We start from the raw sequence: 72089 nt of genomic DNA, 5'->3' as shown, positions 1-72089 counted from the left end.
CTCTTGTATGTTTGCTTTCATGGTAGGCCAATAGAAATATGTTTCGATCCCCTTTAGGGTAGACTGAATCCCTCTATGCCCTGCATAAGGAGGAGCATGAGATTCATACATTACTTTCTCACGTAGTGAGCTAGTAACGCATACTCTATTGCCGTAGAGAAGATAACCATCTTGGTAAATGGTTCCTCTTTCTTCCCTAGTGCAAGGGCTGAAATCACATCTCTAAAATCGGGATCAATAGCATACTCTCTATCATAGAAGATATATCATTGTGAGTTGCTATGGAAACCGCATTCACTCTCGGCCTTCTTGAGAGTGCATCGGCTACTTGATTATGCTTGCCAGCAATGTGAGCAATATGAAAGTGAAATTGCGAAAGAAAGTTTGCCCACCTCATTCGTTTGTCGGAGAGCTTGGTATGCATCATGAAGTACTTAAGACTTTGGTGATCCGTTCGCAGAATGAAAGGAGTCCCCAATAAATAGTGCTTCCATGAGTCTAAGGCATGTAGAACTGCAAGGAGTTCCTTTTCATATATGCCTAGAGCTTGCTCAACAGGGTCGAGCCTTCGACTTTCATAGCCTATGGCGTGCCCTTATTGAAGCAAAATAGCTCCAAGGCAATCACCACAAGCATCACATTGGACCTCAAATGGCTTTGAGAGATCCATTAGTGTAAGCACAGGTTGAGAGATAAGCTTTTCTTTAAGCTTTTTGAAAGCATTGTTCTCCTTGGCAAACCATGTGTACCTAACATTTTTCTTTGTAGGTCATGTAATGGTCGTGCTATTAGTGAGGACTTTTCTATGAAGAGTCTATAGTATGTGCACATACATATAAAGCTTCTTAACTCGTGAAGATTCCTTGGTTTAGGCCATCCTTTTATTACCTCTAACTTTGATGGATCCATTTGGATGCCATCTTGAGAGATAATGTGACCTAAATATTGAATCTCTTGTAAGAAAAATTCACTTTTCTTTCGATTAACATAAAGTTTATTCTCTCTTAGAACTTGAAATATTACCTGGAGGTGTCGCTTGTGTTCGTCTAATGAATTAGAGTAGATGATGATATCATCAAAGAACACTCCAGTAAAGGTTCGGTGAGGCCTGAATAGCTTCTCCATCAAGCGGTTGAATGTGGTTGGTGCATTGGTCAAGCCGAAAGGCATGACAATGTATTCGTAAAGACCAAACTTAGTGTGAAATGCGGTGTTTACAATGTCTTGATCAACTATCCTTATTTGATGATAGCCACTTTTTAGGTCAATCCTACTAAAGTAGGTGGACCCTTGTAGCTTATCAAATAGGTCTTCTACCCGTGGAACGGGAAACCTATTTTTGATAGTGATCCTATTTAGTACTCTATAGTCGACACACATACGATATGTGCCGTCTTTCTTTTGCACTAGTAGCACAGGAGAACAAAATGGAGATGAGCTAGGCCTAACCATGCCCTTCTCAACTAACTCATGCACTTGCTGCATAATCTCCTCTTGTTGAGCTTGAGAAACTGTATAAGGAGGTTTGTTAGGCGGTGAACTTCCTGGAAGAAGTTCAATTGCATGGTCATCATTACCTCGTTTAAGAGGTAGCTCACAAGGGATGTCGTCAATAAAGACATCCTGAAACCCCTCGAGAAAATTGGATAACTCTGATTCCTTTTGATTGTGTATATTTTCTTTTGCTAAAACATTAGGTTCATTTTGAGAATATTTTACAAAAATCATGTACACGGAAATAGAGCTCTTTATTGACTTGTTGAAAGCTTGTGTATGTACAATGGGTATAGTGTTACCCATTTCCTTAGCATCTATATACATATCCTTTTCCTTGAACTTAAAGGAGATTCTCCTTTCAGGGAATTTAACATTGGCAGCCATGCGATCAAACCATGGTGCCCCTAGGATTACATCCTCATGTTTGAGAGGAGAGATAAAGAAGTCCTCTTTGTCCACATAGCTTTGGACATGGAGCCTCAATTTCCCGATTAAGGGAGTGACTGAAGCTTCTTGCCCCTTGAAAGCACCATCTGCGCGGGTAGGACATCTCCCATCTCGTAGGCTTGTATGCCTAGCTTAGTGGCCAACTCTATAGATATAAAATTATGAGTAGAACCGGGGTCAAAGAGAATAAAAGCATCATGTTCTCTTACCTTTCCCCAAGCATGGCATAGAGGAGATCCTTTGTGGTGATTTTCCTCCTCTTGGATTTCGACCAAGGTAGCTCTAGAAGGTTCATGGCGAGTGTTCTTTTGGAAACAAGCACGGTACGCATGCACTTGCTCACCGCACTTGAAACAGTGGTTATCCTTGCGATAACGCTCAAGCTCTTCAAGAGAGAGTTTATTCTTGCCTTTATAAACTCCCTTCTCTTTAGCTTTGTTGGGGTTGCCCTTAGGAGACTTTTCGACATTGTCCTTCCCCTTAGGCTCATTGGAACCCTTGTTTTCCGTGGGCTTAGAATTTCTTTTGGTCCTCCATTTGGAAATTGATTCGAGAGGCTACCATAGTATGGTGTATAACCGCCAATATGGTGCGTGGCCTTTGGGAGTTAACATACTCTGCCATTTCTTCAATTAAGCCTGCACAAAATTGTTGCTTTTGCTCTCCAAAATCCAACTTTTTGAAGACAGTGGCTTTGAGTTGTAGGCCCCAAAACTTGTCTACATATTTGTGAATGGATTCATAGGGAGAGAGCTTCAAGCTTCACCATTCGGTGAGTACTTTGTCTCTGGCATCGGTGGCCAAAAACTGCTTCATAATAGAAGCTCTTAAAGCTTTCCATGTTCGTGGAGCTTCACTGTTGACCCATAGGCTAGACCACCATTGCCTGGCAGACTTTTAAAAGTGCATAGCTACATGGCGTAGCTTAGAGGACTCCATGAAGCCCTCGTCTCCAAACGCCGCATGGAATTGTTGGGTAAAGGCCAAAACTTTGTCAGTAGCACCAAAGGTGCCATCGTAGGTAAGGAAAGAGATGCTCTTCCCTCCCTCTTTGAACTTCTTGAGCTTGGACGACCTCTTCCACGCGGCATAGGATTTCCTATGGCCTCTTCTTATTGATGGTTCAAAGGTTGCACCATCACTTTCTTTAAAAGATGAAGAATTTGAGGAAGATTGAGAAGAGGGTGACCTCTTTCTCGCCTTTTTCTTGCCTTGATCTTCGTTGTCTTGACCATCACTTTCATAAGAGGAAGAGGATGAAGAAGATGGAGAAGAGGGTGTCCTCTTTCTTGCCTTTTTCTTCTCTTGATTTTTATCATCCCTCTTTGAAATATGGTGTGGAGAAGTATGTGATGGTCTTCTCCATTTTGGAGGTGATGGAGAGCGTTTAGCCCGCCGTCTTCGTGGAGCCATCTCCGCCGAGGTGGCGGGAGACTCGCTTCTTTCTCGTTCCTTCAGTGGAGGCTCTTGAATTCTCCTTTGAGAAGGAGATGCGTCATCAAGAAGCAAATTTATGAGCCCTTTATAGGGATCCTCTTCTTCTTCCCAAATCGGAGAGAGACCTCTTTTGGAAGTCTCGCAAGGAGGCTTCCTAGGTGTTTTCTCGTCATGGTGGGGAGCTTGGAGAATCCCATGAGCACAAAGCTACCGTTGCACTTCACTTTGGAGGGATGGATTGCCCCTAGCTTGTTGAAGCCTAGAAACAAGATAGTTAACAAGCATCGGGGCATCATTAGTAGCTTGCTCATTAGAATAATCAAAGTTATCAACATTAATTTCACTCTCTTTACTATTGTCAACCATTCTAACAACTTTTAGGTGTAAAATTTTTAGGTGTACTTTGGCACTTCAAGCTCTAGTTGCTACTCCTCTTTACCCCTTTAGAAAAAGCACTCAAGCTATTGTACCCGTGGCTCGAATACCATTAATTGCAAGGAATAGAAGAGAGGGTCGTTTAACCCCAAAACAACACCGACTCCTATCAAGCTTCTAATAGCTCAATAGTGGTTAAGTCGTAGGCAAGCCACGTAGGACTCCACTATTAAGACCATAGCTCTTGACGGTGATGCCCCGTAAACTGCACAAAGGTAGGCGCACTACAAGGCTGAAAAATCCCTATTCTACCTACTCACATGCAATTAATAGTACCAACCATTTATAGCTAGCTTGAGGACCTCCCTTCTTGAGCATGAAAAGAGAAACCTTGTGCTCTGATACCAATGTAACATTTAATGGCCTAGTAACTCATGTGTAGCGGAAAATAGCATGAACAAAGTGAGCATTTCATTAGAATAGCTTCCTAATGAGAATAACAAGAGTACTTGGGTGGAGAGAGCAACAAAAAGCATAACACCTAGTTAGATAGCATGAACAATACTTCAAAAGAGAGAGAAATTAAGCAATTGACAATAGTTGAGGACCGGATTTGCATGGAGCCGGTCCCCCCTCCAAAAGGCTTTGTATTATGGTTTCTCCCATCAAGAGAGACATTTTACAATACAATTCTTTGTGTTCCTTCAATACTAGCTAGTGCAATGAAGATGGAAACGCCATGCACTAAGCAAAACACTTATCAAACACAACATCAATTCCCTCACCGTCTCAGACCCAAGACCTCACACACCTTCGAAGACGGTGAGAGCTAGAGGGGTATGAGAGTAGATTGAGAGGAAGAAGGAGTATTCTTACAAGAAAAATGTACATTTCCTCACATAATCACTCATATTAGCATAGCTTAGCTTAGTAATTAGCATGGTAGAGAAGATGAGCATGCATTGAAGCTTGGATCTTGGTTGGATTTGCATCACAAAGCCAAGAGTTGTTGGTGTAGGCCTCCCTTCTCACAAGCTTGGAGTAGGTGGTAAGCTTTCCATTAAAGCTTGAGAAGGAGAGAGAGTCTTCTTTACTTCACACATGAGATTGTGTGAGTGTGTGTGTGATAATGCCTTGCAAAAATCAGCCCCCTCTCTCTCTTGGTCGACCCCCCTTCCAAATTGCTCTTGCTACAATCCTATTGGACCTCCCCAGGCTTAGCCAATGGGAATTAAGCAGTTTATAACATGTGTCCCCCTTTCCCCTTTTGTGAGGGATTTAGGTAATTATTTAATTCAACTAAACTCTCATTGGACCCCTTTGCCTCTTGGCCAATAGGAATCAGGCGAGCCATTGGGCTGCTGAATGCTCATTGGTCCCCTTGGGAGACTATCCAATAGTCTTCTAGAGAGCTTAATTCTTATTGGTTCTTTTATTAAATGTTTTTAAATTAACTAAACTGGATTTACTCTAGCCTAATTCTCATTGGTCCACCTCCAAGGCCATCCAATAGGAATTGGGTACACCTTGTGGGCATCTGGGCTAGGGAGCTGACATGTGTCCCTCATTCCCTTTGTGTAAAGGGAGCTTGTGTGTGTGTGTGTGTGGGTTTCTCTCTCATCCCCTACTTGCAAGGCTCGCCCCCTCCTATGTAGGGATTGCTAAAGACTTTTTGTGACACACACTAAGCATCCAATTTCCCTAGTGTTTGGCCTTTGGAGACACCCTTTGAATTTTGGAACCTTAGCATTTTGGAAGTCTTAATGGGCTGAACCTTAGGGTCTTTTAAGCCCATTGTTGCACATTTCTCTTTTGCATATGGCCCCCTCTTTGGATCCCTATTTTCCCTCCTTTGGATCCCTACTGTGGCCGGTCTGCTAGCTTAACCAATATTCTAGCTTTCTCTCCCTTGGCACTTCCCCATATTAAATAATCAGTTTAACATGAGAAAATCATTTATGAGAATTAGATATTGATTATTATGACATATCACATAGAAAAATCTCTCTCTGGTGTTGACCACCCCCCATGCTAGGCTCATTGAGCTAAAGAACTCACTTTGACATGAAGTTCTCTTAGAAGCCAATGGTGCCCTTGCTTTCACTAAAGATTTTTTGGTTGGTAAAATTGACACACTCTTAAAAATATATGTTTCAACTGCTTAAAAAGAAAAAGGCTAAGGACTTTATTTCCCCCTTAAAGATAAATTCGATATTGTTTCTAAATCCCAAAAGGATAATCTTGACATAGCTAGAAAGTTCTTTATCAAAATATTCTCTGGTTCTCCAAAAAGAGATAGAAAGATTTAAGAAGCAAGGGCTCTTATTTCCCAGATTAGAGGGAAAACTCTGTCTCCAAAAATAGCACATTCCCTGGATCAACCTATCTCTAAAGAGGAGCTCAAAGAATCTATTGGTAACTAAGGCTGGCGAATCTCCTGGGATTGATGGCAGTCCCAATGAATTTTTTTATAAAATACAAAGACACCATACCTCGTGCTAGTGTGGTAAAAAGCGGTGGTTAAACTCCTCCATTAAAAAGGTTGCAAGGAGGATCTTAGCAATCTGAGACCCATCACATGTCTGACTTCCATATATAAATTTTTGCTCTATCTTTAGCTAGGAGACTTAGTCCTACAATAGGAGAAAGCTGGACTCACTTTTGGGCCTTTCAGTTCTAGAGAGAGAGTGGCGCTCGACCAATGAGGAAGAGGCTAACGTTACGCTGAAAATCGACATTTTGGAGTCAAGATCTTTAAAAAAAAGGGAGGAAATATTATTTTGGTTCATCAAATTGCACAATTTCACGCTTTCAAGGCATAAATGCCGTAAGTCGTACTAACTCTGTATCGAGGAATTTCAGAACTTTCATTGAAGACTTTATATAGTACCTTTGTTCCCGCCCAAATTTGACTTTGAGTAGCTCTACTTCCCTCTCAAAACTTCTTCCCTTTTTCATATTTGCGCTAACCTTTCTGTGTATTCATTGTACTGCACACCATGTCTACTTCTCGAAGGCCTAGCACTACCATTGACTCTGTTAGCATTTTTAACAGTTATACTACAGACGATCAAGCATGGATACCATCTCGAATAACTATCGAAAGTTGCGTTCTACTGCAAACTAGGAGGAGGAAGAGGAGGCAACTCAATGATTTCGTGGAGGCTTTCAAGGGTCAATTTAAAGAGTTTAAAGTGTGTGCACAAAGCAAGCGGGTGAAAGAGGTCCTCATACAACATGCTTTCTAGCATGCAGACTTAAGGTTGCAAACATCTCCTCCAAGTTTTCCAAGGCATCGACCCAACTGTAAGTTATTTTCAGCATCTCGCTTAGTGCATGATTATATTCAAATGTTAAGTGGTGGATATCATCTTTGGTATGTTTCATATATTTATCCATCGAATAGGACAGATTGGAAACCAGTTGAGAGCATAGTTGCAATTTTTGATGCTTTCCATGCGTTTATTGGTGAGCAAATGTACCGAGGAAGACAACACAGGGAACTTGCAGATAATGGAATTTTCTTTTATGATATGTCATATGTGGAACCAAGAACTTCCATTGGTTGGGGTTGTGTAGCTCCTTTGTCACTTCCATCCTTTGACAGCAAGGATTGGTCCTTGCCTGCATCGCAAACTAGTGAAAGCTTTAGGAATAAGTTGTTTCAGGATATACAAAAGTCCCTCAAGTATTCAATTGCCACAAAAATAGTTCGGCTCGCACTATTTATGCCTCTTGAAGTGTTGGTAGATTTTTTCTTCGATGAGCAAATAAGAACTACCGCAACAATGTTCATTTGCAAGTCTGAGAGCTGTTTGGACTTTTTAGATGATAATTGGGATAGGAAACAATCATAGAACAAAATCTGTATTTTGCAAAAGAAGTCCATAATTTGCAAGTTCATTATAAGCTCTCAAAATTTCTTAGTATCATTTTACTATATTAGATATCATCTTCTTAGTGGGCAGCTTATTCCACTCGACCAAGATACAGAGAACAACCTCGAGAACAAACCTTTATCAATGGAGCTCTACTTTCGAGACAGCCTACTTATTGTGATGGAGACAATGTCAAGCACAACTCTTGCACAGCTCAGGGTAGATCTTACGTGTGAAGAACTTCCACTTTTGCCAGAATTGTATGCATTCAATCTCAACAATAGAAAGGTGCTTACTAAATCGATAAATTTTGATTGTCTTTAATACATTAAGACATAATCTAACTTTTTCTTCTTTTCAGATTCCAAGGCACAAGGAGAAAACAACATTGTGCAAGGAGTCACTAACAAATACACTTCACTTAATTGCTTCCACCGGAAGCTAGGTCACATACCTTGTGTACGCAAAGAGCTTTGATGCCATGCAAACCATGATGTACTCTTCAAAATGACTAATGCAAAGACATTTTTTGGTGATCAAACAATGTTTCAAAAATGTACACTTTCAATGCTTCAAAACTTTACATATTGTGTTGTTTCTGTCAAGATTTATACAAGTAAATTGCTCCCTTTCCCTGCTATTGTCCTCTCCCCCGGTTTGTGCCACTCATCCCCTGTCCTCTCCCCCAGTTTGTGCCACTCGTCCCTTGACCTCTGCTCCGGTTGTTGCTACTTCTGCCTCTGGGGACGCTGGTCTCGGGCATCCTTTCGTGTCGCTCGAAATCATGGGCCTCTTCCATGGCTTCCCATGCTTCTTGCACCTGTGAAGCTTCCCTCTGTTCTTGCTCTTGTCGTCGATGTGTAGCCCATTCCTCTACTTCTGTAGCGTCTGCATAATATTGATTTATTGCTTCTTGCATATTTCGAACTTCTTCTCGAGTCTCATTGTAGCGTTGCGTCATTTTCGTTAAATGCGAGCCTCTTCGAACTCCTCAGCTCTCGTCGCTTCCTCTCTTGTGCGTCTGTTTACCGAGATTATAATATGTTGGATGGCCATTACAGAAAAATGTCATACATTGTTGGGGGTGTAGTTATGTAATTAAAGTTCCTGTAGAAGCGTGATACAGACATTTGTTGCTTCATACATACGTTGCAGCAAACAATAAAACAGCAGGATTACTTACGTTCGGTACATCCATAATTTGACTGAGGAGCAACAAGGCATTCAAACAGGTTCGCCAGCCATAGCTATAGTCATCAGTCTGCGTGGGCACGGTTACCCGTTCGTGCCGGATGGTATTTCCTAGATTATGTTCTAACAAAACATGCTCTACACAACATACAAGTTTTTTCGCGGCACTACATAAATAACCACTTGAGTCAGCAACACATTACAAAGAGACACTGCTTTCCAAATGTACCCAAATGGGCCTTACGTTTTTACACGACAGTGAAACGCCCTGCTTTGCCCAGAGTTTGCGTAGTAAACAATCTTAGCTTCCATGTCAAATAACATCATACTCCAATGATCACTACAAAGACACCATCAAAGATGAGGAGAGATTTTAAATGCAGCATGTTTTTTACAAGGCAAGAAAATACTCACGATTGATTGTATGCAGTGACCAGAAAGCGCGCTAGATCAAAGTTGACTCTGCTAAACCAGTTTATCAGACTCAAAAAGGAAATTGAGTTGTTCTGCAGATAAGGCGATATCAACGGATCTATTACGTATACTTTGTCTTGAACCTTAGGGGGCAGAAGCGAGACAGCGTGGCTAACATGAATAAATGGCAGAGATTAGACTTGAGGTATTTCAGCGGGCTATCACTGCCACAAATCCGTGAGTCAATACCGAGTGAGTGGGACAGCTATTGAATTCCATCCGCCACTGACTCGCTTGGTATTGACCCATGTCTTAACGGTAGTGAGCCATTATAAAGAAAAACTTGACGACTGCCGCAAAGACATGGATCAATACCGAGCGAGTCAGTGGCGGATTCCAATTCCATAAGCCACTGACTCGCTTGGTATTGACCCATGTCTTTACGGTAGTGAGCCATTATAAAGAAAAACTTGACGATTGCCACAAAGACATGGGTCAATACCGAGCGAGTAGTACCACTATCCAATTCCAAAAGCCATTGTCTCGCTTGGTATTGACCCATGTCTCAGTAGAGACCCATTTAATGAACCAAACGTGACTTTTAAAGAGCTTGAGAATTACCACAAAGCAACATTGACTACCTCATTCGTTGCGTTGGAGTTGGTGAAACTACACATGCACAGGAAGTCTTGATGATCGAGGTTGAAAATGCAGGCCTCCTCTGACCTTCCAGGCAGCAGTATCTGTGCATGCAGAGGCGCTGAGCTGAACAGAACTCTCAACTCCTCTTCATTCTCTTCGTTGATTTGCTCTAAAATAATGGTTTCATTTGATACGTTGGATGGCCCTTGTGATGCAGAGCCTTGTCCTTGCCTTTCTTGAGCTGTCTCCCTGGCTGCCTCAACCTCCTCCCTAACAGTTGTACGGTCCTCGCTAACAGGCACAGGCTCCGGATCATTTTCCTTCAATATTGGTTTCTCCATAGATGCCTCAGGGTCCACCCTGGCCTGCTCTTGCCCCTCATCATCCCTTACTGGCTGCGGATCCTCCATGACTTGCTCGTTTTGGTGTCTAGCTGGCTCCTCGATAACTGTCTATGTTTCTTCCATGATTGCCTCGGGGTCCACTCTGGCTTGCTCATGCCCTCTACGGCTATCTCAGCCTGCCCATGTGTGTCATTTCTCTCGACCCGTGATTGGGTCCTTCTGCTGTTTGTTTCAGCCCTAGACAGCTCTGTCTATCGTGCACGAGGATGGAGAGGGGGGATGTTGAGAATATACATGGTTCTACTATCCCGGATAGGCACTGGCTGAAGCAGCCCATCATAGCGGAAATGCAGCCTCCGAAGAGTATCAAAATCCCGCGGCTTGATAGTAACGCGGTGTGCATGGGCAGCCAGGATATATCCATCGCTGAAGAATTCCACGAGGTAGTCTTCTACAATTTCTTGAAGGTAGAGTAGTGCACAGCTGGCCCATTGCATGCCGACTCTCCATTGCTCGCAAATCTCGCGCACCACTCGCTGGAAAGGGAGACGTGGAATAGCAGGTTGAACGTGTCGTTCTATCCTGCGCAGCTCTTGTAGTACACCTTTGTGCGCCTCATATCGGCATCTTCTTGCTTGAGCATTCAAAGGTTCACCTGTTGCCCTCCTAGTCGTGGCCTTTACACGAGGCATCTCTACAATTAGCATAACACCAAAAGACAATTCATTTGTCAGCACAAGGGACTTCAGATTTCAGAAAAGGTCAGTACCAAGCGAACAGGTGCATCGGAAAGAGTTTGCCTTCCCTTATTTGCTCTGTAGTGACCTCCGGAAATAGTAATAGCAGACATCACTTATATTTTCTGAGGTCAGTTCCAAGCGAATAGGTGCATAGGAAATAGTTTACCTTCCCATATTCGCTCGGTAGTGACCTCAGAAAATAGTAATAGCAGACATCACTTATATTTTCTAAGGTCAGTACCAAGCGAATAGGTGCATAGGAAAGAGGTTGCCTTCCCATATTCGCTCGGTAGTGACCTCATAAAATAGTAATAGCAGACATCACTTATATTTTCTGAGGTCAGTACCAAGCGAATAGGTGCATAGGAAAGAGTTTGCCTTCCCTTATTCGCTCGGTAGTGACCTCATAAAATAGTAATAGCAGACATCACTTACATTTTCAGAGGTCAGTACCAAGCGAGCAGGTTTGCATCCCCTGCAACAAAATACCTTATTCGCTTGGTAGTGACCTCAAAAAAGCGTAAAAGCAAGCGAACAGGTTTGCATCCCCTGCAACAAAATACCAATGTGAAGGAGACGTTTAAATCCATGCGGTCCTAACTGTCATGTCGTTCCCTCCCATCACCTCCCCTAATCTCGGGGGGGTGGTACCATTGCTTCTCTCTCCCACGTCTACCTCTCATGAAACCGCATGGCGGTACCACCCCTCACAGACCACTCACTTATAAGCCAGAACCCAGGCTCTACTTTTTAGGCATGTCCATCTAGTCTATTTAACCAACAATTTTTTCAGAGCCTCCCTCAGGGTTTCGCAGAACAACTACAGAGAAGCTTAGGATAGTGGTGATGCCTTTCCAAGGTATACTCCCGCAGCGCTAGTAGCACAGCATCTGGGCCCTCCTCAGGAGGTCCCCCCTTGGCACTCCCCCGATGTTACCCTTAATGTTCTCGATCGACGCAGCCCGAGAGTGGCTGCTGTCAACACGAGAGTCAATTCTCGAGGTAAGCCGCTGGTAATTCTTTGCTTTCTGCTCCCAATTTCCAGGCTCCTAGTTTGAAGAGCTTATTTGCTAAATGCTCTGTGCAGGATGCTAGCCTAAAGTTGGAACAAATGCTGATCGTCAGGCACAGGATCTCAATCTTTAAAGACTCTCTGGAAGCAAGAAGGCCTGAAGACCTGCAGTGATTGCTCATCGAGAATGGCTCTGTAGAGGCTATCTTTAATTGGCTACAGGAGATGAAGGATGAAGTGCTTGAGCTAGCCAGTAAATATGAGGAAGCCAGTAACTTTGCCAACAGGCTTCAGGAAGAGATAGTCTGGCTGTGAAGGAAAAGGACTACATGGTTATTGCAAACCCTAAACCGTCGAAAATTAGTAGGCCACTCTTTGTAAATTTTGAAGTGTTTTTTAACTCAAAACCCGGTGTTAAGTTGTAATTTTGTTTCTTTCTTATAAATTCAAAACGCGTATTTGGTTTAAAAAACCCTAAACTCGCAACAAACAGGGTTTACCTTCCCCTTATTTGCTTAGTATTGACCTCTATACTAGCAGACATCACTTTACTTTTCTTTTGGTCAATACCAAGCGAACAGGGGTATCGAACTAAGTGGCCTTCCCTTATTCGCTTGGTACTGACCAAGGACGATGGTCAGTACCAAGCGAACAGGTGCAACAAACAGGGTTTACCTTCCCTTTTTCGCCTGGTAATGACTACATAAAATACAAGTGCACTGAAAGGTAGTAAGTAGCATACCTCTTCACTGTGTGTAGAGTTCTGCGTCACTGAAGCACTGCGGAACAAGAGTAAGAGAAGGAGGATGCGCAAGAGTAAGAGGTGATGGAGTTGGGATGGTTTGCTTACCGTGTAGCGTCGATGGGGGTAGAGTTAATTAGAATGATGCGCAGTAGAGGACGCGAAAAGAGGCAGAATAGTTGAGATGTTTGGCGGGGGTACTGCCTCTAAACTTAGAATGCTTACCTCGAGGAGGGTGACAACTTTAGTTATGTGCGAGATTGTGGTTGGTAAATCGTACTGCATGGGAATCTGAGACCGTTTATTACTGGTTGTCCTTGTGACCACGTGCCTTTTTGAGTGACCGTTTAGGGTCAGACATACGCCAATCGCCCTTGCAGTCGCCATCTCCATCTCCGAGTGGAACAAACAGATCACCGCTGCCTTTGCCTTTTCTGCGCTCTTCCCCTTGGCCAGCTCTCATGATCCTACGTTTAGAGTCAGACGCCGATCACCCTTGCATTCGCCATCTCCATCTCCAAGTAGAACAAACAGATCGCCATTGCCTTTGCATTTTCTGCTCTCTTTCCCTTGGCCACTTCTCATGATCCTACGTTGAGAGTCAGATGCGGATAGCCCTTGCAGGTGCCATCTCCATGTCCAAGTAGAAAAAAAAGATCACCGTTGCCTTTGCATTTTTTGCGCTCTTCCGCTTGGCCACCTCTCATGATCCTGTGTTGAGCGACCTCCACTGGGTCGAGTCCTTTGCTGCCGCGTCGCCATCGCCATCGCCACCTTGTGGTTCTTGCTGTCGGTGGCCTGCGACATCACCATCCAACTCAATGCCATTGGATATTGCAGAGACGGGTTCTTTCTCCCTGCCTCTCCCCTTCCTATGTGCTATTAATTGTGTGCGTACCGAAGCCACTGCGTTAGGGTAAAATTAAAAGTCTCAAACCGCATGGTTGGAATAATTACTCCTTATGTGACCGTGCCTGAGTTTGGGCATAGTGAGTGAGTAGGCCTATAAATCTATCACTGATAACATTAAATGCTCTGTTCTTATCCACCTGTTCCGAATGCTTGGGTCACAGGACAGAACCAAGCGAATAGGGCCCTTCGGAGATTCTTGGACCCCTATTTTCTTGGTTCTGACTCGAGAGCCGTCACCTTTTATGACATTAGCGCACGGGACAGAACCAAGCGAATAGGGCCCTTCGGAGATTCTTGGCGCCCTATTCGCTTGGTTTTGACTCAAGTGACGTAACCTTTTATGACATTAGCGCACGGGACAGAACCAAGAAAATAGGGCCCTTCGGAGATTCTTGGGGCCCCTACTCGCTTGGTTCTGACTCGACGGACGTCACCTCTTATGACATTAGCACACGGGACAGAACCAAGTGAAAAGAGACCTTGAGGGGTACTCGAGGCTCAATATTCGCTTGGTTATGACACCAAATAGTTTTGGCTTACTTTTTCTTTCAGTCATGGGGATCATAGTCCTGGAGACAGAAGTGAGCGGGGATACATATGAAGAAAAACTATTCACATTCTTATACAACACCCGTGCTCATCATCGTGCACCAGAACTATTAGGAATGTTTAATGCAGAGTTTTTTATACAGAGGATTATAGATTGCTCATTTGAGTACCTACAAACCCATTTGCAACAGTATGAGGCAATCACTTGTGACAATTCCATGACAATTGATGGCATAAGATATGTGCTTCGAGGAGACTGAATCGCTGTCTAGAAAAGTGTCCCTCGAATGCACTGCTTGTACAAGGCAGGTGTATGAAGCACTTCAAAAAGTGTCGCTTAGTGGAATTCTACCACGGGTTTGTCTGTTACTTATACTTGCAGACGGATGGTGAGTCAGAGACTTCCCAGTCAATAACGTTTGGTAGTTGTGCATTGGCGCCGGAGGAAGAGGTAGAGGATGTGGAGGTGCATTTCGACCCAAAAGAGAAGCGGGTAGAAATACTAAAGGAAACATTTGATGCGGGCTTAACTCTTGTTTCTCTTGCGGATGCAGCAATAGGGTGCAAGCAAGAAAGTCCAAGTAAGGAAGTGACTTTGCCTCTGAATTGTGCTCCCAGCTTTGCTATGGCGGGCGACACCCACTATGTTCTGCTCACAGATATCATGCATGAGCTCAATATACGGGAGGACTACTGCCCAGTGGCAATTGCAAATTTTTGTGAGGCAGACATGGGGTTTGTGGACGATGATGGAGTGGACCAACATCTTATTGTTGACACAGCGGTCCGCGACTCACAGTTCACTTCAGGGTGGCAACTAATCAAAGATACATTCAATGAAGCGAAGTCCGGAGAGGCCAATTTGCCAACAGATGAGTAGTTTGAATCGACAACAAAACAACTCGGCTTAAAAAACTTGGGTAGGCATGTGGCACCCGGAGATCATGTAATGAATAGTTAGTCTATTCACTTGTGGGGGAGGTCGATGCTGGAAATGAACGAGAATTAGATGGTAACTTTTGTCATGCATTCAGATGGTATTGGAGATGGCCCAATGATAAAATATCATGATCATTTTTTTGCTTCCAGGTGCTAGTGTATGACGATAGTTTCCTTAGAAGAGCGAGAGGCTCACGGCAAGGGCTTGTCACTGGAGTCCAAGGCAAGGATGCGGCGTTGTCTCACTACATTGGACGTTTCAACCACAAAAAGGTTTGTAGAAACAATTCAAGTACTTGGCAATTGTACTCATCTCACTTACGGCCCATAAATTCATTACAATTTTTATGTAGATCATAATATACCACAAGGAATACTCCGATGACAATGCAAAGTTCTTACAAGATTGTGTGGTGGACACCCCCTCCCACTAAACGCAGAAAGACTAATTCTGATTGAGAAACAATTTGCTCTACGCGTATTTGGCATTGGGTATGGGTGTCAAGCACTCAGAGCCCCCTATTTCATGTCCTACACAGCTCAGGCTCTGGCTGCAGGGGTTGAAGACCCGAAAAGCTTAGATCCATACAACAAGCGACTGTTTTTTAGGGAAAGAAGACGCCTGATGCCCATGGGGATGCTGCCATCAACAGAGGAACGAGCTCGTTCACAGAGCTTGCACATCGAAGAGGTACAAAGTGAGGAAGAAGGAGGTGCATCGAAGAGGATAAAAACGACAAGCTCAGGTCCATATTCTCCCGCTCCTGACTCGTGACCGTCGCCACCTCGCATGGCGCTCCACCGCATTTGAAGCTCCCCAAGCCATCTGTTTCTTCTCTTTGCGGATGTGTTGTAAAGACCGTGTAATTTCTTAACTCTTAAGAAGTTCCTTCTGCCTTGCTCTATGAATTAGTCGTCTATAAGTCCATTGGTGTAACTTTAATAGGCTATTGGCCTTTTCTTTTCCTCCCCCATGTCTAGTGTGCTTAAAATAACCTGTTCTTGCCATGTAGTGGGTTTTTTCAATGCCTTGTGTGGACCATATTGATAGTGAGCCGTATGTCTTGGCAAAATATGGACCATGGTTGAACAGTATGTGCTGCATTGAAATAAAACAAAATGATGAATAGAGTACAATTTAAAATTTTGTTTTGTATACGTAGAATGCCAACCCACCGTGTAATGTGTGATACGTTGTCCACCCCACCCTGTAAGGTAAGCCTTTTTCCAATCCAGCTAGGCTGCTTGAAATGATGTGAGCTTACTTTGGTCCCAAGAATGCTGCTCAACATAATGGAAAATTTTATCTAGTGATTTCCACACGTTCGCCTTGTGATTCTGGATTGCCCCACCATCAGCATTGTCTTTAACCACTTTATGTAACTATTTCCACTTGTTGAACAAGTTTCTCCTTTCTTCTCTATCTGAATCTTTGAGGCTAAACCCAAAAAACCTTCTTGCCTTCACTCCGCCTATCGATGCTTTCCTCGGTACCTTGTACCGACTTTGAGACATCTTAGGGTCCTCTTCGATTTTGACATTGCCTCCATGCAAACCAATATCTGAGAGCACTCCCTCTAATGCTTTGATCACTCTTTTCGACTCACTCTCTGGCTTTAATGTCCATGCAACATATGTATAAATGAACCACTTTTTCAATTATTCGACGGAGTGCATGAAGTGTACAGACGTGAACTCTACTCATAGGAATATCAAGCACTGGTTTAAAAGTCTTATCTTGAAGATGTCTGTTGGGAGCTCTATTCCATTGTACACTCTCAAGTGATTGTGCATCAGCCATGAAATATAAGCATGGATTTGCCCCAGTTGCTCCATGTGTTATGTTGTACATACACTTAAGAGTCTTTAAGTCACCTACCATGTGCCATTCCCCGTGTAGTCACCAGATCCTTCCACTGAAAGAATGGCTCCATTTCTTTGTTCACTGATGATAGAAGGAATTTGGGTTTGACTAAAAACCCAATCGAGGATTTCAATTTTTTTCTTATCAACCTACAATGAAAAACGAAAACACAAAATCAACAACCAAATAATCAATATTTTTGTTATCATAAAGTGAACGAAGTTTACCTGAAATGATCCTAGAGTTAGAATGTTGTTTTCTGATTGCACGGTGAAGTATCGTGGATCCTCTTTCGTTATTGATGGATCCAGAGCTCTGTTCATGAGGGTAATGGTGACTCTCTCCAGCTTCTTATTCTTCAGGACCTCACACTCATCGAGCTTCAAAACAAACTTGAGAACCCCACCGCACTCCTCTCGACTGATATCAAAGAAGTGAAATGCATACCTTTGCAATGCTTCAAGATCAACGAAGAGGTTGTTGTGCTCGTTAAACTGTCTCTCTGCCGCCCTTGCCTAAGAACGTTGCTTCAATATGGAACGGTGACCCAAGTTTCTCAAACACCTCATCGTTTACGTGCCGACGAGTAGCCTTTACATGTGAATATGGCTTTGGCATCAATGATCCTCTCTGTAGTTTATTTTGAGACTTTTTAGCTAATGCTTTGAAGAGTGCCTTGTATCCCATCTACGAGATGCCACTCTCATCAAGTATTGCTTGCACTTCCATTGGTTCCAGCTGATTCTCGTTCATGAAGGAGGTAAGTAGCCTCCCGTTCAACTTACGAAATTTTTTCTGAGTTATCATCTCTTTAACTACTTCTTTTGGAACTAGACGGCTGTAATGCACTCCGGCATTGACGCCTGCACCGTTCAAGTTTGGATGCAGTAAAGACCTGCCAAAAAAGCACCACGCATTATGATCATGTATAGGAAAGTGTATCCATTTCTTTAATGAAGCACATTGAAGAAACAAACTTTGAGTTACCTTAAAGCTCGTATTCGTTTTTTCAGGCCACCACTACCAACCTTAATGTTCTCAATGTTGCACCGATCTCGTTTTCTTTTCCGACTACCAAGCACGGTGTTTTTGTCTCGCAAACTTGTGATCTTCTTCTCAAGGCCTTGGATTGTCTCTCTGTTTGATGAAATCTTTTGAGAGCATGCTTCATTTAGTTTCTTCAGCTGGATGTTCTCTATCGCCAGGAAGTTTCTTTGCCTTTCCGCATTCAATCCTCTCATTTCCAAATGTTCGGTGTATCCCAATAGCCCATCCTTGCCATCGCCTGTGAAATGTAAGAGGTTAGTGATATTAGCAAAGGGAGGTGACGCATTTGTCGTAGGATCCTTTGGATAAATAGACCCATCGGTCCACAAATCCAAATGATGTTCCTTGTTTGTCCTTCTAAGTTCTTTCTCCCGTTGAGATAAGAAAGACTCCCTCCTACGTTTCTGCAACAGTGCGTACTCTTGCAATACATCAACATGAAGATGATGTGTGTTCTTTCTTTGGGTAAGTGTTAAAGATGAAGGGACTGAGGATTGTAAGTTCAAATTAGTGTTTCCATCAGGAAAAGATGCGTTCTCCATTCCTAGAGTTGATAGAGAAGAAGACGGAGAAATATCTTAGGTTTTGGGAGGGAAGGCCATATTCTCAAGTTTAGAGTTGATAGAGTTCGCGTGGCTTATGTTTCTGGAGGGAACACTTGTAAGTTCGCATTTCAAATCATTAGTCATACGATTAGTTGGATTCCTGACAAGAGAACGAAGGATAAGAATGATAAAGACTGCGGCTACCTACCAAAGAATGTCATTTTGGCTTTTTGTTGCGCAGAAAAGTATCACATAAAATGCACAATTTAACATTTTCATTTTTTCTCTCTAAGCCGACGTGGCACTTCTTACAGGGCCCAAAAGTGAGTCCAACTTTCTCCTAATGTCATGGATAAAATCATTTTGAAAGAACAAGAAAGCTTTATTTAAGGCATATTTATTCTCGATGCCATCATATCTTTGTGGGAAGGCATAGAATATGCAACAGGTTCTAGACAAGAGCTTTTTGTTCCTTCAAGGTTGACTTTGACAAAGCATGACAAGATTGAATGGGACTTTGTTTTGCATTCATTGTTTGACATGTCTTCGGTAAAAGATTTGTTCATGTTTTTTTTGGGAATGCATATGCAAAAAATTGCTATAAATAGTGATCAGATTGATACCATTACTCTTAGGAGTGTTAGGAAATAAAACGTAGCTAAATAGATAATTGAGTAGATTACTTAATGGAGAGAGACAGATTTATATACACGAGATTATAGAGTAGAGAGAGAGAGAGAGAGAGAGAGAGAGAGAGTACACACGATATACGTGGTTCACCCAATGTGGGCTACGTCCACGAGAAAGCAGCCACTCAATGGCTTTAGTACTTCAAAACAAGAAGTAGTTTACAAAGGGATTATACCCTTAATGGAGCTCCCGCCTTGCTTCACTCTCACCACCTCACACTCACCTTGTTGCATCAACTTCACACTATGAAATGTGTGTAGAAATGGCCTCCTTTTATAGGCCAAAAGGGCTGCCCTCTCTTATGAGAGACAGCCATGTGTAGCCGCCCTTGTGCGAATAAGTCCAAATCGGACCCTCCAATCTGCCCATGTGTGGCCGCCCTTGAGAAGACAAGTCCGCTTTTGAATTCGGCCACTAGCCACCGGCCATTGACTTCCGACCACTGGCCATTGGCCATTGACTACCGGCCACCGGCCAACCGACCGGTTGTTTTCCGACCACTTTCCGGCCGCCGTCCGGCCATAATATTCCGACGGAAAAAAAAAGTCTCGGGGGCCTCCGCCCCCGAGGCCTTTAAAGTTGCCCCTGATTCTTGTCCATGAAAATTTTGGTTTCCTGTGAGTGATTTTCCTTCACGCACGATGGCTTCTCCTCATAATGGGGGCCTTACAAATGTGCGCTTTTACCACAGAAAATTACAAGGGTAAATGAGGCTCCATACTTAACAAGGAGACCTGTGAAACAAGGCTACCCCCTTGCTCCTCTTTTGTTTACTATTGGGCTAGTAAGAAAGCAAATGCAAGGTGGTAAGCTCAGAGGGATAAAAATTGTTGGATCTATGTTTGAAAATGTTTGCTCATGACACTAATGCCCTATGCAAAGCTGATCAGAAGCCTGCAGATACTTTCATGGAATGCCTAAACACCTTCTGTTTGGCTAGGGGCTCCCAAATAAATCGCCATAAGACAAGGGTGAAAGCCTCTAATGGAAATATTCCCTTTTCAGTTATTGCAACATGGTGTCAAAGAAATACCATAGGGAATAGGTATTCAAAGTGCTAGGAATCCCTATGGGCTTCAAGGTCTCGATATCACAAAGGTGGGATTGGGTGGTTGACAGATTATGGAAAAAAGTCATTCCTTTTAGCCTAATCCGTCTACAAGAACTTTTGTGCTCAACCACTACTTGCTACCATCATTAATCTATTTTCTGTCATGTTGGAACCTACAAAGTTCCAACTCAATCAAGCCATCTCTCTTGCAAGGAGATTTTTATGGGAAGGCACAAAAGGTACATAAAATTTTCCTAAAGTAGCTTGGAAAACTTGCAAAGCCAAAGGTGGTTTGTGTGTTTTAGACCTAGAATGTATGGAAGTCTTTTGGGTATTTTAAACCTAGAATGTATGGCAATCAAACTAGCCAGTAAATAAATTGTCAAAGTAGTCTCCAGTGATGACTTTTAGTCCAGTCTATTGAAAAGAAATATAACAAGTTTTACTTGCAGGACTACAAGGCATGGTCAAATTTGACTCTTTGGGACACTATTATCTCCGGTTTTAAAATCAAACCAATTGGTAGCCAGCAACTGACAAGCTCAATATGGAATTCTTGGTTTGAAATTCAAAAAGGTTTACATGTTCCTCTAAACTGTGTTATGGCTTCCCAATTTTTGATGCATGATTCCATGTGGGTAGACTGCATCGCGAAGATGACTAGAAGGCCCCTATCCATTAAGGCACACAAATGCTATACACAGTAGGGCTGAAAACGTGGAAGGACCTTCAATCAAATGGAGAGTGGATGGCACCCATGCAATTCACTGACTGTTATAACTTGTCTTCTGGTTGTATTTTCGAGCTGATGTGAAGCCCCTAAAGCAAGACGGAGGCTTTGTGCATAGCAAACAACTGTATCTTCAAGATTGGGCATTGAAATCATACAATAGCTTCAACAAAATCCCCTGCTTTGATGAAGTTCTAAGGAAGAGACTCAACAAAAAATGGGGGGACTAGTTGGAGGTCCAAGCAATGGACATATCCCTTCAAATGTATATGGAGCTTTGTCGTACATATTACACACAATTTTTTAGCATGGCTACTACTCCATCAAGGAATCTGGGCAGGAGAAAAAAATTCTATAGGCCAAGGTTGGAGATGGCAAGTGTAGAAGGTGCAATGATTTAGAAGATCTTAACCATATTTTTATGAACTGCTAGTATAATGCTAGTAAGCTTGAGATCATGCAATCTTATTCCAAAGATCTTCATTCTCAACAGTTTATTGTCAAAGAAATTTTGATGGGAGAGTGCTTACGGTTGGATACTCCCTTGTGGAATCCGTCGAGGTTTTCATACTTATGGTCATGCTAGACCCAAAGAAATGAGGCCATATTTCAACTCAAGTGTGTAAATAGCTCTATCCCTTTCATCCTTGATCTCAGAAGAATTTCATATCTTACCCTCAATCAAATGAGAGGTGTGTCCCTTTCCTCTTATAGACATTCAACTGCCAGATTGGAATGTTGGAAAGATTCCATGCTTAAATTTTACTCTAAAGAGCATATCTATATGGCTTCCAGCTAACTGAACTTGCGATCTTTTTCCCCAATGTCTTTTTTGGGAAGCCTTTTTTCCTTTCAGTGAAGCACAATTGTAATCTTTCCTTAAAAAAATAAATACAAATTGTTCTTCTCTCACTGGCCCTACTCACTCCTTCTAAAAGAAAACCCTATTGTTTTGAGGATACCTCCCAAGATTCGCTCTCCTCCCCTCCCCGTGGGCTCGTCCTTGCACCACGTCGGTCACCATGACCGCCATCATCGTCCTGCCCAATACTTGACCACCGCCCTACAACTTGTCATGGCCTCCCTTCCATCGCCTATCGTCAGTCTGCTTGCCTTGCGACACGAGAGAACGAGAGAGAGAGAGAGAGAGAGAGAGAGAGAGAGAGAGAGAGAGAGAGAGAGAGAGAGAGAGAGAGAGAGAGAGAGAGAGAGAGAGAGAGAGAGAGAGAGAGAGAGAGAGGCCAACGTGCTGCTGCTGTTGTGTCTTGAATCGTGCACCCGCTGGCCTCCTGCTCACCCGTCTCTCACCACAGTTGCCTTTCCTTGCCCCTACACACAGATTGCATGTTGCAGCAACCTTCTCCCCTTTCTCGCCCTTCCTGTATTGGCATCAGATAGCGTATACAGGTGATACACACACAAAGGCAGCCACCTACATGGTAGAAAGTGAGAGACACATAGGAGTTGCTGCGAGAGAGTTGTGTCCCTTGTATAACAACTGATAGAGAGAGCGGGAGAGGGATGAGAATCCCCAAGATGAGACAGTGGGAGAGTAGATTAGGAAGACCTCTATCTACCACCCTTAGCAAGTTGGCTACGCAAGACGGTCTGCATCGAGCACATGAGAGAGAGAGAGAGAGCTCGGTTTGCCTCTCTATAAATAGGTTGCTCCAGGAGAGATGGAGTGAGTCCCCACCTGTCAACCGACCCAAAATCTCATCGTGGATTTTTCCACACCCTCTTTGCCCGCTGCCTCAACCTCACGCTTTTCCATCCGTTGGACCAACCATGGAATCTTCTCCACATTGCATTTAATTCGTTTTTTTTTTCAAAATTGACAACACACCCCTTGAAAAAAGAAAAGGGCCTCGGGAGTCCCTCGTCACTATATGGCACAGCTCCGGGTCCTGAGGGGATCCAGGGCCCAAATTTGGGGGGCAAGGCGGCTTTAATCTCCGCTGTCGGATCACACAGTGAACTAGGGGTGGGTGAACTGAGGGTGAACTAACGGTGAACTAGGGGCGGGTAAGCTAGGGGTGGGTGAACTAGGGGCACCTAAACTAGGATATGATCATGTGCCATGCCAACATGGACAGTGATGCGCGCTAGCGTGGTGGTAGGGCATTCGTGTGGCAACCAAGACGTCCCAGGTTCGACCCACACCCCGCGAGGCGGGTGAACTAGGAGTGAACTCGGGACGCCATTTTTGCCCTGAGTTCACCCTTAGTTCCACCCCAGTTCACTACGTGATCCGACGGCCGAGATTAAAGCCGCCTCGCGCCTCGCGCCGCCAAATTTGGACCTTAGATCCCCCCTGGATAGAGCAGTGCCATATAGTGACGAGGTCCGGAGTCCCCATTGTTCCCTAGCTTTACAAGAGAGTTTATGTCCAAAATATGAGCATTTCAAACAAGCCGTTTGATTTTCCCGCTGTCGACGAAATGAGCAGATCGCTAGCAGTAAGAGCCGTTGGATAGAGGAAGCGGACGGACAGGATGAGAAAGAGCAGATGACACGCGGCGGGCGGGAGGCTGAATTTCAAAACCTTCAGTTGTCTCTCTCCACTCTCTAGACCGGGGGAGCACGCAGACACAGAGGTGAAACACACACACACACACACTACAGTGACTTTCTCTCTCTTAATTGTGGGTCGCTCTTCTGTTTGTCTGCTACCCAACATATTCATCATCTAGCCTGCTCGGTCATATTATTTGAAGCGGGCTTCTGCGCGCTCTTCCCCACCCCGACCCTGCAAAGAGTGTATTCTAGCCTCCAGGGTTTTCCCTTTCTGACAGGCAGAGGTTATGGCGAGCCCGCGCTCCACAGGTTGTCTCTTTGCTTTCATCTTATCGTTCTCTTCTTGTATCTACCTGCTCTTTTTTCATCAGATTCGTTGGCACTTCTTCCTTTTCGCCCGATGCATCTCTGGGGCCTCTTCTTTCATGTGAAGCTCGGTACTTACCGATGGCACTTATGTGAGCTGCATTTTTCTGGGTGTTTTCTTCCTTCCCTTGGGGGTTTCTTGCATGTTCTTTTCTTAAGCAGATCTTTCGCTTACCTTAATTTCATGGGCTTTCCTTCGATGTTTGTCCTTTTGAGTACACCTAACTCGCCGTTTCTGTATGTCATCAACAAGAGCTTCTTTTCTGGTTCTATGACGATCTCCCCTTGTGCTTGTTTTGTGGAATTCGTGTGCTTATCTGAGCCAATGTCGTTGTAGGAGATGCAGGAGCTACCTTTGCTTGTAAGCAGCCAGGACAGGGTATTGAGCTGGTTGCATTTGTGAATGTCGGAACAGGGCTGCTACACTGATTGCTGGGGGGCCATTTGGTGGATCTGGGAATCAGGGATCAAAGCAATGGCAGGGCTAGAAGGAGAGATTCAGACAAGGCGACTGAGAGGAAGAGAGATCCCTGTTTTGCCTCCCGTGACTCGCTCTGCAGCTGCCTCGGCTGCAAATGTAGGATACAATGAGAACACTAGGAAGACAAAGGTGTCCACCAAACGGGCTGCTGCTGATGATACTAGCTCCCGTGTTGCAAGTAATGTACCTGTTCAGCATGCTAAGAAACGTGCTGCACTGGCAAATCTCACTAATCAGTCTAATTCTGCAATCACCCGCAACTCGAGCCTGCCCTCCAAGTCTCATGTAAGCATATGTAGTATGCTTGATTTGCAGTACATGTTATTGACATGTATGTTTGATGAAACCTATAGCTGAGGATCTCCACATGCTGAGTTGTTAACATCTGAAATTGCATCCCTTTGTATGCTTATCAAGCGGGTGCCATCATGGATATTCCCATTTGATGATCATTCAAAGATCATGAATTTAATGTGTTAAAGTGGTTGTGAGATGGAAGTCCTACGCCATTAACTTTTAAACTTCCACCATGTGGGTTGTTGAGCTCAAGGTAGATTTTCATAGGAAGTTGAAGAAATTCCAGAGTAGGGTTGCAACAGGTGGACCTCGTGTTAACTCTTGTCAATTAATTAGGTGGACAGATGCTTGACTCGCCTGATTCTGAAGTTCTGGTTTCATCAAATTTTGCAAAGATCTACAAGTGATGTAACCTAAGTGATTACAATTCCATCTAATTTAATCTCATTACAGTATAGGGTTTGCATTGAACGATCCACTTGCAGTGGATCATATATTACTTTACTCATATAAAGTTACACTCTGCACTATATATGCTGTCCAATTTTGTGAATTTGAATGCTCACAAGATTCATCTATCTTCCCTAATGCTTGCCTATGTTACACCAGGCTTCAGCTGTGAATGGAAAAACACGTGCTGCTGCTGGTCAAGTGAAGGAAGTTCAGCAAGTAGCTCAACAAGTGGTCGAGCCTCTTCAAGAGGTTGGTCGGGAACCAAACACTGGCCGAAGTTCTTTAGCCAACAGTTCCATCACTTTTGACAATGATGAAAATGCGTGTCCTGAAAGAGCCACAAGCTCAGTGGGCATGAAGTCTCGAACTTTGGATGTCCTACAGCTGGTTGGAAATGAAAACAAGACAGTTGCATCACTGGAGCGGAAGACTCAGCATAGCTTGTACATCTCAAAAGACACGAAGCCCCGTGCTCGGCAAGGTGATCTTAATGTCATTTTTGAGTCACTCTTGCAGCTCAGCACCTACTCATGGTGGCTTGCAAGTTGCTGCATGCTAATATATACCAATCTACATTATGTTGCAATGGAAGCTAAATTATATTTTTGATTAACCTTTAGGTGGCTTATTTGAAGACTGTAAAGACGATAATGAGGAGGGAGGATGGTCCAGCAAAAACTACATGGATATTGACAATCACAAGGATCCACAGATGTGTAGTGCATATGCTGCTGAAATATACCACCATCTACGTATGGCTGAGGTGAGTGTCAAGCTTCAGCTTGAGTGAACTTTTATTTCACACTCGTCGCTTCTAGATTGCATAGCTTGCAGCAACCACCTTCACTCAACTCACAACATAAAACTGCTGCCTGAATGTGTACTTGGCTTTCTTGGCAAAAGTTCATATGGTGCGCTAGATGTCCAGAGTGCCTTGACCTCCTCATGCCCTAACCCTTGGGGGTTGCGGACATGCAGAAGAAGGGATGCTTAAGATGTACATACACCTGCCTCTTGGACAATTATCACCTGCAATTACCTTCACTTTTCAGCTGGTCATTTTCCTTTAGTTGGCACTAAGATTTTGTAAGTTGGTATTGAAGAGACATCCCCTGGGCTGTGTAAAACGAGTCCTTTTTATTCCTTTATGGGTGCTGATTAATGACAGAGGCCTTAAATGTTGGGGAATTTTTTTATTAAGACCTGGTCCATATGGTCTAAATATGACATTGATTTGGTACACAGTTAAAGCGAAGGCCCTCTCTGAATTTTATGGACACAGTTCAACAGGACATCAATGCCAGTATGAGGGGAATTCTTGTGGATTGGCTTGTGGAGGTGCGAGGTTATTCTTTTCTGCAGTTGAAGTTGCTTTCCAATCTCTAAAGAACCTACTCATTTCTGTTTTGTGAAGTTTATCAATTCTTGACTTGCATGGCATTTGTAATGAATGAATCATGGGTCTTGTTTAGGTTGCGGAGGAGTACAAGCTTGTTCCTGACACACTTTACTTGACAATTTCGTACATTGATCGTTTTCTCTCTGGAAACCTTGTCACTAGACAGCGCTTGCAACTACTTGGTGTAGCTTCCATGCTTATAGCATCGTAAGTACCCGTCTCTGTCATTCTGATGATATATATCAAGGAGAAGCATTGGCTGATTAGCTTGATTTATACTTCTTTCCAGGAAGTATGAAGAGATTTGTGCCCCTCAGGTGGATGAGTTTTGTTATATCACTGATAACACCTACAATCGAGAGGAGGTTGCAAGACCTATCTTATCCTTCAGCAGTATAGTGCTTCAGCAGTTTAATAATAGCAAACTTGCTCACCAAAAAATCGTCTTTCAGGTTTTGGAGATGGAAAGGAGTGTTTTGAATCACTTGCATTTTGAGCTCACTGGACCAACAACCAAGAGCTTTCTCCGGTAACATGCTTTGGAACTATGATGGATTGCATATGGTACACACCTTGCTCCAAACTTTACAAATTTTTTTGTTGCTGTTGCTGCTGCATTACACAGGCGTTTCGTTCGAGCTGCACAGGCAGGGCAGAAGGTAACTCTAGCCCTTGATATGTTCTGCAGAGAAAGCAATTTAATTTAGTTGTATAGCAGACATGCAGACATCATTGTGAAGTTTTCGTCCGAGTTACTACTAGTTTATTATGCGTTAATTCTTTTTATCTTCCGTACCCTATCAACTACCTTATTTTTGAGCTAAATTTTCCTATTTAATGGCTCTTCTAGTGCTAGGCTTCATTATGGCTGAGTTTGCCCCTCATCTTTAGAGTTATGGCAGAAACTCCCTAAGCAAATCTTGATATTAATCTATGCTCGTGTGTGGGTGTGTGTGTGTGGTTTGAAGTGTGGGAGCATATATAAGTACCTAGTTCTACACCCATTATTGGGCACTGACGATATTAGTACCTAACTCTACACCCACCATTGGGCTATGAAGATAGTGGGGATGTTGTAGTATTTAGTCAATACTATGCGAGATGGAGCTGATGGTTATATACCATGAGTCTATACCTTGCATTTTCCTTTAAAGGTGAATCTGGTCTTATGCTGGATTCATCTTGGTATGTACTTTAAAATGAATAAACCTGTGTACAGTTAGGCTCTGAAGGGTCTGACTATGATCGTAATCACTGTATGCTAATTGATGCTGTAGAGCCCCACTTTGCAATTAGAGTTTCTTGGGAACTACCTTGCTGAGTTAACACTTTTGGAGTATGGTTTTCTTCACTTCCTTCCATCAATGATTGCCGGAGCTGCTGTCTTGGTGGCTAGAGTCACTCTCAATCCTACTTGGAGGCCATGGGTAAGCTTGATTTTTGCACGGTGTGCTTTCTAGAGTCAGAGCTCGGCTCACAAACATCTTTGTTCATTTTTTTAGAATTCAACCCTGCAACACTATTCTGGCTATAAGGCCTCTGAGCTAAAGGAATGTGCCAAGGCTATTCTTGAGCTGCAAAAGAACACGAAAAACTGCACATTGCCTGCGATTCGCGAGAAGTATAGACAACACAAGGTTTGCACCCTTGTCATCTCCAATTTCTCATGAGATTGAGTTCTAAGTAATAACACACACTTTTGTTTGCAGTTCAAATGTGTGGCTACCCTTCATCCTCCAGCATCGATACCAGCCGAATATTTTGATGACATCGAGTAGACTAATGTTTACTCTGCTTGTTCCAAGTTTTTCTCCTTGGAGAATGCTTTAATATGCTTTCCTCTATCGATGGGCTTTTGCGTGTGCAAAGGGTTTCAAGAGCTTGAATGACAGGTCATTCCGGTCTTTTCTCAAAGTGGACTAGCAGAATGCCAGGTTCACACTCCCATTGCATTTTGAGATGGACTGTTCACGTCTATCTTTGAATTGAGTCTTTCTTCTGTTGTCTAGTCTAAATAAGGACTGGCTGGCAAATTTATGCAAAGGCTATTTTCTGTTGGACTTTTGATTGGATTATATGTGGGCATGGATGGCATAGCGGACGGCAGGGTTTGAGGTTGATTCGTTTTTTATTACCTTGATGCTTGACGGGGCTAAATTTCCCAGCTTCATTAACTGCTCTGTGAGTCATTTGGTTTGTTCTGTTAGAATATGCATATCAAATTATAATTACTTACAGACATGCCTACAATGTCTCTGCTTGGCCATTCCAGGACTTGCATTTTTCAGTTCATCTTGTAGAAATTCATCAGTTTCATAAAAGCTTGATTTGCTAAACGCATGTTAAACAGCTCTTGGAATGGGTTGTATTGGCCAGTCAGGTGATTAGGTGCAAATATGTGGTAATAGTTTGTCATTGAGGCGCAGACACTTTCTTGGCAATTGGTTTTTTTCAATGCCTGGAAGAACTGGAACAACCATTTTAACATGCATTTCATAGATATTGGCTGGTAGCACTTCATTTGTTGGTTGGGTATGCATCCCGAGTTACCTATAATCAAAAACATGTATGTGTACCACGTTATGTGTTTTGTGCAACACTTCAGCAATGAGGCCTCTTTACTGTGTTGCCACTTTAAAACCGAAAGCTAATCAATCATTGGCAGACGGTTGTCAAAAAAGTGCCGTATGGAATGGTTTTGGGTTCTTGCAAAAGTTTAAATACTGGCAGACTTGCAGTCCTTAAGCATGCTCCATATTTCATTTGGTCTCATAGGTCAAATTTGACCTTCAAGCTTGAAATTGAGCAAAGTGAGCATGGCAACAGATGCTCATGATTTACAGGTTGCCCTCACAGGATACTCAAGCTCAACTTAAGGGCTTAGTTTGAACCCTCCTCTAGGCTAATTCTCAGCTTAGAAAACCTCACTTGAACCTCCAGTCTGGTAAAAGTTGTGCCCATTCACTCAGCAATTTCAAAAGTATCACATATAGCTTAAGAAATGGAATTCAAAGGGGATGGTGATTTCTTCAAAACAGTGAGCTAAAGCTTTGCATCATTTGTTTTCTAGTTCATTAGAAAATTCAATGCAGGATTTTTGATGGTGAAGTTGATGTTTGTGGTTCTTCAATTGTTCCATTGTGGTAACTCCTTTCCCACAAACGACTCTTGGTACATTCATTTAATGTACAGTAAGACCATGCTTCCAATCTTGCAGCCATTATTTTTTCTGCATATAACTGAAAATAAGGAAAATGAGTGTACATCTTAGTTGTGATACCCCGTTCTTTTTTGTGTGGAGGTAATGTCTATGATCATCATCTTGACCAAACCTCATTAAAGCTTTGGTGTTGGATTTCCAAAGACGCACAAAAGCACTAGACATGTTAAAGAAATTAATATGGCCTGCTCAAAAGAAAAGAATAGTATTGCTAAGGATGTGCGGCTGAGTGTGGGAGAGGTGGAAATGAGTGCAAAACTGGAGAAGGGCTCAAATTTCATTGGTTGTACTTGATGGTCCCAAAGTTAAGACTCCTTCTGGGTGTCATTCTTGTTCAGAATGCTGCACTTTTTGCAAAATTTGAAATGAATTTCCATGTAGTTTTTTGCTACTGCATCATAATCAAACTAGAAATCTAGGTTCAAGATTTCAAATGGGCTAACAAATCAAATGAGAATACACTCGGGTAAGTTTTTGAATCATGATAAAACTCTTCTAATGTTAGTCTAAATTTATGCATGATTGTATGTGGGATTTCAACTCCTGTGTTATAGAAACCTTGCTTGTATTGGGGAGGACTTAGTTTCTTAGGGCTTGTGTTGGAGTTTCCTTTGGGTCCAAAAATTTTGGAGTTCGTCATGGACATGGAAAACTATGTTTTAGGCATAAGAAATTAAGCTCCTTGTAGGCCTTTTCTCTCACAAACCCATGAAATATGGTATTATTAAAGGCCATAGTTCCATGTATTATATAATGTCATTTTGGGTAGTTGTGACCACTAAATAAAACTCAATGGGAAGAAATCCCATCAATAAACATGGATGGTGGATGTCAACAATGCATATGTATTTTTCTAAAGGAAAAGTATGAGGACACTTAGCATTGCAGTGTAAATGGATTGACCTACAAGCACTTGTATTTTGTAGATGTAAGCAGTCACAAAAAGAAACAATTTTTGCATACATTTAGTTCTGGGAAAATTGGTAAATTGAGCCATTATGAATATTCACAAATGGTGGGATTTGACTCCACTCTTAGGTTTAAAATTTGCATAAATTAGATAGAGAGCAAGTTGATGAGCACAAGAATTCACAATGTTGCAAATTGGCGACTCGTAAGTACACAATCATGAATTGAGAAAAGAAAATCTAATGAGGCATGCACCATTTTACAAGTTAATTTTTGGAAGAGGAAAATTGCAAATTCATCCATTATATCCTAGGTATATACTAAATAGGAACCACTTACTTTTTACCTCTTGTACATAATGCAAGCCCTTTGAATTTTGTGATTGATAGTAGAATGTGGGATATATATATTCTTGCTAAGGTTTTACAAATAGCTTTGTGCAAAAATAAGGTTGTGATGCGTATGATAGAGTGAGTGTTAAGTAAACAAATAAATTCTTTTATTTGGAAAGAATCAACTTGTTGAAAAGTATCCAGTTCTTTCCTTGTATATTTGGAAGATGACTTGTTTATTATAAGTAGCTATTTAAACTTTCTAATAACATAATTATGGAGTGGGTCTGTTTGATGCAAGTTAGACCTCGGGTATTGTTGCTTGATAATGTGATATAGAGAACCTTAATTTTTGCAAACATAGAGAACCTTAATGTGATATAGAGAACCTTAAATTAATCTAGAGCAAATAACATGAATGTGTTATTTTGCCTCATCTCTAGTACACACATTTTAGATCACACACAAAAGAATGAGCATTGAGTAATCACTCTTGACAATGCCATCAAGGTCCAGGATCACAAGGATGTTTATCCCACTTGTCTATTTATAGCACTTTTTGTAGTAGAAATTATGAATTCAATTGCTTGATGAATAACCACTCATCACTTGTAACCCCATGGTTCTTGGAGTTGCTGACATATAATATTATCTAAAATATTCATTGAAGATAAAATACTTGAACCTTTGCAAATGGTGGTGAGGCTTGCTCATTGATCACTATATTTGTCCCCCTCCCTAGGATGTTGATGACCTCTAAAGGAGAGCTAGTGTCCTTTCTCCAAGAACAGTGGCTCTTAGCCTCCGTCGATCGCCATGTGGTTGCTAGTATTGTTGGGAAAGGACACTAGGAATTGACATCTTGAGATCAACTTGCTTGACAATTACATTTGCAAAGTGCTCTAACCTAAATGCGTTGAACAAAGTGTCTATGTTCTAGGTGCTTAAACAAAGGCTAGTTTCGACTTGAGCCACCTTCATAAAATTCAAACTTGTAATTCAAAATGGCAAGCAAGCCAAAGAGTCTAAATGGTGGCAAAGTATAATGAGTTAATAATACAACAAATTACACAAGTAGGTAAAATAAGTGTGCTTTTTCTTTTAAATTGAAGAGTGTTAAAATATAAATGCCTAACGTTATAACAAAATATGTAAACCATTGAACTAGTAGGGGTTACTAACTAAGTTTTAATGTTTTAATAGTGAGAATCTTGAGATAATGTCGAGGGGTTTAGAGGAGATTGAGAAAGAGGAAGGGTGGGGAGGGAGGCCATGCTTACCTCCTTCTACTTTGGGATCTCTCTTTCTCTCTCTCTCTCTCTCTCTCTCTCTCTCTCTCTCTCTCCCCCCCCCCAAAAAAAAAGAAAAGAAAAGAAAAAAGATTTTCTATAGCTATGTGATCCCCAATAGCTAGCCTTGCATGATCACTCTAGTGGCTATGCTACCTTGGCTTGAGGATGTTATATGTGATATGCTAAAACTTGCCTTGCCTTGCACATCTATGCTATGTTGCCTTGCAAATCCCTTGCGTGATTTCGTCTGTGCTCCACAATATGCATGATGTCCTCATTATAATACCCACAGGACAGTCGTGGGGTGAGGATGCAATACACGGGGCTAGGCAAGAGGCAGACATTGTTGGCAAGAGAAGAACAGGGAGGGGAGGATGGGGGTTAAGAGATGTTAATTTTGGAATTTCAACAAGATTCAAGTCAATAAAAGTGAAAAACAGTCAATAGTAGGCAACATAGATGAATGGACCAAATTGTTGGTGTCAATTTAAATTGAAGGTGTCAAATAAAAAACATGGCTCGATAAATTTGGGAACCCATTAATTAATCAATGATACCCATAGATTTTAATTAACTTATTCGTGTTGTGAAAAAATGGTATTGGTCAATCAATTCAATTTCATTTTTATACGACGGATGTTTATTTAAAGCATACTTCAAGTTTTAAAACAACACAAATAAAGAATGCAAGGCTCCACCTTGAAGATAGAGGATTCACTTGAAGCTTGTAAAATAAGTTTATTTTCATCCTTTTTGCAAATGTGCCAATTTTCATGTTGTAAGAATGGAGTACAATGGACTATACAAGAAGCTAGAAGTAAAATGCATGGAAAATTGTCAAATGGTTCATTCAAAGATCGTTCAGGTGCAACACGGTTCGCAAACTTTTTCCTTCCATAAGGAGTTTGAATGCTTCATTAATCTTATCAAATGCTAGCTCATGTGTGACAAACTTATCCACATCCAAGCTCTGGTCAGCCGTCGTCGCCGCCACCACCACCACCACCACCACCACAACAATCAGTTCAAGCTCCAATGGACTCCATAAAATTAAGAGAAAATATCATTCTTTCACTTACCTTATCCTTGTACAGGCTTATAAGATTTGGGATGTGGGATTTTCCTTTGTAATCCCCAAATGTAGAGCCCTTGATTTCCTTCCCATCAAAAAGTTTCATAGGATGCATGTTCAAAGTTACTGGTCTCACTTCAACTCCAAGCAACACTGTTCTTCCCCATCCCTGCATCAAACAAGGTTAGTAGTACTCTCCATATTAGAGGGAATTTTCCATATGTACAAATTTCCAAAATGGGTGCATAATATACCAAACGTCATTGTTTATAACTTCTTGGCTTACTTTTAAATTTTTATGACCGTTACCATTCATCATGTTGTTATGTTCCTCATTATTAACCCATAAGTTTATAAGTAAAAATTGGTTTGAACACATTCATCGTTGAATAACTTCAATTGATGCAAGGATATCAATAGCTATCTTTTGTCTCATTTGAGGTCTCATGTCCTTTAGAGAATATACATGCTTTTCCCAAACTCACAATAGTGAGTGTATATACATGCTTTTATGTTAAAACAAGAAGATCTTATCATGTGTGCTACACCGCAACCCTTCCTTTGGGAATGTCATCAATATAAGGAGAAGAGGGGAGAGTGAGGGATGAGGGGGAGATTTATGTGTGGCTACGTGGAAGAGAGATTGTAATTATGTTTTGAGTGTAGAGAGTGCCGATTATGCAACACACGCATAGACATCTAAGTACTTATACAACTAATGATCTGTATACATAGATATACCCTATGCAATATTAACCTAGTACAAAGTTTGACTCTATACCAGGTCTGGTTTAGGTTTTGAACTTTTAAAAAGCCCCCCCTCCCCCCCTTCCCTTGCAACCTCCCAAAACAACTTCCCTCCCCCCCCCCCGCTCCTACACCACACATGGGCCTTTATCCTTCATAGGGAGCCTGAAATATGGGACAGTACCCCAAATATGGTAATTGACGCTCATTTTTGGGACACCGTAGTAACTGTATTAAATGATTATAGTACATGCAATGTAAGTAGTTCACGCTTGTCCTCTTACCCTCTCTACCTCACGACCTTGCTGCCAAATGTTCTTTGTGCACCTACACGCAGTATGATGGTGTTTTTCCCCCCTCTTCTCTCCCATTCTATCCCCTATGTAGGGTGCCATGGTGGCTGCTGTTTGTAGCCAGACGCTTTGGGAGCCGAGCAAAAATTGAAAGGGAATCTTACACGCCGGTCTTCCTCATCACTTCCTCCACCGATGGAATATTATATATATATAAGATGAGGATGGCCCATAGCCGCTCACTTAGCCTTGCCTTTTGCATGGTGTTTGTGTCTGAACAAAGAGAGATTTTTTGCACCCAAATCAAGAATGATCATGACCTGGATAGTAGTTGCTTTAGCCCCACATCAAGGTTGGCCACTAGACACCTTGACATAAACACATATTTTCTAAATGGAGATATTCAAGAAGATGTGTATGTCAACAACCTATATGATTTGCAATCAAGGACAAGAAGGTAAAGTATGTAAGCTAAAGAAAGCATTCTATGGACTGAAATAAGCCCTGAAGGCTTGCTGTGATAACTTCAAAAGTAGTCACATAGAATCCACTTTATGTCTCCAAGGTGGAAAACTCCCTCATCATTGTTTTACTCTATGTTGATAATCTACTTATCATAGGTGTTGACCTAAGATACTTATTGTAATTGAATTTTGAATGCGCCTTTTGAGTTTTGACCCCTTTTTTTTTTGGGCACATGGATGAAAAATGGGGCCTATAAACTCTTTAAAATTTGCATTACACTCTACCACTCCGTTTAATATGTATTTTTTTGGTTCTTTGGCTTTAGATTTCAATCCCATTTGGTTTAAAACACAAACTTAAGGTTCTTTCTTTTCAATATATCCATTGTGTTTGACTAAAGTGATAAATAAAACAGGGGATATTTTCATGACAATCATTTTGTTGTTGAATGTTTTTTACTATTTTTTGTTTAAGTACTTATAAATCTTGGCTAGGATTTTATTGGTTGAACATGCTTGTAGCATTCCATAGCATATTGAAATATCATATGTAAACTTGGAATTTTTTGATAGCAAAATATTTGACTAAAAGAAAAATTGACTTTATATTTTTTTTGGCGTAAGAAAGATGAAACAATGAATTGACTCTTGGCATTGTTTAACTAATCTAGTATCTTTAGTAATAAAGAAAATTTCTCCATCTCTATTGGCTCATGAATTAACAAGGTAATGTGTCTTCGTTGTGCTTTTGGTTGTGGTCTTCATGGGATGGCATTTTTTTGCTCGGATAAGAGACAAGTTTTTAAATTAAAACTTTGAAAAGATTTGAGGTTTTTGATTTAAAGATGGAAAATTTATTGGTTTTTGCCCAGAAAGTTTGAAATCAAAATACTCATTATTTTAAAGAAAGAATGGACTGATTATTTGACCTAGAAAAATACGATGAATCATATCAAACCACTTTTTCCGTGTCCATCAAGGGGGGTGATGGCATTTTGATGGAAACCAAGAAGGTTACAAAACCAAAGAAGAAAAAAATTTAACTTAATTTTGAATATAATATTTTCTAAACCATTTAAGAAAGTTTTGAATATAATATTTTCTAAGTTTAAAGAAAGAATGGACTGATTATTTGACCTAGAAAATATTTTCTTAATTTTGAATATAATATTTTCTAAGTTTAAAGAAAGAATGGACTGATTATTTGACCTAGAAAAATACGATGAATCATATCAAACCACTTTTTCCGTGTCCATCAAGGGGGGTGATGGCATTTTGATGGAAACCAAGAAGGTTACAAAACCAAAGAAGAAAAAAATTTAACTTAATTTTGAATATAATATTGTCATTGTCTCTTTGTGTTTCACCTTGTTCGAGGCCGTCAAATACTTCTAGTGTTATGCCAAACTCTTAAACTTTCTACTTAGTAGGAATGTAGTTAATCTAATATTGTTTATTTTTTTTGATATGGATAACAATTGGTAGGCTCTTTGACATCTGTCCAAGGCTAACAAAATATGTTGTCTTGTTTACAAGGATACGAGTGAGAGTACTATCCTTTTTTAAAGATAATTAGGTTAGTTGTAGTTCGACCTTGAAGATGAAAACTTGGTTCATTTATAGACTTATTTCATGTTTTGATGTATAGAATAGCTGAAATGAATACTCATTCTGATTAAATCGTACAAGTTTTTGTGCAAGAAAGTAGTTGAACATGATATTCTTTTGTGTCGAGGTAGTTTGTTTAGAAAAGAAAAGAAAATGCGCGCGCGCACACACACACACACACACGAGAAATGGATAAAAAAATAGATTCTTATAACTTTTTGATCGTGATTGTGTACATATATTTCTCAAATAAGTTTTGTTCATAAAGCTATGAGTAAAGGGTATGTTAGGGTGTGAAATGTTGATCTATTGGAAAACCCTCTTTACCACATAAAACCGATGTTGGCAACAATCACGTGATATCACATATACACATGTGCCCTAGGACACACGACTTATATGATGATATTTAGCCCGTGATATACCGCATGATATCATCCCTTTGCATGCCAATGTTTTTACACTTTGTCAATCTCTTTCATGCAATCTCCATTTTCTTTTCATCATGAATGCTTCATTAGAGTATCCACCCTCACTAACATGAAGAGGGTGGATCAATAAGAGATCCATTCAAGATTAGAAAGAGAATTTGATTACATTAGATTGATAAAGCGACTTCGAAGGAGCGTCATATGTAGGCATGCAAGAGATGAGATAATGTGGCACATCACCAGTAGACATATCACCATATAAGTCATCAATCGTAGGTGGAAAGCAACACATGGTGTTCATGGGATATCACATCATTGTTGCACATGAAAAATTATGTGGTAAGAGGATTTTTCCATAGATGTAGGTTAGACCCTATGATGCATCTTATAAGCGATGTTCTCAGGTCGTTACTATTATGTGGCATAGCAACACAATTTAAAATGCACTTTGCAATGCACATGTGCGAATTATGTATCACACATAATCTTCTAGATTTAGCATCACTAAAGCAATGCCAAAGTGGCACTGCGCTGTTGGCCATTTCTAGGAGATTTGTTTTCCTATCTGTATCATATTTGTGTACATCCAAAAGATGATTTTACCAATGCATAGCTTTTGTTTTTGTAAATACAAGTCTGGTAGAGACATCGTCTTAAATAATGCATTACAAACATAATAAGTGAGATGTGGCAATAGCCATGCAGTGCATATTGATAATATGAGACCAAGTGGCAACTTTATAAGACAAAACATGTTTGTAACTAAGGAAAGGTTCATGCTACATGCAAAAGAAGAGAGTGGTTCCACATTCTAGGAGCTACAATAGAGGGGAGAATGAGGAGAAGAGGTCAAAACTAACTTTTGAAGCTAGAAATCACGGACCCGTATTGCACAGATGACACAATATGGGCCAAATTCATGCATAGACGATCATAGAGCAAAAATTGGGCTCACAATGCTAGTTCCTCACCATATCCATTCTATAGACATGGCATAGCACAAGCTAAACTCACACATAAACAAGCATAGAGAGCGGACATTAGGTTCACCTCCATGCACTAGATGAAGAAGACGATTTACAAAATCCATATAGAGACACACATATGTCATGGGCTGGAACATCATCATATAGGCCATGTATCCTAGTTAGAAAAGTAGCACCTGGTGCATATGAAATATCACACCATTGTTGCCAATATTAGAAGTCTATGTGGGAAGAGGGTTTCTCTCTTGAACATTGATCTATAAGTGGATATTTTTTGGCATGCCGAAGGAAGGACTATAGGGAGGGGTGAAATAGTTTCCTAAAGTCCAAAATTTTAACTGTGTTGTTTCTCAAATGGAAGTAATGATTATATTAATACGAGTTTAAGTGCTTTCTCTTGTTTCTCAAAAGAAGCATGATCGAATGTGTCATAGAGGATGTTTTCTAAAAGGAAATCATCAGTTAATTTTTTCTAGGATTTATATTTTAGTTTTTTTTGGATAAGTTTTAATTTTCTCTCTCTCTCTCTCTCTCTCTCTCTCTCTCTCTCTCTCTCTCTCACAAGAACTCTGCGCACATGTAGGAGTATGTGATCTTTTTGACACTTGAAAGAAAAGCCATTTTATATTCTAATCTAACTTGTTTCAAAGAGTAAAGCAAGAAGGTATTGCCTAGTCTTTTGGCTTAATAAATGAATGTGGAAGCACTTATGACAAAGGAAATGTATCACTAAATAGACCATAAAAGAAGCAAGTTTCTTGACAATAAAAAAGTGTACCTTAAAAGGGCAAGAAGCACACTATTATTGTTTTTCAATTGTTTTTAAATAGTTTTTTCTATTAAAGCCCATCTCAAGTCTATAAAATAATCATCCACCTAATTCCTTAAACATAAGCTAGAAAAGATTGAGATAAAAGAGATGGAGGCCTACCTCATGACAACTTTCAAAGGCTGCAAGCACAAGGTCAACATTTCCCACACACTCAAAGCAATAATCAGCTCCTCCATTTGTCATTTCTTTCACCACCTATAGCCTCACAACACATGAAGCTTCTTTAGGCAATACTAAAAATGAAAGAGATTCAAGTTATATAAGATACTTAAGATGTTTGTAGTACCAAGGAGTGTATGTGGCTCAACCTTCTATTACTCAATTTATGTGTGGAGCTTGATGAGTCTAGGAAAATTTTCATTTTGCTGACATGTAGAGTGCATTGACAACTACTACTTAAACGTATACTTCATTGTGCAAATCAGCATTCAAAATTGTACTTTTATTGTCCAATTACATACCATACAAATTGTCAGTAGATGACAAATGCAAGCAAAGGTCTTATCATAATCAATTGCATTTTGACAATAAATTTTTTTGTCATCATATGACACGTGGAAGAAAATGACTCAAATACCAGCTATTATTATTATTTTGTTCCTTTTGTGACAAGCCTTGCCCAATCAATGCTACCATTTGACTTGCAATTTTGCTTATACAAATACTTGCACCAAGGGTCTTTTTGGTGACATAGAACACATCAAGACCAAGTGCCATTCTTGGTAGTTGGATCATACTTAAATTGCATTGTGGCTCTCCATATTGTTAAAACCGTGTGTCTCATTGAATGAAACAAGTTGCTATTAATCACATAGATTTGATGTAGGCATATCAAGATAATCTAATGCAAGCAAAGAATGTTGAATATGCAAGGTTCAAGTTTCTTGAAAGATGGACACTAGTGTTAGATTTCTATAAACCATCGCCTAACTCTTGAAAATAGACTAAATGTCTTGCTTTTGTGATTTCTTTCCCACCTGGGTGTGACAAGCTCTCGAGGCATTGTTTGTACATCCATCCTTCTCTAGCACGTGTCTATAATATGCCCCACCCAAAAAAATTTCCTTTTCGTGTGCTCTAAAATTGAAATCCTAGTGCTAATTGCTATGTCCATTGGATGCAAATAAATTTTCAAGAACTATGAAGGAAGGAAAACTTTCCATATAGTATTTACTCCTATATTCAAGATGTTATCATGGGTCGATAGCATCATAGCAATGTCCTTTAAAATATTAAAAACACCCTCAACATTTTCCAATCTACAAGAAAACAGTGTGAACTCTCATCTAAGTGTCCATGTTGCAGCTCTACAATAACTAGGTTATTTAGTGATCCAAGCACCCCATTGTCTACTTTCGACAACTATTGGAAACCAAGTGACATTGCTTTAAATCCTCTCACCAGATAGAAGGAGGCCATGGACTTGGTTGACAAAATATTTGGAGGTTTTGGTTGGGAGACTTAGATCACAAGGAAACTAGCGCTCCCTATGGAACCTAATTCATTTCTTTCCAAAAAAAACCTTCTTTGTCTTAGGGGTTGGTAATGTGCATAGTCACACTAGTCTAGGTTTAATTTTTTATGCTACGTATCAATTGAATTAATCCTTCAAGAAGCAATGTAATTTTTGGTATCAATAATTATCAAAGAACCAAGCTTATAGCATGAAGTTGACTTGAATGGTTATCTTACTTGATACAATTATTTGTAAAATAAAACTTGGCCTTTATTGCAATAAGAACTTAATGCAACTTCTTATTAGAGTGTAGTCTTCTAATAAAAAGAGCAAAGAGTCTCAGTGGTAGGAGTCTCTACCATGCAGTTTGACCTAGTAGCACAAAATCAATTGTCATATTAACTCAATTTGGATGCTAGACTTAGCAAGGTATTTGACATGCACCATTGTTGAATGATGTTAGAGCCTCTAGTATCGATCCATAATGATCTCATTTTGATTGTTGAGAATATGGGTTGAAGACAAATTTCTCTAGTACACCTTGTTTCTCATGTCTTTATTAGCAAATAAAAACATTTTTGAGAAGAATCAGGTTCATTTGTTATGTTCCTCTTCATATGCCGTGTAGTCATCCTGCTCCTTGTGGGTTCAAGATTATCTTTCTTGGAGGGAAAAGGACAGTTAATGTGCATGCCCTCCCAATTTACTAGAAATTATTTGGTCTGGGACATAAAATTACCAAGGAATGAGTAACTAGTGCCCTTATTATGGTAAGGGACACCATGGATTTTCCAAAAACATTGAGTCCTTGGTAGATTTGTAAGCTTTTGTCTGTAGTGACAAATGTACATTGGCTAAGATGAGCTTGGAAATTAGACGGTATATAACACTAGGGTGTAACCCTAAGCATAGAGTACAGAGAACTCTGGCATATAGCTGATCGAGATAGTCTAAGTATTATAGCCATGACACATACACACCAATACTAATAGAATGTAGTTCTAGAATGCCATACTTATAGGATTGGTTTTTGATGCATGTGGCACACCCTATGGAATTTCCAGGCATAACAGTCCTCTTAGTGTAGTCTTCTTGTACTAGCCAACACTATTGCTCAAATGTAAGTAGATAATTGTTGCCATTGGCATTCGAATAAAATACCTTTCTCTATTGCACTTTCACCAGTTTTTACCAGTACGCCATGTAATATCTACTTGCCAAACTAGCTATCATAGAAATTCACAACATGTAAATTTTAAAAGCAATGATTGGCTCTTTGCTTATGAGATTTTTGTATGATTATAGTGAGTGTTGTCCTACTCTAGATAGGCATGACATTGTATTCAAATGTAGCATTTAACATTACAAAGCCAAGTTAGAATTAGAGGTTACGTTGAAGAACTCAAGGGAAACCCTAACATGTTTGATGAGTTTATTGGTCAAATATAGAGTTGATAGGTAAACTCAAGATTTAGGGATGAATTAAACAATCTAAGAGACATATCTAGCGCTCAATTGGATTATCTAGCTTGATGAGCTTAGGGTAGGGCAACCCTAACATGTCTGATGAGTTTATTGGTCAAATATAGAGTTGATAGGTGAACTCAAAAAAGGGAGTTGGTGTGACTCGGTCCTAATCCGAAGCTCCACCGGATTGTGAATTCAATGAGAGGATTGTGGGTGCAGTCAAAGTCAATAGATCAATCAAGAAAGGCTGCCCACTAGCCCCTCTAATGTTTGCCATCGGATCACATCTATTGGTGACATTGCTCAAAGACAGCGCCACAAGAGGGGAGATTCAAGGGTTGGCTGTACCCAACAACGACTAACTTCTTGCAAAGCCTTTTGCGGATGATTCCCTTCTCTTAATCAAAGCTTGCCCCCAAGTAATTAGGAAGTCTTTGGAGGTTGTGCAGACGTTTTCCGTTGCATTAGGGTCAAAGTGTAGCATTGAAGGGTTGGCTCTACGCAACAACGACCAACTTCTTGCAAAGCTGTTTGCGGATGATTCCCTTATCTTCTTCAAAGCTTGCCCCCAAGTGATTAGGAAGCCTTTGGAGATTGTGCAAACGTTTGCCGTTGCATCAGGGTCAAAGTGTAGCATTGAAAAATCTAGATTGATCTTTCTATTAGAAACGATTCGTTTGATCCATCAATGTGGTACGAAGAGATAGTGTCAAAAGGTAAGATTTTTGACAATTGGGGGCCCCTCTAGAGGTGGACGTAACCCAAAAGCTTTGGGTCTTGGTTAAGATAAGGATCAAGATGTGAAGGTGAGAGTATGTGCTTCTTCCCTTCCAGAGCATAGTAAAAGTCGCCAAATTGTTCATGCTCTCTTGCATTGCCTTCAATGGTCCGCTCTGCTAAAGTTAGCCAAATGCAATTAGAAAAGAGTTCTTGAAATCGGTGAAAAGATTCTTATGTAAAAACAACACCAAAGACTCAATGCCCTGGCATTGGGCTCGTTGGGATTTGCGAGATTTGTAGAGCAAGGCGGTATCATAATTCTTAACCCTAGTATTCATGCAGAGGCCCAGTGTGCCAAGTCTGTGGTTGTCATTACAAAGCAAGAATAGGCATAAGCCATTATGACAAAGGCCAAAATGTGCTTGCAAGGGGCCAATGGAAAGGTCTTGAGAGACACAATAAGCTGCTCATCCTTCTGTGGTCTTACTTGAAACTTGGGGACAAAAGTGCGAGCTAGTTCCGAAGTGCAACACAGCAACAAAGGCCTTGGAATGGGGAGAAATAACAAGGTGCTTTTACAACTCTATAACTCACTGGTCCCCTTGACTATCTAAGGCAGGAAGCGTCCTTTTGTACACATTTTGGAGGCAAGGTGGCCAAAAAAATCAATAAAAATAAAGGTCTCTAACGATTGGACCAGCTTTGGGACAACTGCATCAAAAAATGGAAAGGAATAGACCAATTGGCCTCCCAGTTCCACCTTAGTGGGACTGTGTGGCTGCTGGCCAATAGAAATTTGGAACGGCTAGATGGATGATGGCTACCTACCTACGAATCTTGATTTGAGTGGAAAGCATGGCAATCGCCCACACATAGACATTTTCTTAAACCGCAAACCAAGGACGTGTACAACACCCTTATGGCTCGCCGGATAGGTTCTTTCCTTGAACAAGCAATGGGGCAATTAATGGCCGGAATCAAGAGGGATGACAATAGCGGAGAACATTTGGTGCTCAAATTGGCTACTTAGGATGAAGAAAGGTTCTTTAGGGAGCCTTACCTAATGGGGTGAAGGTTCTTGCCAAAGGCATTGGCCTAGATAGATGCTCACAATGCAGAACAGCTAGTGAGGACCTCTCTCACTTATTTAAGGAGTGCCCGGTGATCTACGACCTAGAAGATTTTCAAACGGGTTCAAAAGATCTAGAAGATAGCGTAATTAAAAAAAGATCTCTATCTGGGTGGAAAAGTGTTCAAGAGTCAAGCACTACTTATCGACACACAAATTATTATATTCTGCTACTTGAAACACATGTGGAAGGCGAGGAACGTCTTCGAGAACGCCCTTGAAATATCTAAGTTCTCAAAGATTATACAAGAAAGCATGGAAGTGGTTGTCTCCACGATCTAGTCACGTTTCTCTGTAGGTCATTCCCAATGTCCCAAGATGGCTCCTTGTTAGCCGATGTATCTATGGTTGCTAGGAGAAGTCATGGCTCAACATGAGCATGACTAGAACTTGTAATTTTTTGATCATGTTACTATAATCCACTCACCATTGTGAATTCTGCAAAAACAAAAAGCCATATACCTTATCTAGTTAAAATACGATGGTCTGGATTGTTGGGCCCACATTCTATGTGTAAATTCATGAAAAATATGTTTGTTAGGTGGATTGAGATTCCACAAGGTGTATGCCCTAATTTAGATCTTGACAGCCAAATATAGACGCCATAAAAAGTTACTAAAGATTGTGTTGCAATGCTCGATCTAGAGGTCAATGATTATGGTTACTTCTTAGTAACTTGAGATTATTCTAAATTGATAGCTTATGTGACATTTCAACTTGGAAGAATATGCCAAAGGATACTAGTGTGGAGATACTATTTGGAGAAAGGTCCTAGAGTATGTGATTACTCTAAATCACGTATATCTACTTCAACACAACCTAATTTGACATACTATAACAAAGCTTCTTGTTCGATCTTGCTGTGGGATTCCGGGCATCTTGTTTTTTCTACTAGGATGTTATGGGATCTTGGTCTGGTTTTGATGTGGGTTGGTTATTGGCTTCCATGTAAAAAGCCAGAGTATGGACTTGTATTGCGGAGTTTAAGTGGTCTCTTGTATAATTACGGCTCCATGTTTGTCATTGATGTGATGTATATTCTCTTTTGGTTTGCTATAAGGTTTGGGATGCGGCGGTATTAGGATTGTATGGGCTCCATGGCTCGACTTGAGCACGGGATTGATTGTTATTATGCTAATATAATATCTACCCCTCAGCGTAGTGAGTTTGTCAAAAAAAAGAAAAACAAAGCTTAATATCACCGAGTAACTTTCACATCATGGACCTGTAACATTGATGACGTTTTTTTTTTGTATTCTATATTATAAAAAACGATAAGAGTAATCCACTTAAATTGCATGAGGTATTAGCCATTAAAAGAAATGCTACCATAACGATCAAATCTCCCTACATCCTCTGATTTATAGAAAAGCTTACCAACTATTGAGGTTTTTCAGGTTTCTATAACTTACTACATCCTATCACATGTGCAATATATGGTTGAATTTTTTTGCCTACCAATGTAGGCATCGGTGTTTATGTAAGTACAAGATGTTTCCTCTTTCTTGTGTGAAAATATTGATGCATGCAATGCCAATGTCAAATGTACACATATCTACTAATTCTTATAATCGTACCAAATACGCCTTATAATCTTATAATTTATAAGAATTATAAATTCTTATAATTCTTTCTTAGAGTTGTATAATTTATCTTTTTAACTAAATACTAAAATAGATAAAAACGAAACACAAGCCCATGCCGAGACTCTGCTATGAGTCCTCAATATTTAGTTTGCACAAGATAAAATGCGCAATTTCGAGGAGGTGGAGGTAGTCGGAATTGTGTATTTTATCTTGTGCAAACTATAGATTTTGGGTACTTCTTACATTAGGCTTAGCAAGAAAGAATCTATATCTATATAAAAAAGGATGGTGTCTCCTTCACGTGGTTGCAAATGCATGCAGCCACGGGAGAAGGCCTCTCGCTTCTAGGACTCGTGATTTGCGAACACTCCACCGTGGCCGTTGAAGGCTCTCTTCTCCACAACAACAGTCCAGCTGGCAGCATGAATGTGAGAGAGAGAGAGAGAGAGAGAGAGAGAGAGAGAGAGAGAGAGAGAGAGAGAGATGAAATGAAATGAAATGTTATATTAACGTCTTCAAAAGGCCATAGTGACCTATGAGACCAAAAAGTTACAAGGTGGTGGATCTGATACAAAGTCAGAGTAACGAAAATAACCTAACAAAACAAAGATATATACTATGGGATCCTAGGTTGGTCGATGGTCGATGTGAGCTAAGCAAAAGACTAAGCAAAAATGGGCGGTTTATTACAAAAAATCTAGCATCGGTCGTTGGCAAATCTCATCAATTTCCTCCATGGTTAGTAGTCTGACCGAGCGTCGTGCATGCCTGGCCAGCGTGCTCCGAATCTTTTGACGTAGCCTCCGTCGGTGCTGTGTAGTCCTTCGCAGTCGTGGGCGCCTAGATTTCCCCAGTTAAATCGCTCGGTTGATCAATGTGCCACTGGTGTGAGACGAGGGAGAGCTCTGCTGTGGGAGTGGCTCTAGTGGTTGTCCCGTGTCTGCTCTGAAGAAGTCTGTGATCCGTCTTTGAGACTGGCTAGCCCTGCCATTCATCAGGCTCTCTCTGTGTCTGCGCAGCTCGAGCAAGAACAAACCTAGGCATCTTTGATCTTCGTATCCCATTACTCTTGCGAATGGTCCAAAACCCTCTCTGAACAAGCAATGGAAGCGGCCTCGTATCTCGTAGTAGACAGGGCAGCGGCATGTATAATGCAGCTCTGTCTCCGGTTCCATGTCACACAAGGGGCATGTCCTGGCCTCTGCTGGTACTCCGCTGTATCTCCCAATTTCAATCCGTAGCTGGTGAGACGATGTGCGTAGTTGGTCAATAGCACATCGTGTCCCATGAGACAAGTGGGTATCCATGTATCTTGGTCTCGTCACAAAACCATCTTCCATAAGTTGGAGAAGGTGGTCTCTGTAGAAAGCCATCTTCGTGCCCAATTCTTGTGCTGGTTGTATCCATGTCCTCCTGGTGTCTAGCTGGGTCAGGTCTTGGCGGATGAGCTTGGTGATCTCCGATCGTGTAAGAATGAGAGATGGTGCATCCAATGAGTACTGGAATGGTGGCAGCCTGTCTATGCTGAACCCATGCGCCTGAAACCATGATGTCATCTCCCCATACCAGCATGTTGTATCTCCTTGTATGGCTAATTGTCGAGAGGACTCAAGTGCTATGCGAGCATATCTGTCTCTGGGAAGTTCCCATGTGCGGTTTATGAAGGAGACTGATCTGGTGAGCGCCTCCACCACTAGTGGGGGGGCCGCTAGCTCTGCGCGGATAATGGCCCGTGGTACTGATGCCTTGGCTCTAATGAGCCGCGAGATCATAGAGACGAGAGGTTTCTCCATGTTCCCCCATCCGTCTGTGCGACCCGACCTCCCGTGGTGATCCAAAGAGGGCCCCCATATCTCGGCCCCATAGAGCAATGCTGAGGCCACCAAGGTGTCAAAGAGCCAGAGCTTCGTCCGGGGCTCCTGAAACTGAACCTGCGAACACATCCTCTCCAATCTACCCAGTGATGCGTGGGCTCTAGTCGGGTCTGGTCTCTGCTGCTCTTCTGAGTGAGAATGTGGGTCTGCTGAAAACCACTCCAAGGTAAGTGTAAGCGTCTGTGTACTCCACAGTCTCCTGGCCGTATGTGAATGTAAGTGTTGACCTCCTGATCCACTGTGGGGTGGTATTAAACACCATAACCTTGGTTTTACCAAGGTTGACATACAAACCACTTTCGCGGGCAAACGTATGCAGAGTATCCAATTGACGTTGCATTCCTTCTGGGGATTCAGAGATCAACACAATATCATCAGCATATAACAGAAGTGGAATCCATGTTCCTAAACCGGCTGTGCACCTTTATCCCCATCGCTGTCAATGTAGTCAGAAACCTCATCCACATACATACCGAAAAGAGTAGGAGAAAGCGGGCAGCCTTGCTTCACCCCAATAGTGGAGTGAACCGGTGTAGAAAATCCCTCCGGGGTGCGTACATGCCCTAATATTGATCTGTACAATGCCATGATCCCCCAAATGAGCTCTGTGGGTACTCCCATTTCCTGTAATCTGCGCATCAATCTAGCTGTGGGTACTGTGTCAAAAGCTTTGCGGAAGTCCACAAAGCTACAATAGATCCGTCTCCCATGAGATCTGCCTTCCTCAATGATGGCCCTGAGTGGTGTGAAGATATGGTCAAGAGTAGAGAAGCCTCTCATGAACCCTGCCTGCCCAGTTGCACGCATTCCTTCCCTCTCTGCCCATCTACTCAGCTGTTGCTCAAGAATGGATGCATACAACCGTGCCAGTGTGTGCCCAATCATAATAGTGCGATAATTCCTAGACTCCATGGGGTCTCCTGCCTTGAAGATAGGTACGATTGTAGATAGGCTCCAAGTGTCCAGTAGGCCCTCACACATGGCACGGTTAAACATAACTGCTAGAAGCTCTGCTAGTAGGTCTTTGGCATGCATGAAATGCTCAGCGACTAAGCCATCATGATCATATGCTCTTCCAGTCCTCATCCTGTCAATGGATTTTTTCACCATCTCAGCGGTGAAAAAAGCACATGTGTGTGGGCATGGGTCGGAGGAGTTGGGGAGGGGCAATTGTCCAGGTACTGTGTACAAGGATGATGCGTACTGACCCCAGGTCTCTGTGGAGGAAATTGCAGAGGGGGGGGGGGGGGCTGCTCATGAAAGAGCCGCCATGCCTCTCGCGAGTCCTGACTCAAGAATAGCTGATATAGATCCTGCTCAAGTCGAGCCAAGAAAGCTCTCTTTTTCTGCCGTACCAGGCGTCGGAAGTCAATCTGTGACTGTTTGTGAGTGACATCCCCCAATAGCACCTCCCTCTGAAGTTTGGCTCTAGTCTGGCGGCATTCCTCATCGTATCAGTTGGTCTAGGGCATGCTTCGTGATCGGCGGCTCTGCTCAGGCTGGGTGTGTGGGTATGCTTCTGCTGCTGCCTCATGCAATGTCTGTGTCAGCATAGTAGTTAGCTCCTCCAAAGGTCGCCCCGGGTCCTCAGTGCATAGGCGTCTGTAGATCCAGTCCATGTATACAGAATCCGTCTCCCGTGTGAATGTGTAGCGAGTAGGGGCTGCTACCCGTGGCCTGTGTGCTACATTGAACTGGAAAGAGATGGTCATCGACACCAAAGCATGATCTATTGCTACCCCGACCAGTCTGGGCCCAACTGTGAGATCCTGGATACTAGCGATGAGATTCGGCTGTGCCATGACATAGTCCACTGTGCTGGCTCCATGCCTGTGTGGGAAGCATGTAAAACCTCCCGCAACACGAAATCTCTGTAGGCCGTTCAAGATGGCCAATCCATGTGCAGTGCCCATGTCTATCAGGTGTCGCCCATACTCAGTATATTCCACATCGTGTGATTGTCTGGACATGCCCGTCTCCATGACATCTAGCTCTCTTAGCATCTCCTCTAAAGTATCATAAAACACTGCCTGGTGATGGGCAGTCCTAGCATTGAAGTCCCCTAGTACGATAATGTCAACATCTCTAGAGAACTCCCATATGTCATCATCTAGAATAGAGAAAGGGGACTGTCCTCTGGGTGATGCATAAACTGATGTACTCGGGGGAAAGTAGCAAATAGCTAGGTAGAGATATCTGCCTGTCTCTGCTTTCAATCTCACCCACATGTAGCTAGCCTGTTCATCCCTGCAGGCTATATGTATCAGTGGCTGCAGATACTCTCTAAATAACACTGCCACTCCCCCCGCGCCCCGTCCTCTGTTCTCTGAGCGTGTCTCCTATCTGTAGGCTGTCTCCCACCTGTATCCACTGATGTGAGGCATGGGTTGCCCAGGGGCCTGGTGTGTCTAAGAGTAAAAGATGATGTCTCTTCCAATAAAGCTCAAGTCTCGCACCGTCATGTGGAGCGTCGCTCTAGTATTACCACTTTCCATCTCGGTAAAAGGCAATCTTGCCTTTTCCCCTTGCCGCTCTAATTTCCGACATTACTTCCTGCATATGGGCGATTTGTGAGAGGGTGAGATCATCCCCGAGAAAGATGCCAATCTCTTTAAGAGTTGGTCTTTTCTTCAAGAAGGATTTCTTCGCTTCCATGGAGAGAAAATGGAGGATGAGTGCTCTTTCTTTTGAGGTTTCTCCACTGCTTCCATTTTTCTTTATGTTGCCCACTCTCCATTCCCTTGTGTGCGTCGGTTCATGCACCCCCATCAAGGCTGTGAGTTCTTTTACTTCTTCGTCCACATTGCCTTTGTCTTTAAGACCGCAAATTCTCACATGTTAAGCGCGCATCCGTCTCCTTTGTTCCTCCTCTAGTGTTTGACTAATGATAGTGGGTGTGGACGTGGGCGTTAACTCCTTGCCTTTTCCTTTCTTGGCCACCTTGATCCATTTCTCGGCTTCATCAACCTTCTGTTGAGTTTTGGTAAGAACATCCACCCAAGAAGTCGTCATTTCTGTGTGTTGCTCTTCTCCCTCTTTGATGGCCCGTACTTGCTCCTTGATTGTGTTGATTTCTTCGATTACTGAGGGTTGCAGTTCGCCCTCTTCCAGTGTGTTTCTTGATCGGGCTTCGGCGAGATCTTTCTTGAGAGATGCAATCTCTACCTCTTGAGTTGTCACTCGGTCTTCCAGCGTACTTGTCTTGCTCTCTTGGATCAGCATGCGTCCTTCGAGTATGTTTACTCTGCCCTAGAGCTTGCGGTTCATCTTGGTAGTGGCCTCCGTCATTTCCTCTTTGCACTTTTGTATGGCATCCTCTAGGGGGTCGGCTTTATCGTTCAGCTTCCTCATGCTTGATCTCCGTCCGTCAAGGGGTCCCTAAGCGTACGTGTACACCCACACTAGCAGCGGGCGGGGTGGCTGGGCGAGTGGGGGAGTGATAGAGTGCAGACGAGAGAGAGGGAGAGGGGGGGAAGAAAGAGGCGGGGGGGGGGGGGGGGGGGTGTATCAAAAAGAAAAGGGGAATAAAATGATATATTAACGTATTCAAAACGAATTCAAAAGGCCAAATTGACCTATGAGACTAAGCTGATACAACATAGTGTGTTGATACCATGTTCGGGGGGAAAAGAGAGAGAGAGAGAGAGAGAGAGAGAGAGAGAGAGAGAGAAGAGAAGAAGATAATTTTAATGTTGTAGGAAACTATATATATATATATATATATATATATATATATATATATATATATATATATATATATATATATATATATATAGAGAGAGAGAGAGAGAGAGAGAGAGAGAGAGAGAGAGATCTTACGCCCACTCGGCAGCGTAGAGTTGGAAAGGCACTCGTCTCCTCGAGTTGCGAGTGGACTCCTGCCCTTTGCCTTCAGTAGAGCGGGCAGCTCACCTTGAGTTGCGAGAGAATCCCTCGAGCCGGAGTGGGGCTTGACCTTGGTGTCTCTCTCCACCTCTACAGATGGCTTAGGCTCATGTGGTGATACCCTTTTAAAGGGCTAAGGTTTTCATCATCAATCCCTTTGTTGCTCTTGCCTTTGCATTCTTCATTGCCTCTGTCCAGTGATTATCATGCTCTTTCTGAGCCGCGGGCTACGATTATCATGCTTGATTAAATGCTACCTCCACATCATCACGTCGATGATCGCAATCACTTATGCATTCATTTCCACAATCACCATTGCTTGCTTTGTTCCCCTTCACTCAACTTCATGTCATGAGCTCCTGTTATTACTGCCCAATATCACCAGTTGCTTCTTGTACTCAAGAGCCTCTAGCAAGAGACGTGGCGATCTATATATATATATATATATATATATATATATGAACAGGCGGAAGAGCAGTTTTAGAAAAAACGGAAGAGCAGATCGCACAAGCAAGAGCTAGAGACTTATAAGCAAACTCATAGATTTACAAAAGCTTTAGTAATGGAAGTTAATGGTATGGTTGTGTGAGGGTAGAGTAACTAAGGGGTAGTAATTCTAAAAAACCGAGTCCCCTTACAAAGAGGCAAGGCCTCCTTAATATAGAGGATTGGACACTTGCGTGATGTGTTACATTCTTAGGTAAAGTGCTTTTTACAGTAGTGGGTTTTGATTTTGTCATTGTTGATTCTACTTTATTCTTTTTGTATGACATCAGTTCTTTTGTCATTTTTTATGCGAGAAAGGAGATCTGCAAGATTATTTTTATTCCTTGGAATATATTCATAGGTAATATCGAAGTGACTAAGCTTATAGGCCCATCGATAAATTCGGGCATTCCCGACTTTACCGGCATTCCTTTCTTTTAAGAATTTATCAAAGTGTTTAAGGTCACTTCGTAGAGTAGAGAAAATTCCCATAAGGAATAGGCGGAAAGATAGAACAGCATTGATTCCGACCAATAGCTCCTTTTGAATTGAGTGATACCGTATCTTTGCATCTTTGAAGCATCCTGTAGCCCATCTGCAAATGATAGGGGTACCATTGAGATCTTCGCAGAGAATGCCTCTCCATGCTTCATCAGAAGCATCAAAATAAACCATAAGAGGCTTATTAGTGGGAATGTTGAGAGGAGGAAGATTTTGGCAAACATGTTTTATTTTTATCATTGCTTGTGATAACTCATTAGACCAAAAGAAAGTTTTATTCCTTTTAAGAGTTTTAAAGGGTAGTAAATCCTTGGCGACTTGAGGATATTGTGGTGCAATCCATTGTAAACATCCAATAAGGGATTTGACTTCTTTGCGATCTTTGAGCTGATTGGGAAAGCTTTGTAATTTTTGTAACACATGTTTTTGCATTTCGATACATCCTGCAAAAATATAAATTCTCAAAAAGTCGACTTGAGGCTTGTAGAGTTCAATCTTTTTCAAGCGTAGCACCAGCCCTCTCCGGTGCAGCTTCTGTATAAACAATTGAAGATGCCTGACACGGCTTTGAATATCTTTTGAATATACCATGATGTCATCAATATAAAGAAGTAGAAATTATTTATAATCTGCAAAGATAAATTCTTATTCTTTCTTGACAGAGAGGAGGTGCCCCATAGGAAGCACATTCCATTCGTACATACCTTGGGGAACTATAAAATTGGTTTTATATCTATTTTGAGACTGGATCTTGAACTGCTAAAAACCACTCTTTAAGTAAAACTTAGAGAAGACCTGACAATTCTTTATTCTTCGTAGTAACTCATCTTTCAAGGTTAAGGAAAATCTTCTATGTTCCAGCCAATCATTGATGGGTTTGTAATTGATCACCAATCTCTTTTTTCCTCTTTTCTCTTTTGAATTATTATTTACATAGAAGGCTTGACAAGCGAATGCATTGTTAGAAGGAGCAATTAGACCATCTACAAGAAGACGATCAATCTCTTCATGGCATAACTTAGTAGCTTTAAGGGACATACCAGGATGTGTGGCTTTAAGCCCTATAGGCTTAGGATCACTTGGCAAAGAAATCCAATATTCTTCTTTTTCCCAAAAGGCCAGTGGGTTGTCGCTTGTTTGCTACTCCAGCTGAGAAGCAATAAGCTTAAATTGTTCTGAATACTTGGCCTTTTCATCGGCAAACCATTGTAGAACCCTTTGATTTTTTTTAAAGATTGGGTAGCATAGAAACAACTCCCCCAATAAAAAAAGAGCCACGAGGCTTGGTAAAAACAATATACGAAGTGTTTTTGAGCCAAAACTGGATGGATGCATCTAGAGTAATAGTAAAAGCGGTGAGCTTAGAAATAAGATCAATCCCAAGGGTGATATCAGTATTGAGATGAGGATGCAAATGCAGGTAGACTTGCATCTTGGCATGCCCTAGAGCCACTTTGCATAAGACGATTTTATTGATACGGCCCTTGGAATTATCAGCATAAGACATCGTAATGCCATAAGATAGAGTTTGGCTCAGGTGTGGCAGAATCAAAGCTTGATTGATATAAGAGATAACATACCCCGAGTCCCAAAGAGAATCTAATTGAAAAGATTGTTATTGGGGAAACTTTATCCATACCTCTGAATAATATGTCCTGTTGTATGATGCTGGATGGAATTGGAGAATATGACATCCATTGATGGTTCGATCAGGAATCCAGTTAGAAACAGGTTCATTAGCAACTTGTGCTAATGCAGCTAACTCAGATATATACTGTACGATCCCATAAACATTATTCACTTTGGCTTCAATAGTAGCTGCTAATTGGGATTGGACAAAGAGTAGCTGATGATTTAGTTGATCACATTTGACGTTCACTTGTTGGATAGCTTCTAGAATAGCTTGATCATTTTTACTACAGACTTGAATATATTCAACAGTTGCATTCAGAAGCTGAAAGGTAGAAGTAGAAGCTTGATTGTGATCACATCTTTGCGTAGGCTCTTGTCTGTAAGAATACTGTGTAGGTCGTTGAGGAACTTGTGTAGGTCGTTGTCGTTGAGGAACCTATGGAGGTTGTAGCCCAGGATGCATGAATCTTGTCCACTCTTCTTGTTGAGCAATAGAATTTGCTTGCTCAACCATATTTCTGAATAGTGGCGGAGAAGTATACCGTTGCTGCTCTTTCTTGGATAGATTCAATTAGCTCCTTTTTTCAAGATTTTATTTCATCAGAGAAACTTAGACTAGTACTAGATTTAGATGGCACATATCTCTTCTTTTGTGGAAATGAATAAGGCTTTTGCATTCTGGTGCAATATGCCCTTGCTTATTACAGATGTAGCATCGTACCTTTTTCCTTTTCTCTTTGTTGAATTTGCGTTTTCGGCGTGCTGCCTTGAACTTCTTCCCAAACTTATTCTTTCGTTGTTTGATATTGCAGTTATATTTGGCTTTATCTCTGCACCCAAAAGTCTTGGCTTTTGCTTCTTTGTCACAGAAGTTAAGAGTTGAACCCTTTAACAATATCTTTCTTCATCCTGAAGCGAGCACATTCCAAGTCAGTTACTTCATCAATGAAAGCATTAATCTAAGCTATAGAGACATTTTCATCTAAATAGAGACGAGCTGCTTTAATCCTCTCCTTCACAAGATTAGCAAATGACTCAGGGAAAGAGTTGATGTAGTACTGCTTATACTCAGATTTGAAGTATTCTCCTGGGAATTGATACCTCAGATGAGTCATATGTTGCTGGTATTTTTTGATCTGGGTAAGTTCACATAGCTTGCTTCGAAAGAAGGCTTCCTTATTTCGTTTCTCAGATTTTGTTGGTAGATCCCAAAAATTACATGACTAATGCTGCAAAAAATAAAGAGATTACATTGTCTAAGTTTTCATGACCTTCTGGTCCACCCTGCATATAAGCTTTGCTGTCAGTGCTTAGATCATCCGACCATGCTCATAACATCCCTTGAAAGCTTGCTATGATCATTGATACTGACTGCCTTTGTGTAAGGTCCTTGTAATGAATTCCATAATGAGCAGAATTATAAATGAACTCAAAGACCTTCCATACCTGATCTTGATTTAATCCATCTATGTTCTGGATAGTCATGTTACGAATTTTTTCGGGTTGTCGAAAAGGAGGATGAAGAACATTCAATTTTCACCTCTTCTGTTTGCATTTTCACAGGATTAATAATTCTCACTTCATCTTCAGAGCTGATTTTTGACTGATTGTCAGAGGAGTCTTTTGGAGCTGGAAATATCTGGGGAAAAAATATATCAAGTTCATCTAATTCTTCCTCATATTCCACACAACTGTCATTTTCAAATACTGTCCATTGCACATCTTCAGGAAGAATAGTCCTGACAACTTCTCCCTTTTCTTGTCTTTGCTATCAGGTTTGTATTTGGGCATTGATGCCTCAACGATGATACGGATTGAACCCATCTTCAATATCTTCATCAGCGAAGGAAGAAATTTCTGGAGGAAAGTTGGATACAAAAGTAATCACAGGTTCTTGCAAAACTGTAGAAAACATTCATGGAAAACCCTTGTTATTTGGACTTCCACCAAAACTAATAGCCTGTTGCAAAGCGGCCTGTTGTGTATACGTAACTTGTGCTTTGTCTTTTCTATCCAAAGTCGTAGATACTCCCCCCGGGAAAAAAGGTGTGGGTCTTAAGACTGAGAGAGAAGGGAGAGTTTAGAAAGCACATGGTATTGGAGGGTAGCAATCTCCTTGAGAGCATTGGTATGCCAATTCGAAGTAGACTTTAAAGGTTGCAGTCGAGTATTTGGAGAAGGGATAATATAGGGAAGACTATAAGCAAGATCCTTCTCGTCGAGGGCGGCCTTGGTGAGGAGATCAATACCATTAGAAACAAACTTAGAGGTAATAATGCGATTGCAGAGTTTGCATATAAACAATCCTTCATAATCCTTATATGTTTCAAGATGAATACATGCTAGTGCAAGAGGAGATTGTGGCGATGAGAAGTTGAGGTAGAAGCATGACTTGCCTGAGAGCTATCATCTCTCCATTGGTAGACTGGTTTCTTGATGACAAACGTATATTTTTCCTTTCTACTACACCTTATACCATGAAACTCATGGAAAGCTAACTATTAAGGATAGTGATACCGATAATCATATTATCCATCTATTCGAAGAGCTTTCTGAGTTCAGAAAGAAGGCGTTAAGCAAGGATCATGAGTTCGTTCATATAGGATATATAGCTGTTGTGATAATACCTTTATTCAGAAAGGGGCTTAACGTTTCCTGTATTAGGGCTTTACTTGATACTAGACATAAAAATTTGCCAGATCAGACAATTATTCAAGTCTGTATAAAAATGATCAAGCTATCCTAAAAGCTATCCAACAAGTGATCCCCTCCTTTTGGCCGTCGTAGCACCAATGTGGGTGCAACATGATTGCCACCTCCACTCCTCACTCCTCTCACATTTCATACGCTGATGTCGATCTGCCAGCTATGCCTTCTCTAGCCTTGAATTGTCAGCACTACCCTGCCTGCCCTAGGCATGCACACGTCAGCAATGCCGAGGCAGCGCAACCCTCATTGGCCTTGGATTGCAGGCACTGTCGGCGTCTTTTGCCCTTGGATTGTGAGTGTTGGGCGCTACCCTCGACCTCATCCCTCAACTTGAGACATTGGGGACAAAACCACGTATCAAATTTCATTAAAGCCATTCCAATATTGATATTGATTGTACTTGCTCCTCAAAAAGTTCTCTTTCATTTTTTGCTGCCACTTTGCCGGAGGCGGAGTGAGTCTCACTTGTATGTTGTATGAATTGATGTAGGACATGAAATCATATAACACATTCAATAGAGATAAAAGTGACAATCAACGGGTGAAATAAGATTTTGCACTCATGTTCAAAGGAGCTAGCTTGCTTGGTTGAGTACTCGACCGCCGTGACCCGGGTCATGGGTTCAAGTGCGGCCAAGCGACCTTGGTAGCGCCCACGGACGTTTATATCTTCTCGCACGAGATACGTGTGATTTGCTATAAAAAAAGATTTTGCACTAATCAACCTACCTTAATGCTTTAGAACGATCATCCAACTGTTTTCAACGTTGATGCAAAAAACCAAACAAAGAAAAACACGATGAACTTATCTTACATCTTCAATAGGTTTGCTTAAGTCCCGTGGATTTATAAAATCTGTAACTCCAAAATCTTTTGCTGTTTGTACCAAAACAAGAAGACAACCATCAAAGTTTAGTATGCTTTACGATCATTACATGGACATATGTGTGTGCATAAAATACAAACACGCACGCGCGCACACACATAGGGTAACATATTTCTTTGTACAAAAAATTCAACCATTTTTTCTTCCATTCTCTTCATAATTTGACTTCATATCTCTCAAATTTGTTGAGAGAGACCTCCTAGTTTATGTCACATTCATTCTCTTTTTGTCTTGATAGATACATGAAAAACACATGGCTACACATGCAGGCTTTCTCTGTGGAGGTATGTTTGAATTTTTTTTTCGTACCAAGGGAAATTTGCTACATTTCAAAATTTTTCTTGCAATGTATCAACAAACTATTTTGTTGCTACAATGTTGTCACTACCAATCCTTTTTTTCTGATGCTATATTATCAAAAGAGAAAACAAAGATGAATTATACTATACCAATGTCAAACTTCTTGGGATTCACGTCTATGCCGATGATTTGTTTGGCCTCCGCAATCCTCGCTCCTTCTGCCACCTATTGAAAAAGAAAGAAAAACCTAAATTCTTTTAATTGACAAAGAAGTACTTAGAATCACAATAAGTTTTAAAGAGATTCTCATCATAATTCCCACATTGTAGCCTACGACAACATCATGAGCTGTTGTGAGGGAGGGAACACATGCCTAGCTTGATGCAGTTGGGTTCAAGGGAGCACCGAGTTGGGGTGGGGACTCACACTCCCCTCACTGGGAGCAAGAGTACCTTGACCTCAACCGCACCTACCTAGGCATGCGCTCCCTTCCAAGTAGTGGCTCGTGACGTTCAACCCTATAGTGAAAAATCATGAGAAAATAGCTCCTTTCTCACATTGGAAAATGTCAGAAACTTGTTGTGAATATTCACTGTCAGTGGCCACTTAAGAAAGTGGTACATTCTATGACGAAAAGGGGCAAAAAATGACTCTTATCTTAGAGTCCTAAGCAGATAATGTGCATCATACACACAAAATAGGTACATATTGTGTGAAGACATCACATTTACTATAGAATTACATCATAAATTCACAAGAAATACTCAAAAGGACTTGGAGATGGAGAAATGTTACCGCAAATCCGACGGAACCAAGCCCAAAAATAACAACACTTGATCCTTTCTCGACTTTAGCAACATTCCGCACAGCTCCAATACCTAGCTTTCAAATGGAAAATAACAATCAGTCAAGTTAAGATCTATGCTTGCATGCACAAGAACATATGAGTAGACACAAGTATGCATCTCCACACATACATTGCTTGATTTTCACTAGATTAACAGAAGATTATGTAAGTCATGTCCTGCTTTGTTGTGAAATATATTGAAACTTCTATGGATGAAGATATACCTTGCCTAATTTATATTGTTTCATCAAAATATTCATTAACACTAAGTTTGTGTTTGAGCCACAATAGCAGCTCAAAGCCTCATCTTGCTACATTGGTTTTATGGTCTAGTATTCTTCAAGAAAAAAGAGAATAGAAGAACATTTTAGTACACCATTTATCTCGAAAAGTGAATAATACATAATATTTTTCTAAAAGTGGTCAAAAGCTAAACAACCGGCCTTTTAAATTTGTTATGAGGTCGAAAATAAGTTGACAATCTTCATTTAAGTGATACAGGCAGGTAGAAAATGCATTACATGTATTTTCAAAGTATTTCAGATTGCAATAATAATGTTGAAAGACCTCCATCGAACATAATTAATGCATATACTTTTGAACCGATGATACATAAATAATGACCATAAAATTGTGATGTGGCCTTGTGAGGAACAAACCCCTATAATGACTTCATGAGAATTTCTTTGGCATGGGTTGAAGAAAAGAGACAAGCACAAAAGTGGCTCATTTTCACATAACCCTATTGTTAAGACATCATCCTTGACGACCATATATTCACATTTCTATGCACAACGTAATATCATCATCAATTTTTCACGTCATTTCTTGAAATTTGTTGTTTTCATCTATGCAATGCATGCGAGAACAATAGATACTAACAGAAGAAAAGTTTCACAATCGGAGAAATTATAGATTATTTTAGAACACCCTAATATGAGCCTTAACAATATTCTTTCAAAATTTGTTGATTTGCACTATGCTAAATGGAACTCACAACATGGAGGCTATTATATATGGTCCGTCTTTAGATTTTTTGTTACTAATTATTGTTAGCACCATCTTGAAACATGCATATGATCATTGTCATCTATAATCAAGCCATAGATACTAATAATGTACACATTTTAAAAAAGTGGAAAAAAACTTCCTTTACTTATATGTTGAAGCAATTAATGATGGAGTAATATAAGGTTTAGACATTCACTGTCTTACTTGGAAAAACTATAGAAAAACTTAAAATTTCAATTGTATCCACAGACGAGGTGTTTTGCAAAACCTAGGTTGTTGAATCACCCTTTTGTGAAACATCAGGGTTTATCCAATATTGAAGGCCAGGGTTCCTTTTTGGCAGGCACCCTTGCCAAGATTTCTTGGCATTTTAAGATAGTTTTTGAAAAGTAGCTCATATTTTCACCCGTAAAAAACGGATAAAATATCCCAAAATTGGTAAAATGCTCGTAAATAGCAACCCTATTCAAGATGCTTTTACTTTGCAAGAGGAGCTTCCACTTTTGTACAAACAAATAACAAAAAGTTTAATGTTTCACTAATTAGTTGGCTGTTTAGTACTACCAAAATCTTGTATTTCAAACTTTAACATGATAAAATCTACACACATATTGTCATATTTTTGAATTTAGTTTATGTTATTGATGTAGAAAAAAGCATTGAATTTGCAAATCAAGAAACTTTGCATGAAAGTCATATATAAAATATTGGCGAGGTTCTTACCAGTTGGGACACCACAAGCGAAGAGACACGCCCTATTTAGCGGAGTAGAAGGGTCAATTTTGGCAGCACAACCAGCCTCCACAACAGTGTATTCACAAAAACTAGAGACATTGAGAAAATGATGGATGGGCTGTCCTCCTTTTGTTGTAAAACGACACTTCTCGTCGATACGCATAGTGGATCGACTTGCATCCACCTTTAATTTTGCACACAAATTGGTTTTTTCTGATTTGCACTGCTTACATCTCCCACACTCGCCATTAAAGAGGAGAACCACATGGTCCCCTTCTTCCAAATCTGTCACTTCTTCACCTACACTTTCCACAATCCTACAATAGTCCAAAAAAGGGCTATGTTACTAACTAGACCAAGCAAACTAATGGAACCAAGCACCATGCATAGGCACACAAGTTTCCCTATCCTTTCACATTCCTAATGCTTGCTTGTGTGCGTGTGTACGCGCGCACACATACAAGGTGTCAAATATAGTTGAGAAAGAAGGTTAATATCCATGTAGAGTATCATTGAATCCAAAGTGTGCTCTCTCTCTCTCTCTCTCTCTCTCTCTCTCTCTTTGCGGCACTTCCATGCATGCGCACATACACATGCACTCTTGCCAATGTAGCACTGTCTAGTGAGTACTTTCCTTGTCATGAATAAGTATTCTTGTGTGCTAGGTGCTTTTGTAGTGGCTAGACCTTGTTATAAAAATGTGCTTTCTTTTTGATATGCTGATTAATGACATGAGAATATGAATGCTCACCCTGCCGCCTCATGGCCCAATATGCGCGGAAAGCAACCCTATAACAACATTGAACATGTCAGTCAATCACAACTGAGACTTGTACATGTAGTGTACACACTCATGCATTCCAATTCGTCAAAAACAAAAAAGCAAGATTGTAATACATTATCCAAAAACCACTTTGTGTCAATTGTATGGGGCCCCATCTCTTTCTCTACAGTTTCAATAAGGTACATCGTCTAGACCTAGAGTGGGCAAGAAAACAAGTTGTCAAAAGAACAAGTTTTGAACGCTCCTTGGGTTCTCATGTGTACATCCTTGCTTCTTTCTAATACAATTCATTGCTCTTATGGTGTGTGTGTGTGTGTGTGTGTGTGTGTGTGTGTGTGTGTGAACAAACTTGTTAATCGTTTGTTATTCTTCTTGAAGTGTACTTGATGAGGTACTAAATCCAAGGGAGGATAAACAATCTTACTCTTTCTCCTCTTGAGCTGTGGGTGGGTGGATGAGTAGAATCAATTGTTCATGGAGATTTCATCGCAACAACGTTCGTAAAGAGTGGAACAAATAAAACCCAATTGCCTCTTTAAGAGAGAGAGAGAGAGAGAGAGAGAGAGAGAGAGAGAGAGATTGGGAAAGAATGGAAAGAAAATGTCCATATCTGCAAAGAATACAAGCATGTTGAACCATAAGGATGTAATCATTAATGAGGCTAGTCGTTCCTCAACAGACGAGAAGGAAGTCGAGTAAGTAGGAAGAGACCTCGCATGAGACCTTGATGGCCGACGAAACCCATTATTATGATGGCTTAGTCAAAGACAACTAGATACCTAAGATTGATCTCCTCAATCACCTTGTTGGTGCCTTTGGATCTTCTAGCAATACTAGTTTGATAAAAACGAAGAGATAGCTCTCTATCAATATTTTAACACTAAACTTGTAATGGGACTTTTATGTCCTCTTAGGTGTGCAATTTCCTTGATTTAATTTAAGAGTTACAAAATGAGTCTTTAAGTGCTCTATAGCCATAAAGTTGTCTCAAAACCTTGGCATTATTTTTGGGCCTCCAGTGTTAGTATTGTTCTTACAAATGGTTTCTCAACCTTAAACGTGCTAATAATACATGTGTTTTTTTTTGGGCTTTTTTTTTTTTGCAACTATACCACCCTAAAAGTCATTGAGGTGAACTTTAGGTTGCTAAATGACTAGCCTTAGTAATTCTTAGCGTGATTTTATGCTTTTAAGAAGAAAAAATTCACATTGAAAGTTGTGATCTATTTATGAAAATTTATCGATGCTATTTTTTGGGTAAACTATGCCCTTTCATGATTTTTTTTTGTCATTTTAATGGAATCCAAAGGCTTATTTGATTGTGTAGGTGGATTCCATGACATATAACTCCTCTTTCAAGAGTTTTGGGACACCTAATACCCCATATAGATAATAATAGAATCATGGTCGAGTTTTTTTGTTTCAACTTGAATTAGAGTAATATCGAGTTGGAATTGATAGCTTCCTTTACATTGTCATTTTGATAGAAAAATCATGTTAACATTGTATCTTATATTAATGTTTAATTATACCTTCTAAATTTACTTTTCTATTGGGGGTTTTCTAAGGGATTGTAAAGATCATGATATGGAACCTAGTTTTTTCCATGCGTGTTCCATGCATGTTGCTTTAATACTTTCTTATTGTGTCCAACATTCTCATAGGTGGCTTTTGGCCTTCTCAATGGCTATCTATGAATGTAAACACCCAAAGAAATCTTTGAAAAGACACATTTAATGGCAATCATAAGCGTGGCTATAAAAAGTTTGTTGATAGGTCAATATAATTAAAAAATGCGACTATTTTGTACCTTTTTTCATTTCCAAAAAGAGAAAGAGCGGGGCTAAAACAATCATATAGTGTGATCAACAACCCATTTAAATTATTAGGAAAAATGATCTCATGGTCTTTAAAAACTTTTGAGTGTTTGTAGCATCATTTGACTCCAAGAAATTGCTATTTCTAAAAAAATGCAAGGGTTCATCAACTCTGGAGGTTTATCATGACGAGTGGGTGAGAAATTTGGAAGGTTACTCATTTTTCCTTAAGTAGGGGCCTCACTCAAGAAAGGGTTTTCCAAGAGAGTACGTTTTTTAGGAGCGCTCAATTTTTTTCAAAATCCTAAAATGACACTTCTATGTTTGGTTACCAATCTAGTGTTAAGGCTTTGTCTGTACGGATTGTTGGCTCCATGTTAAAACCACATCCGTGTAGTCCTGTCGTCTTTTAGTCCCCATGGCAAGGTAGCTTTGCATGGGTAACAATGTATCTTTCTCGTTTTGTACATACAAATATCCCACATAATGTGGGAATTGCAAAAAAGAAGAAGAAGAAAGTATCTATATCTATTTGACAAAAAAAGTACCTAGTTTAAAAGGCTCACTGCTACTTGCTACTTGTTTCTAAATCATGTGGCACTCGTTATTATTGTCCAGCTTCACATTTGATGGCTTAGAAGGCTATGATAGTGTTGTTACTAAGGCATTGTGAAGTCGCTCACACTCGTGTAGCTTTATTTGGCACTAGATGGTAGGCATGGGATTGATGATGGAAGTTGAAATTGGGGGCACGGAGATCTCCACGGTCGTTTAATAAAACTAATATTGGGATGTCAAGATTAGTGCAAGAAAAACTAAATTCGTAATGCGGCACCTAATCTCGGGAGGCCTCACCCCCTCACATGCGAGATTTGAACCCTCGCCACTAGGGTGAGAGCCCAATGCCCTAACCATTACACCTCTGTGCATATTTTTGTTTTAGATGTGTATACATCCGAAAGTGCTGATCTCGCGGAATAAAAACTAGAGAAAAATTAGCAACAAACTCTTGAAATTTGGCAAAATTTCCAAATTACCATGTTTCTTTTGAGAAAAAAAAGAAACCACTCAAGTTATTTTAATTTAATCATTATTTTAAGTTGAGGAAACAACTCACATAAAAAACACTCACCACTTCCTGCGACATGCGAGTGTGGGTGTGTGGACACAATCCCGTAAAACTAGCTAATGTGATGATTGCTCCCAAAAAAAACCATCTTCACTTTGAACTCAATAAAAAACTTTGACCATTTCCCCATACTCCTTTCTTTGGTACACCAAAAAGCCACGAGATGTGGAGTACAAATTTCAAGATTGCTTTTTAAAAGACGTTTTATCCTACAACTATCTTGAAAAAAACACTGAAATGCCAACAAATTATAAAATCTTGTAGATTTGAATGGCAAGAAAATCAAATGAGGGCAATGGCATCATGAATACGTGCAGTGCTCGAAAGATGCCAAAACCTTGGAAAGCCTACGTATGAGAATTTTGACATGTAAATTGACCACATTTGAAGATTTTTAGAGAAAAGTCCTTGGAATTATTGATAATTGTGGTATGAGGTATATTTCTTAATGAATTAAGAGTGGAAGATGATTTACACTTTTTCCTAAATCCTCTAATCTACTAATATAATATGGCGGAAGGGGGAGCCCTTTACGCGTGTCGCAATCTGCGACTTGAAGGCTAAAGTCCAAAACAAAAACAAGCATCTTTGCACGCGATAAAGAGGGAGAGAGGGGGAGAGAGAGAGGCCGTCGAAGGCAGCCGGCTGTACTAGTTACTCTTAATACTGACATAGAAGAGAGCATTCCAACCGAGTCTCCCTACGATGAATTGTTCTAGTTGCATCAACCATGAAAAAGTAAAGTTGGATGGTCTCACACTAAATATGAAGGATAAAGTAAAAGGCATACTTTCCAAATACATCAAAAAGTGAGTATGCTCGATCCACGAACATGAGGGAATGAATTTTCATTCCCTTAGAGTCGAGTCACACTCAAAGTGAGTGGGAGAATGTAGGGAGGAAGAAGCCCATTTTTGAAAAATCCCATTTTGTTTTCAAGATCGTAGAAGTAGACTAAGTGTTAATCTCGTGATAACCCCTTCGTTTTTGAAGAGATTAAGCTATAATTCTGGACAAAATGCCGGAGCGCATTTCTCTCGAGCTTTGCATAATTTTTTCTCCTCCTTGGTAGCTCAAGTTGCTTTCTCTGCGGGTGTGACTCGATGTCAAACTTCTCCCCTTACCCTTGCTACACCTAGTGCGACTCAGCCCATAATACAACCAAATGCCTTGTATTTGTGGTTTTCGAACGTAACGAGCTCTGTTTCGCTCACATCACTAGAGTAATGGGTGACCATTACTTTACAACATCAAATGTGTGGACCTAGCTCTGAGCAAGACTTTCTTTCACAATGTGGACGGCTTGGCCTTATTTGTAGGTACTTGTCCTTTTCAAATTTAGAGAATACGAAGTCAAAAAGTGTTGCCTATATTTTACCACCTTGCCTTTTACACTCCCTTAAAACCTCTCACAAATTGTGTGGGACTAGTGCTTAAAGTACCACTAATATTGCAGTGAACAAATGGGATTCAACTCTTAAACAAAATCTATACTATTTATTATAAAATGGGGAGGTATTCTGCCGCCCCTCCCCCTTGTTGTTATTCATTGTCACCTCCTTTTGGGAGATGGGAACAATGGCTCATAATGGCTGGTTGATCGTGACCGTTGGATTGTTTAGAAAATAGAAAGCTTTCCCCTTAACCAAGGGTGGGAGGTTAGGGTTTGAACCCATACTACTCCCCCCCATGGAATTAGCTCTAACCGCTAAGCTATAGCTCCAGCGAGTGAACACCGCACTTGACGACACAATATAGAGAAAGACAGAGCGAGAGAGAGAGAGAGAGAGAGAGAGACGAGAGAGAGAGAGAGAGGGGTGTGCGACCTCTAGTTTCTCTAAATTATGTTTACGTAAGTTCATCACCTTGAAATCTCAAGTTTAGGGGTAAAACTCAAAATTTACAAATGTAACGTCGTTAGGAGTGTGTGTCGAGAAAGGTTCGATTCCCGGAGACATTTTGTAAAGAAGTTTGAAAGCGTACCTCATTTTCCCAGAAGAAAAGGTCAGTGTGGCAAAGCGAAGTGTGCGTCACCTTCACCCGCACCTCTCCTGCCTCCGGCGGGGCCACCTGCAGTAATTAAAATCAAGATTATTACGCATTTTAAAAATAAATAAAATGCAAAGATTAGATGGGATCAACTACTCACTTGCACATCCTGTATCACAAGGGGCTCTTTTGCCTTCCATGCCACGGCAGCTGCAACACATCATCATTAACTAAATTAACCCAAAGTTTAACCTTAGCAGATCCGCTGTAATCAAAGTAAAATCACGATTAGAACCTTACTATGAATTAATTAATGCATAACTCAGGAGTCAAGAGCGCAGAATGCAACCCAAGGTCCCACGTGAACTCTGTGAGCCACAGAGATCAATGCCTCCACCATGCAGAACCTTATGGGCCGAATATGGGGTTATTCCTATGCTGTTATCGAGTCTCACCCTGCCTTGACCATCATGCATATATGCATGCTAGGTAAGGCATCATGGCCAACATGTATCTACATAAACAAGACTTGGCCTGTTGTAAGGCATGGCCTTGTAAGGATCTCTAATTACAGGGTCTCATCACTGCCTTTAAGGTTGGGTTCAGACGAGGCGGTTGTGCAGATGGGCATCAAAACTGCGTCAAATTACAGCGCTTCGCTTACCTTTGCAAGTGATTGTCTGCCCTTCAGTGGAAGAAGGCATATTTGGAATAGAGAGAGAGAGAGAGAGAGAGAGAGAGAGAGAGAGAGAGAGAGAGAGCTTAGAAAAGGCAGTAGAAGATGGTGAAGAGAGTTCCGCAGCTGCTCAGAGTAGGCCTGCGCGAAAGAGAGAGAGAGGGGGGTTTTAGAGACTGGTTACTGGGTCAGTCCGGAAAGCCTCCGAAAGATAGAGGCAAGAGCTTGTTGCGGAGTAAAGAGGGGTAACTTATCATATTTTTAGGACACAGCCCCCTTTCCTCATTGCTTGAATCTTGGACTCCTGTCTGTGCTCTGACTCCTCAGTCCAAGTTACAAATAAGAGCGCATTCGCACAAGCATCGTGGCCAGTGTTCGGGAAAAATCATTATTCCAAACATACAAAATTCCTTTCCTTGAACTTTTCAAGAGGAAATTTTAAAAAATTAGGTTTATATTTTGGAGTTTCACACTATTTTTCTCTTTTTCGGGGCGGGGTTTCTCCTTTCTCCCTTGCCTTCAATCGGCATTTTTTAAATTGAAAACGGCACCATATTAAGTTGAGACACATTTTTTCCGAAAACTGATCGTGGCAGCGTTTTGCGAACGTAAGCGTTCTTGTGTCGTCTTTTGAAAACATTGCCTTCATGTCTCCACTCCACCAATTTCTGCAGAGTTGGGAAAACGTTGCCCCCCTCTATCTACTCTCTCTCATGTGTCGTCCAAAAAAGACAATAGTTGTAGAAGCATTTACTCACAGTGGCCAAGATTGCTCCACTCATGCAAAACAATGCCTTTGTAGCGTGAGAATGCCCCCTAAGAGTCGGGTTGCACCCGAGAGGAGTGGGGGGAGCAAGGGGAAGATATTCGCCATTTTCCAAAAACTTCAAAAAGCTTTGCAGAAAATCGGAATGCTCCTACTATCCTGTTATCACTTTGAAAAAGGGAGGGATTAAGCAAGGGTTAAGGGCCAGCTGCTTCCTCCGTCAACGTAGGAATTGTGAGCCAATCAAATGAAGCACATGTGCTGGTCCCTTTTTTGCTGGTCTTTTCTCCATCGGCAGGAGGCTGGGTGCAGCTCTGTGCTTTCCACTCCCCACTAACCTGGGTGCAATCCGACTCTTAAGGGCGCATTTGTAGGAGCGAGGTATGGCCCCGTCTCTAGTAAGCAATTTTGGAGTGTTTTAGTTATGAGCATGATTCAAGCTATGTCAATGAATTGCACAACAATTCAAAAGTGGGGGTAGAAGAGGGTTTACGAACTCTATCGAAATTGATAGAGTTGGAAAATGCAAACAACATTTCTTGATGTCAATGGGTGGGGATTGAACTAAGCCAGTGCGAAACTTCTCCAAGGCAGTGGTCACACGATGAATAGTTATCGATAACTTTTTTGAACCAAATGTGCCTCATACATAGTCACACATGCACCAATCAATAAGTTTTTTATAATCTACTTGCATAGTTGAGCTAAATAGTCACATGGCTCTAAGCAATGGTCCTCGTCTATCTCTATTTGTGCTCCCATGAAACTAAGAGCCCCATTCCATCTAGCACACAAGTGGGCTCTATATGTTGCAACCTCTAAATGACCTAGCTTTTATATTGCAAGTAATGCTCAGACTCGATTGCTACAAGCCTTGCAAAAGGGTCACTCAAAACATAATCTGCTATGCATGGACATCTCACATGTCACATTATCAAAAAAGAAAGGGGCGTGCTTGTAGAAATGACAAGGACTATACACAATGCAAGGAATCAATGAAAAAGGTTGTGTGACCATAAGGGACAACTTCTAGTGCTGCTATTTCTCCACCTCATTCTAAGTAGAACGTAGATATTAGTGCATACATGAGGACCCACATAGCCTAAAACTCAATAGGCACGGGATCATGATAGTGGTAGCCACATATGGCTAAAGTACATGCTACAACAATTCTAAGACTTAATATTTGATTAAGAGAATTTACTTACAAGACTTGGATCACAAGAATGGAGTATAAGGTAAGACTTGGTTACAAGAACATGGCTCGATAACAAGACAAGAACTAGAAGAGGACTTACCTAGCATGAGCCGCACAGCTAGTGTTGGCAAGACTGAGGGGCTTGTAGCCCAAGAACTCCATTCATACTAGTGCTTAGGGAGGTTAAGAGGGACACATGTCAATACAAGAGTGTTCATGTGGCATGACATGCATGCCAACACACGGTGCACTGGATGGTGACACATGTCGTAGGAGGTACGACACATGGATGTTGACATAAGCAATGATATAAGCGATGATGACATCTTGAATGGTCCAAGTCTTTGAAAGACTAGTTTTTGGGAAGGACTAGATGATTGTAGGTTGATGCAGAGAAGCCACACTCGATCCCCAATTTTGTATGGTAGATGTATACCTCTTTTGAACCTCTCTGATATTATTTGTCAATCTTTATGAATGCTCTGCAAATGTGTGGCAATTGGATTCTTCACTTGGCGATTCAGGTGGACATCCATCCTTGGGTGCTGACCATAATTGGCAAAGAATGGGGTATGTCTAGTAGAAGCATGAATAATGTTGTTGAGGGAAAACTCAGCCAAGGCCACCAATTCTACCCAATTGTCTTGATGGTAGTTGATTGTGCATCCTAGCTACTAGTTTCGAACTTGATTCAACCTCTCAGTTTGTCCATCACTTTGTGGATGATTGGCTAAAGAGAGGTTAATCTTTACTCCTAGGAATCTTTAACAAGCCTCTCCAAAAGCATGATGTGAATTGTGGTCCTCTACCTGAAAGGATGTGATCTGGAAGCCCATGATAGCAATGGATAATCTCAAAGAAAAGCTTTGTCATTTCTTCTCGAGTGATTGAAGTAGGCCGATAGCTATGTCGTAGCTTGCAAATCTTGGTTTCAACAACTACTTCTCCAAAGCTGCTGAGAGAATTGTGCCGATGACACATACTTGAGAAGCATCATTCTTGTAATTCTCTCATTGCATGCATATAAACAACTTCACTTGTTGAAAGAAGCTTTGATCTTGTCCAATCAAACTTTTTGGGCTCCTTTCTTTTGTCTAAAATTAATGTAGCATAACATTCAAAAGACCCTAAAATTGGCACGTAGCATCAATCATGCTTTTAGAAGCAACTAGCTGATGATAAACAAACTGTTGAATATTGAACCAATAATTTTGAGATCTATAAGCAAAAGAAGACTTCGTGGAACTTGTGTCCCATTATAAGAAACAAAATAATGCTCTATGAATTCTTGGCATCTTTGCCACATGGAAGATATTAGAGGATAAGCCTTTGTGTACAATACTACGAGATGTAGTTTTATAAGGGGACCTCAAGTGTCGTGAGACACTAAAGTGTCTTATCTTCTCCCCAACTTGTTGCAATTATTTGGTGAAGCTAGAAATGAAATTTATATGTCATCCTTATACTATGGGTCAATGATGATGTGAAAATTATGGAAAAATTTTATTTATATAAAAGTCAAATGCTAATTTAAGATTCTTGTGATAGGTTTTAATTGTAAACTTTTACAAAAGTTTAATGTTCCTTTGTCAAAATTCTTATAGAATGCTTCGTCTTCTTAGCAAAACCATGTTTTGCATTGTTTTGAAGTTTTATAAAAAAAAATAAGCTTCTTATGCAATTGTCATCCTTGTGGCCATGGTTGGCATTGGGTATAATTATTTTACCAAGCAAAAATGTATCCTCCTCCAACTTGACCTAGACAAGGCCTACTAAAGAATCTTGTGGTCTTACATTGATGCTATCATGAAGGCTTTGGGCTTTGAACCCAAAATGTGTGCAATTGTTTGCTTGCTCGGGGAAGGAAGTTACTCTTCAACAACAAGATAGTGGGAGGGTTTGAAGTCAAGTGTTCAATCAAACAAGGATATCCCCTTGCCCCATTGCTTTTTGCAATTGTCTCTCACCCTATAGTGACCACATTCGAGGACAGTGCGAGGAAAGGGGAAATTCAAGGTCTTTCACTTCTTGGAGGAAAAAAACTACTTGCAAAGTTGTTTGCAGACGAGTCTTTGCTCTTTATTAAAGCCAACTCAAAAATGCTAAGAAGAGCCCTTGAGATTATTCGACTGTCTGCTTCTAATTTTGGCTCAATGTGCAGTATTGAGAAATCAAGATTGATATCTCTCTCAGAAAGCCACTCGTTCGACCCCACGAAATGGTAAGGAGAAGTCATAGGTAAGGGCATTGTGTTCAGGCACCTAGGCACTCCACTTGGGGTGGGCATTACGGATAAGCAAAACTTTGACCGGTTCTTGACCAAAAAACAACAAAATGAGAAGGTGGAAGTTTGTACTCCTCCCCTTGCTTTCATGATCCTGTACATTTCATTTGTACCGCCACTGCTAAAACTGAGCAAATCCAATTGGAAGTTTTTTTTGAAGCCTATCAAACGATTCCTGTGGAAAAGCAGCACAAAAACCTCAACCCGTTGCCAATGGGGGAGATGGGAATGGGTAGCGAGACCAAAGAATCAAGGCAGAATTGGGATTATTGATCCCATGGTGCATGTAGAAGCTTTGTGTGCCAAAATGGTTGTCTCATTGATGGTCCAAAAAGAGGAATGGGTTATTATGGCTTGGGATATGATAAACGAAACAAAACTTGCCTCGAAAGGGGGCACTTGGAAGAAGGCCACAATGAAGGACAATATTTTGGCGCCATTTTAGACATTCTTGAAGCTTGGAGGTTGCAGTGGGAAGCTAGCACGAAAGCATAACAAAGCAGATTCAACCCTGGGATGACTGGAGAATTTCAGATACTTTAGGGATTCCTCTCTCAATTGGGCCCCCTGGATATCCAAACTTGGAAGAGATTCATTAGACCTTTTGGAGGGAAGTTGTAAACAACAAAGGAATTTCTAAACTTTCTCATCTTTGGGATTATAGAAGCTTTTGTTGGAAGGATGTGGAGCTCGTGGTGATGCAACATAGCTTGGGTATGTATGAAAGGATTCTGATCGGTAGACTCTTAGGAGTGTTGTCATCCTCACCTCCACCTGTCAATGGATCAAAAATTGATTGGAGAGCCTGGCATTGGCCAAAAGACAGAGTGTTCTTGTTTCCCAAGACCCATGGTATCTATAATGTGTTGATATACAAAGCGGATTGGTTTGACCCACTCACCAAAATCTGGAAGAAAAATTGGTCAGAAGAGCATTGGCAACAGAGTGTTAAGGCCATTTGGGAGACTCAATGGCCTAAATACATGAAGGTATTCATCTAGAAGGTGCTTTGGGGAGCCTTGCCTACGGGGATTAAGGTGCATGCTAGAGGGCTCGGCTCTGACACTTGCTCTGGTTGCATGTCAGCCTCTGAAGACCCCCTTCATCTATTCATCAAGTGTCCTACTTCATGGGGGCTAGCCGCTAAGTTTTGCAAATGGGTACGGAGGACTTGGAAGATCATCTTCTTTACTGATGACTTGATCTTGGGAGGGCAAAGCAAGGCCATTGTGGTGTGCACCCAAATTACTAGATTTTGCTACATGAACCAAGTCTCGAAGTCTAGGAACCTTCACGTATTTGAGACCAAATTGGCTGTAGCTTGTTTTGATGATATTGTGCGTATGAGCACTGAGCTCATCTATGGTGTTGGAGCAAGAAGAGGGTCAACTAACAAGGATGAAGAATGGATTCATGCATTGAGCTTCTTATAACACTTAAAAGGGTAGGTTTATCGTTGTTGGTTTTGTACCCTCTT

General features: G+C 41.1%; 2 protein-coding genes across 4 annotated transcripts; one reads left to right on the top strand and one right to left on the bottom strand.

Moving 5' to 3' along the window:
• The first annotated feature begins 23613 nt into the window (after positions 1 to 23613).
• CYCA1;1 (Cyclin A1;1) lies at positions 23614 to 28800 on the top strand. 3 transcript variants are annotated; one of them, XM_086519261.1, is made up of 12 exons: positions 23614 to 23872; positions 24345 to 24695; positions 25317 to 25641; positions 25781 to 25923; positions 26406 to 26498; positions 26633 to 26766; positions 26849 to 26924; positions 27012 to 27088; positions 27185 to 27218; positions 27837 to 27986; positions 28062 to 28196; positions 28269 to 28800. In XM_086519261.1, the coding sequence occupies exons 2-12, from the start codon at positions 24405 to 24407 to the stop codon at positions 28335 to 28337; spliced, it is 1527 nt and encodes a 508-aa protein (XP_086375387.1). In that variant the 5' UTR covers positions 23614 to 23872; positions 24345 to 24404; the 3' UTR covers positions 28338 to 28800. The 3 variants fall into 3 exon arrangements, with proteins under 3 accessions (XP_086375387.1, XP_086375382.1, XP_086375378.1); XM_086519256.1 differs by having other exon boundaries at positions 24276 to 24695; XM_086519252.1 differs by having other exon boundaries at positions 24267 to 24695.
• Positions 28801 to 33025: 4225 nt separating this feature from the next.
• LOC147465281 (alcohol dehydrogenase 1-like) lies at positions 33026 to 66616 on the bottom strand. Its single transcript, XM_086519248.1, has 11 exons — positions 66353 to 66616; positions 65849 to 65898; positions 65683 to 65769; positions 60721 to 60758; positions 59958 to 60286; positions 58172 to 58254; positions 57526 to 57601; positions 57005 to 57066; positions 38845 to 38940; positions 33392 to 33553; positions 33026 to 33282 (listed from the first exon to the last, which is right to left on the bottom strand). The coding sequence occupies exons 1-11, from the start codon at positions 66390 to 66392 to the stop codon at positions 33163 to 33165; spliced, it is 1143 nt and encodes a 380-aa protein (XP_086375374.1). The 5' UTR covers positions 66393 to 66616; the 3' UTR covers positions 33026 to 33162.
• Between the last annotated feature and the right edge of the window lie 5473 nt (positions 66617 to 72089).

This window comes from Adiantum capillus-veneris, chromosome 1 (genome assembly GCF_014529385.1).
Source record: "Adiantum capillus-veneris isolate H3 chromosome 1, ASM1452938v2, whole genome shotgun sequence".
Lineage (NCBI taxonomy): Eukaryota > Viridiplantae > Streptophyta > Polypodiopsida > Polypodiales > Pteridaceae > Adiantum > Adiantum capillus-veneris.
This window is presented reverse-complemented; position numbering and strand designations above follow the sequence as displayed.

Coding starts and splice junctions, on each gene's coding strand:
- LOC147465281 (XM_086519248.1), bottom strand. CDS start 66,392: ATGCCTTCTTCCACTGAAGGGCAGACAATCACTTGCAAAG. Junction 58,255..59,957: donor CGCTTGTGGTGTCCCAACTG/GTAAGAACCTCG, acceptor TTTGAAAGCTAG/GTATTGGAGCTGTGCGGAAT. Junction 38,941..57,004: donor TAAGCAAACCTATTGAAGAT/GTAAGATAAGTT, acceptor GTGAGGCTATAG/GTGGTGAAAGAAATGACAAA.